The following is a 71,275-nucleotide window of genomic DNA, read 5'->3' as shown; positions in this document are numbered from 1 at the left end:
TGAGTTTAGGTGAGGTGAGCTATTTCTATTTGCTCAATATTCTCCTGCCCATTAACCACCCCCTGTCCCCAGTGCAGCCTGCCCGGGAAAAGCCCCTTCACACAGACTGCCTCCATCACCACACAGACAGAGACAGACAGGGAGGGGGAGCCTCATAACTGGGAGGTATGAAGCACAAACACTGACTAAGCACGAGGTGCTGGGCCCCCGCAGTACATGCAGACAGGGGGAGTACAGAGAGGCTGGCTGTTCCACAGTACCTGAGTGAGTCACAGGGTCTGCATGCAGCAAACAGGGAGAGACAGGCATGCAGTTACACTTAATGTGTTACATTCAGGGAGTTACACCCAGGGTGTTACACTATCACTCTCTCACACACACGCACGCACACACATTTACACACACACACACACACTCTCTCCTCTCCTCTCTCCACACACACACCACACACACACACACACACACACATTCTCTCTCTCTCCTCTCTCTCTCTCACAACACACACACACTCCTCTCTCCACACACCACACACACCACTCTCTCGCTCTCTCTCTCTCACACACACACACACACACCACACTCTCTCTCTCTCACACACACACGCACACACATTTACACACACACTCACACATTCTCTCTCTCTCTCTCACACACACACTCAGACTCTCTCTCTCTCTCTCTCTCACACGCACACACACACACACACACACACTCACACATTCTCTCTCTCTCTCTCTCTCTCTCACGCACACACACACACACACACACTCACCACGCGGCGTCAACTGCAGCAGTGCCAGAAGACCTGGTGGCTGGCTTCAGCACTCAAGCGTTGAAGTGACTGCATGGTCTCCCATCTGGAGAGAACACACAGAGAGAGAAATCGACCTCATCAGTCACACATGAATGACCTCATCATTAACAAGCCAATCCACCTCATCATCAAAGAAATCACTCATATTACACAGCAAATCAGACCTCATCAATCAACACAGAATAATTCATTATAACACCAATCAGACTCAATCAACACAGAGAAATCAGACCTCATCAATCAACACAGAAATCAGACTTCATAATAACACAGCAAATCAGACCTCAATCAACGAGATCAGACTCAATCACCAGAGAAATCAGACCTCATCAATCAACACAGAGAAATCAGACCTCATCAATCAACACAGAGAAATCAGACCTCATCAATCAACACAGAGAAATCAGACCTCATCAATCAACACAGAAATCAGACCTCATCAATCAACATAGCCAAATCAGACCTCATCAATCAACACAGAAATCAGACCTCATTCATTAACACAGCCAAATCAGACCTCATCAATCAACACAGAAATCAGACTTCATTAATTAACACAGCCAAATCAGACCTCATCAATCAACACAGAAATCAGACTTCATTAATTAACACAGCCAAATCAGACCTCAATCAACACAGAGAAATCAGACCTCATCAATCAACACAGAGAAATCAGACCTCATCAATCAACACAGCCAAGTCAGACCTCATCAATCAACACAGAGAAATCAGACCTCATCAATCAACACAGCCAAGTCAGACCTCATCAATCAACACAGAGAAATCAGACCTCATCAATCAACACAGCCAAGTAGCCTCATCACCAGAAATAGCCTCATCATCACACGCAGTCACACAATCAACACAGAGAAATCAAACCTCATCAATCAACACAGCCAAGTCAGACCTCATCAATCAACACAGAGAAATCAGACCTCAATCAACTCAGAGAAATCAGACCTCATCAATCAACACAGAGAAATCAGACCTCATCAATCAACACAGAGAAATCAAACCTCATCAATTACCACAGCCAAATCAGACATCAACAATTAACATCTAAAACACACACAGCCCCTGAGACTGACAATCACCTAAAGTTTTGTGGAAAAAGTAGGCAGTAGCCTTTAAAACCATTAAACTAATTTGGATGCAATAACCACATAAAATCACAACAAGGGACCATAAGGCTGACTAATAAACGCTTTGCACTTCCAAACAAACTTTCCCCGAGATTCTGTTTTCTAGAACTCAACTCCCACTCCACTCCAGACAGAGAAACTACCACATCTAACACACACACAGCGATGTGTAAACGAGAGTGAGCAACGAACATGAGCACAGACAGAAGGACGCATTTGAGCTGCGGAGTGGACGGACGGACGGTCGGTCACTCACGGGGTTCAGCTCATTCTCGAACTCCTCGTCCTCCGCGCCGATGATGCTCATCGCTGGGTTTGAGCGCTGAGCCGCGTTCGGTGGCTGCTGGGGGGAGAGACGGGGACACACACACACACAGGCCGGTCAGAGGAGAGGCAGCAGGGTGGAGGGAAAGGGTTAACGCTATGAGACAGAGTGAGGGTGACGGGCGGCGGGCAGGGGGCAGGGGGGTGGGGGCTGTGCCGTTAGCCTGCGCGCGGTCGGGGCCACGGCGGAACAGCGGGAGGCCGGGGGGGGGGACTCTACGGGAGTCGCTGCGGGGCTCCGCCAAACGGGGGGTAGGGGAAAGAGCAGGAGGGAGGCGGCAGGAAACAGTCCGCGCCTTCGCCCGATCGCACCCCGCGGGGTATTCCCTCCCCGAGGGCCCGCGCCCTCTGCAGGGTCCCCGCCCGAAACGGCTCATAGTGGCTCAGACCACACCTACCGCACCGCACCGCATCCCACCCCACCCCGCACCACACTGAAGCCCGTCTGTCTGCGAGAGTTTCAGGGCCTGTGCGTGCCTCCGCCACGGAAACATGGCAACGACAGCCAGAGTCTGGCTGCATTCACAGGCCAACCCTGCAGCGAGAGAACAGCGCCCCCACAGGCAGAGGGGGGTTATGACAACCATCAGATTCTACCAGTCCCCCACTTAGGCCCTGCTATCTGGACACTTCAACAAGGCCAAAAATAAAACCCCGGGGCCCCTCACCCGCGACTATCAACAGCCCTGCTGGAAATATCAAACGGTCTGACGCCGAGCCTCTCTCTCCGCAATTACGCTCGCCTTGGAAAGCAGCCCGGGCCAAGGACGTGCGCCAGACGCATTAACCGAGCGCGTTCCAAAAGGTTAGCGATGGCCGGTAAGTACGCAAATGAAACGATGAAACGCACGTCACAGTTCTGCGCGGTACAAACGCTGAAAGCGCAGCGCCCCGACTCGGCTGCCCCGCCACGTTATCGGTCCCGCTGTCCGGCTCCGTGGCGCAGCGTTGCTGCGAAAGAGACCGGCCTGGTCTCCGTGGCACAGGGTCCGCACGGACATCGCACCGCGTCACCTCCCGGGGCCTCGTCTCGAACAACACTCCGCTGCTGTTGGTTTTCCACGAACTTCCTGGATACGGCAAGGTCGAGAACATGAAGAACAATGCAACAACAATGCAGCTTGACTCCTGCACAGGGTGACTCAGAAGGGAGGGGACCGGGGCCACAGCACGGGGAGCAGCTGTGCTGGTCAGTGCGCATCGACCGCTGCTGCCGCGTCGGGGGGGGGTCACCGTGTTCGCTGAGTGACCGGGCCCCCGTCCCACAGAGGAGCCCGTGGGGAGGAGGCGGCGAGCTCTGGGACCTCCCCCACCCCGCCCCCCCCAGGAGTAGCAGGCTCAGGAGCGCCGGCCCCTCCACCGCATACCGTGGTCACCGTGTCACATTCCGGACTTAATGAAGCGCCAGCGTCGTGCGCGCGCGAGAAGCCGTCGCTAATTCCTCAGCGGCGGCTGCAGTTCGCTAGCAGCTGAAAAAACAATTCGGTTTTGACCGCCTACACCGTTACTAAATCGGCAGTTCAATTTTAAGATTTCAAAATGCCTGCCAAAAAAATGTAGCTTTAATTGAAGTTGAAATGCGCAGAGCTGCGGTCACCCAGCTAGCGATCGCTAAGTTTCTGGCGCTACGTCTTCAGAAACACGTTTGAGATTAGCACGTTAGCCTTGTCTGCTCCGGCTGCTATAACTGTGTTGGAATACCGCTGCGTTTAAACCTTGCTCACTTGGCAGCCCGCGCACGCTGCGCTGTGTGGCGTACTGTGGCGCACTGCGCCGTACAGGAAGAGGAACACTGTTCTTGCTGGGTAATTCGGCCTCAGTAGTTCTGCATCCGTGACCGCATTGAGAAACTGGGTGTGCCCCGCAAACACACGCCGCCCTTAACTCGGCCAGGATCAGGAACTACGCTGCGCGGACTTACCCCGGCCCCTCCTCATAATTACAACTCCAAATCCCAGAGGCCAATTCACCGCAAACACGTTTGATATTTCCACCGGGGCGTTCAAATGAGCCATCAGCGCCCGGCAATGTTACCGATCCCGATAACCGAATCCAAACCGCCCTGTTTGCCAGGAAAGGGTCGAGAGACTGAAAGAACCGAGCGGTCACTGTTGACCTCACCCCATCTTGGGCTCCTTCACTGTCCATGCTGCTGTGGGAGCGGCCAGCGCCTGTCAATCAAGCCCCTGCAATGACATCACAGTGAATGAGGACAGTCCAGTGCAGTCCACATACATCAGCAAATCTCAAGGAGGTTTTAGACCAGAAAAGTCAAGAATCCTGACTAACAGTCCAACTGCAGAATGATGCTGTTCAGCACAGCCGAAAAGAGCCAAGATGCCTAATCTACCTGTCCTGGAAAGGGGGAATTCAGTCAGCTCAGTGAACTATATACTGTGTGCATATACACAGAGCACAGAGAAAACCACATGCAAAACAGGAGCAAAAATAAAACGCAAAGTAAAGCCACCACTACAAGGTGAGTGTGCTTCATGCGAAGTCAAAACATGAACTTTTTTTTTTTTTTTTTTTTTAAAAGAAAAAAAATAGCAGTGTTCTGCAAGCAACAAAGCACTCAACTACACAAAACCCGGAACGCAGTTTCACAACACAGCAGCCTTGTCCTGTTTACTGATGCTCGGTAATTGCACAACCCCAAAATAGATATTAATGGCGCTTTGTTTGCATTACAGATTGTCCTCTTCTTTAATCAGATTTAGGTTGTTACAGCGAAGGAGCCAGGACTCTCTGGGGTCCTGGTTGGCCCTGGAGGGTTGCCCCTAGAGGGGCCTGAGCAGAAAGCAAGGGCGGCAAAGAGATGGGAAGTGGGTGTAATTTCCTCAGGAAATGATCAGCGCCATTTCCTGTGAGAGCAGTCTGCGAGAGGCGAGCGGGGGTGGGGAGGAGTGGCAGGGGTTGAATCAAAGGCGATAGAGAAGAAACACACAGAAGAAAAGCTGCCGTTAAAGACAAGTTAAAGTGCACGTGTCACTACTGAAGGAAGGACATGTCAAAAACATGGAAACAAATTCAGAAACACTGAAGCAAATTCAGAAAAGAAACAGTGAAGCAAATTCAGAAAAGAAACCCTGAAGCAAATTCAGAAACACTGAAGCCCACCAGAGAGAGGAGAGGGGGCCTATGGGTAATGGATGAGGGGGTATGAGGGAATGAGGGACAAAAAACAAATGCAAGAGACGGACATGTAGAACAGAGGAGAGGATGAAGAGACAGACGGAAAGAGAGACAGAGAGAGAGAGATAAAGTGATAGAGAAGGACAATCAAGAAGAATCAAGCTTTGGTTAAAAAAAAAAACACATAATGATGCCATTTATTGGTACATTTATATTTTGACTGTCTCTAAGGTTATAAATATAAATGTGATTATTCATCTAGTTGAAGTGAGCACCAATGTGTGCGAGTAATACCTGCGCGCTGATGTAATACAGGGATGATGTCACTCCTTTGGCAGGACGTCCTGCTCCAGCAGCGCTAACTGAGCGCAGGCTAGCAGCACCCTTAGGCTGGAGAGGGATACCGGTCACATTTTCACTGGCCTTGTCACATTTAAAAACAAACAAACAAAAAAAACAAAAGCCCTTTCTGGCTAACACTATCTCCCAACCCGCCACTGCTGTGGTCACATGACTTTCCCCGTCAGCACACGCGGCCAGCCCGGTCCGATTTGAGCTGGAGCGCAGGACCGCGCTGCCCGGGGCCCATTTTCATTCGCCACCGAGGGACCGGCCCACACAGCCGACTCAAACGCCCTTCAGCCAAACCGCAGTTCGCAAGAGCGTCTGCGAGGCCCTCAGGTTGCTGGCTGTCCCATGACACAGGACACCAGCTGTCTTGCACATATACGCAAACTACCGTGTCCTTCTGAATCTCGTGGAATCCAAACACTTTTCAAAACATTGCATTTAGAGATTCGGGTGTGACCATCTCTTCGTGGACGGTCGTTCCATTTTTAGCCCATAGCACTTCCACCGTGACGGCGGAAACAACTGACCACAGCAATGAGGTCACGCAAAGGCGAGAGATCAGCTCGGCAGGCGAGAAAAAGTGTCAAAGAGCGCAAATAAAAACACGCCGCTGTCTCTTTACACTACCGCACGCTAATTTTACATCTGGAGGGACCGTTTTTGACATTCAAACGGGGTCGGAATCAGGAAATTCTGACACCTTGGGTTCATCAACAGGTTCACCATTTTAAAATGCTAATTCATTTATTGTTTTGTGTTTTTTTTTTTTACAATGATTAGGTTTTATTTTGTTTCAACTGTGTTACAATATCAGTGTTGCCTTTTTCTTTGCACCGATACTGTATTATGCTAAATATAACTTAGGTGTGAACTATGCTGTAAATGACACTAAAAAGTGAATGAATAATGGAACTGAATAAATGAATGCACATAAAAGTAAATGTCCAATGATTGAACTGGCAAAGGGGAGCATTGAAACCGCCTTGTAACCCCTCCCACCCGCCCAAAGGGATCACAGAGCTTCTCCAGCCTAGCTCTCCAGTGGTGGAACGACCTCCCCGTCCCTCTCCGAACCTCCCCCTCACTACCCATCTTCCGCCGTGGCCTGAAGACTCATCTCTTCAGACTATACCTAGACTAACCACCATCACGCTGTATATTTCACTCTAAATCTCCCCCCCCCCCTTTTCATGACACTTGTTACATGTTGCCCCATCCAAGCACTTCTTGGTCATTTGTATTTGTCCTAATACTGTAGCTTATTCTTCTGCCTAGTTGGCTTTGCAGAGGTTAGGTCAGAATAGTGTTCACTGTGTTCTTGGCTAGAAATAGCTGTACAAAATAAGTCTTGTACCTTGCTGAACCTGTGTTTAGCAGTTGTCTATGACCATGAAATGCACTTTTTGTACGTCGCTTGGGATAAAAGCGTCTGCTAAATAAATGTAATGTAATGTAATTGACTCAGGAGCCCTGATAGGTCAAGTTAGGGACTGCGTACAGCAAGTAAATGCGTGGAGGTGCTAACCGCCACAGCAGACACAAACTAAAGGCCTTAATTAAGACTCCCTAGCGGGACGGTGCAGAATTTTGACAGCGCTGCAGGTGACAGCTTCAAAGCCGGGCCTAGGCTATGCCGCGCCCAAACCGCACCTCGCCGCGCGCCGTCGCAGAACACTCAGTGCCGAGCCGCATCCGCGGCGCGCTAACGTAGCAACCGCTCTCTGCCCGAGCCTGAGGGGAGCGCACAGCACAGGAAACACCACTGAGTCACGACAAACAACCGGGTTAGGGTAAGAGAGAGAGAGAGAGAGAGAGAGAGAGAGGGAGAGAGAGAGAGAGAGAGAGAGAGAGAGAGAGAGAGAGAGAGAGAGAGAGAGAGAGAAAGAGAGAGAGGAGAGAGAGAGAGAGAGCAGGGGGAGGGAGAGAGAGAGAGAGAAAGAGAGAGAGAGGGAGAGAGAGCTTGAGAGAGAGAGAGAGAGAGAGAGAGAGGGAGAGGAGAGAGGGCGGAGAGAGAGAGAGATGGAGAGCTTGAGAAAAAGTGCAAGAGAGAGAGTGCTTGCGAGAGAGAAAGAGAGAGAGAGAGAGCAGGGAGTGAGAGAGGGAGGGAGTGACAGAGAGAGAGGTGAGAGCTTGAGAGAGAGAGAGAGAGAGGGGGGGGGGGGCATGCAGTGCTGTGTGTAATACACAGCGTGTGAGGTGATGGTGGTGAAGGTGGCAGAATCGCCCTGGCCTCTCTCCGCTCCCTCTTGTCCTCTCAGTCAGCCTCTCTGATTCAGTGCACCCCCCTCAGCAGTCAGACCAGCCGCAAAACACAAGGCCCAGTTACGCAATTCAAAGGCCGTCCGTCGCATACCTCCCCAAATGAGATTACTATATAAAAATAACGACACTGAGAAGAAACAGACTGAAAACAGGAGCTTTATTCTCTGTGTGCGTTAGGTGACCTTACGCACCCCCTCTGTTTTACAGTAGTCCATGTCTACACCCTTCCTTCCCTCCTCTCCCTCTTTCCCTCCTTTCCACCCTCCCTCCGTCTGTCTCCTCAGTACACAGGTCTACTGTCTGAGGCTTTCCACCCCTCCTCTCTCTTTCTCTGTGTGCGTCTTGTGGCTGCCCTGCCTTGCCCCCATTTCTCTCTCTCTCTCTCTATCCACCTCTTTCCTTCTTTCTCCCTCTCCCTCTCTCTCTCAAAAGTAGTTTCCCACAAGAGAGACTTCATTCCCCCTGTGAGCCCCCCGTCAATAATCACTAGCAGCACAGGAGCATTTCAAAAAGAAGGACATTGATTGGCACGGACCCGGAAGGGTGGGGTCTGGGCTTCAGCACATTTAACTGCTTCCAAATGTGCGTCTGGATCCTGAGGCAATCACGCTCCCAAACCCAGAGGCCTTCCGCCGCCGCCGCCGCCCCCTTCCAAACGGCCCGGCGACGCCTAAGGTCACGGAGCCGGGCTGGCTTCAGAGAGCCCCGCGGGCCTGGAGAGAGGGCTGGCTCCTTCCCCGCGTGCCTCCCGAAAACCAGCCCGTGCCCAGGGAGAGAGAGAGAGCTCGTAAAAAAAAAAAAAAAAACGACTGGACCGCGCCGAGACAGGGGGTGCCAATAATTGCACCCCCTCCCATCCCCCTCTGACTCAGGCAGCAGGCCTCCTGCAGGAAGAGGCCAGGTAAGACACGCCCACCGCCGCTGCCTGCGTGTGGACCGGTGCCAGTCTCTCTAAATCAAACGCCGCCCTCTAACGCATCTGCTCTTCAAGGCTCCAGGAGTCGGCCGCTGCGTTTTTTTTGTTTTTTTGTTTTTTTTTTTTAGCTTTCCCCTCCTGGGCTGAAAAACAAGCGAAGGCGGGCCGCTCCCCACCTCCCCGGCCCGCTTCCTTCCCCCTTACTGGATCTGAACGGTGCGGCCGAGCCGCCAGGCCGGGGCTTCGGCGGGGAGGGCCGGCGGAGCTGCGCTCGCAGCCTCGGTCCCCCGCGCGAACAGCGCCGCCGCCGTCACCGCAGCGTCCGCTCGATGGGCGCGTGTCCGCCGAGCTCTCCTCTCCCTTATGTCACACAGCGTGCGTACTGACCCTTCCCTCTCTTTCTCTCTCTCCGTCTGCCCCCCCCTCGTTCTCTGTTTGTCACCCCCCCCCCCCCCGGTCTCTCTCTCGCCCTTCCCCCTAACCTCTCCCTCGGTATAAAGTCTCGTATTTTCCACACAGAGCTGGAGCTCCAGAATGAAAGGGCTCCTTCTCTCGCTCAGTCTCTCGCTCAGTCTCTCCCTGTCTGACTCACGCCGGCTGCTTTTCCATTTCACACCTGTCTGTGTGCGCGGGGAGGGAACGCCACCCCAGCGCGGGAGGCAGGTTCCCCCCAGACAGGGTCACAGGAGCTGGAGGACTCCGCCGACAGCACTGAGGAGCCAGGAGCAGAGACCAGGGACTGCCAATGCACACACTCACACACAAACACATACATATATACACACACACATGCACGCACACACACACACATACATATATACACACACACATGCACACACTCACACTCACACACACAAACACACACACACACACACACACACGTACATACACACACACACACACATACACACTCACACACACATACACACTCACACACACAAACACATACATATATACACACACACACATACACACACACACATACATATATACACACACACATGCACGCACACACACACACACGTACATACACACACACACACACATACACACTCACACACACATACACACTCACACACACAAACACATACATATATACACACACACACACACACATACACGTACGTACACACATACACACACACATACATACACACTCACGCATGCGCGCGCGCGCACACACACACACAGCTTGACAGTCAGGACATCTCTCCAGGGAATCTACTTCTCCAGCTGTAAACACTGGTCTCAGCTGGATGCCGCCGCATCACGTGAAAGGTAGGCGGGGCCACGCAGACGCCATCAGACTCGCGCGGCAGTAACCGATTGGCACCTTCCGCCTCAACTCAATTGACCCCCCCGTCTGCATCCGCATTACGGGGAGTTAGCGAAGCGCTCGATGCGCCCGAGGAGCACGGAATCCCGCCATTCAGCGGGAGCCAGTCAGCTAGCAGGAGCCCCACGGAAGCCTGCCGCTTCCCCGGCGACGGAACCGCTTCTGTTCCGTTCCCATTGCCACTCGCCCCCCCAGGACACCAGCGTTCTGCCGCACTGCCTTATGGGTATATCTCTGTTCGGACCCTCTTTCGCCTCACACAGCGCTCTCTCTCTCTCTCTCTGTCGGACTTAACCTCCGTACGGGGGGACTATGAGATTCTGAGTGACGGAGAGGGAGACGGAGACAGACCTTCCTCTGAGCGCAGAGAGAGAGAGAGAGAGAGATAGATATAGAGAGATGGAGAGAGAGAGAGAGAGAGAGAGAGAGAGAGAGAGAGAGAGAGAGAGAGAGAGGCGCCAGCTCAGCCCGCGAGGCCGAAACTGCGCTCGGCTCCGAGAGAAGAAGAGGAAGAGCACAGAGACGAGAGATGAGCCGCTGCTCTCAGCGCAGCTGCAGGATGCGTGAAAGCCGCGTTCACACGGATGTGAGCTTCGGTTGGGGTGGGGCGGGGTTAGGTGCGGGCTGAAGGGAACTTAGTTGGCAAGACCTAAGTTGACTAGTTTCAAAATGCCTAAATTTGAGAAGACCAAAGTGGAGTGATTCCTCTCTGTCCAAGCTTCAGCTGAGGTGCTGTGGAGAGGGATGCTGCTAAGCTTCAATGATGGACGGCTATCTGTCTGTAACCTGCTGAAATTTTTTTTGGGGTACGGGGGTGGGCTGGGCAGAGGACGCACAACTTCAAACGAACCCATCTCATTGGCATTAATGCTGTGGGACAATACCTGCCCTGATCCCACCAATGTGGCAGGCTACTTAGTTTCACCGCACGGTTCAGTAAACACAGTAGAGCTGGCAGAAGCAACACAAACCTCAACCGACCTATATCCCAAAGGCTCAAAACGACCGTGTTTGCGCCGGTCAGGCTAAAATAATGTCCAACACTTCCATTCATTACAGACTTCTCTTGGCTAACCTACTGAAAGTATTGGCCTATTTCATTAAACTTTTGTAAACTGTTGGCCTAAGCAAGCCTTAGGCCAACAGTTTACAAAAAACGGACATAACCTCAGACCACATCCCAGGCACGGTTCAAACTGAAATCTAAATGACTGTTTGGGCTCAACTGTTGACAAGAGGAAAATGACCGGACTGGCTGAAACAGGTCACACAGAGGGTCATAAAGAGAAGTGCTAGAGGCAAAATATGGGTCATAAGAAATAGTGCTAAAGACTGAAAAGTGGATGTTAAAAAGAAGGGTTTGCATGTAGTGACACTCCGGCACTCAAGGCAACAAGCACTACTGATTTTCATTCGTGTCCTTAACCAGGGACTGATTTAAACCTGGGAGACTAAAGACAGAGCGGATTTTCAAGAGGAATTTCTAGCCAATCGGTGACATTAATCCGTCAATTAACTATCAGGTAGAAAAGAAAACTCGGCAGCACCACTGGACTCGCGTCTCTGCTGTGGGCTGAAATAGGCTTTTGGAGAAGGCAGCAGTTGATTGAAACGGAGAGTTAGAGCAGAGGGCTCTGTAGACTGAAAAAGAACATTAGAGAGAGTAGGCTGCGCAGACAGGAGGACAGAAGAGCGAAAAACAAAAGCAAGAGACGAGCAGCCAAATGTCTGACAAAGTTTCCTAATAATCAAAGAAAAGGAAAGACAAACAGTCTGAGTTATCGCACGCTCCACACCTTCGTCCCAGTCGTACAGTAAAGCAGGCACGCGCTCACGCGCGGTCTCAGTAACTCAGAGGCTGAAAGCCGATAGTTCAGCGCTAACTTTGTCTCCAAACAAATGATCAGCTTCCCCACCCCGTGACTCAGGCCAGAGGGGGCATGATATAAGCATGTTAACGTGTGCCGCGGTTATCGGGCAGCATAGCACTGCGCAGTCCTATTCAGGCAATTCTCAAAATAGCCCAGTTCAATTAGACTTCAATTAGAATCACTTTGACCAGCTCTATTAGCCGACACAACACGAAAGGCTAACGTTTTGCGACCACCACGAACCCGCTATTTTTTATGGTCTGCAAATAAGTAACAAAACCACATCGGTACAGGAAGCATCTATTCTAAATATGTTGATGAGCGAGCACCTGACCTTTGTCACATCATCATTAGTAATGGCTGGTCCAATTCTTGAGTACACTTGCAATTGTATAACATGCATGATGCTGCCTAAATATATGTTGTAATTATAACCATAGTAATAATGTATCAATAGATACGTGGGCTATTATTACTACTATTAGCATCATTGTTATTTTTAACATTTATAGCACAAGGCAAATCACTCCGATTCACCAAACACACGAACGTTTGCAACAATGTATCAATGCCTAGTGGTACCATTTGCATGCGAAAAATCACACATCTAGCTGGCAATGAAGTTGCCGAATGCTAGCCGGTTAGCTACCATCATTTAATATTTTACATGGACACCTTAATCCATTTGCACCGAATGCCAGCCTCAGCCTCCGACATGTTACAAAATTCATCGAAATTCCGTGCCATGATACGGCGGCCAAACTCTGCATTCCGACACTCTGGGAAATATCTAGAGCTAGCTAGCATAGCCAGCAAGACCCTGCGCTAACGGTATCTGTACCAGCGACCTAAATGCCCTCAAGCGATTGTTTATTGTAACAATGCCAGTTATGCGCTGCTGACTGTATCGTTTTTTCAAAAAAAAAAAGGGGTCAGACGAGCGACTTACCTCAACAAATAGGTGAAATGAAGAGGCAGCCGTCTAATAAGCTTTCCCGTTCGAAAGTTGAGGTTCGTTGGTAGAAAAAACCATTGTACGCGGAAGTACAAATTCAAGTGCAGAAATTCGCTTTGCGCTATTTTCTATCAGCAAAACATTGACACGTTCATGCATTTATTAGACAAATTATGCTACGAGGTAATTTGCTGCAAGTATTGCCAAAATACGTATTGATTATGCGCTTTTCGCGGAGGAAAAAATAAATTATTGCAGTCTTTTCTTTTATTAATATTGAGGTAACTTTTCTTCTTTCTCTGCCGTTTCCTATGCCATCCTGTTTGACTTCCCCCGAAGACGAAAAAAAAAATCTCTGTAAAAGTAGCTAGTTGGCTTCTATGTGGCCGAGTTCCGCACTGTGTTACACACTATTAGTTCCCCGCGCAAAACTAAATCGGTCACTGCATTTTTCTCAGTGCGGGCACACTGCCACCCTCCTCTTTGAATTTAAATATATCAACCACTGTAGTCTTTGCGTCTGTTACATTAAATGAATACATCACGCTTCGGCAACTACCACTGAATCCAATCGGAGGTGCAGCTCACTAACTGCCCTAACGCATTAAATGCAGTGAGTACTTAAAGTATTGAAATGCTTGAATGCTTTTCGATGTTCTTTGTTGCACGTATTGTATATTGCATTGTACATTGTCTACTTAGCACTTTTTGTGATCAAGGCATCAAGTACCAGGTAGTCCCCTGGCCATATAATGAAATCAAATGTAACTATATAGGACTGCCAGAACTTGCATGATTATAGTCCTGATTGTGGGGCAGTGTGCGTTTATGACAGACATGCCAAATGAATGAAATGAAATAAAAACACAAAACAAAATAGCAATAAGAAATAAAACTAATGATTTGTGCAATAACCGTTGCATCCGCTTCTTCATAAATAAAATAACAATAATGATACCAATTAGGACACGCTGGGGCACCAAAGTATTGGTCTGTTAAAATCAAATAATCTAATGCAGTGCAGTTGTGCTGCAAAAGTAGAACAATCGATGGGCAGTCAACATGAGATGACAGCGTGAGTATAGCAAAATATGTTCTCCACACAAAGAGGTTATTCACAGATGTGACCAGTGTGAAAAAATAACACAAACGAACAGATATAACAGTTAGCTACCTCACATGCGAGGCTATAGCAATGCTGCTCTTCCCTCCAGCTGTGACAGGTTTGTTATGCTGCCGGTGAGGTGCAGTTTCTTTCTGCACTCTTTAGCAGTGTTCATGTGTGTGCGTGTGTGTGTGTGTATATGTGTGTGCATGTGTGTGCGTGTGTACGTACATATGTGTGTGCATGTGTGTGCGTGTGTACGTACATATGTGTGTGTGTGTGTGTGTGTGTGTCCATGTGTGTGTACGTGTGTCTGTGTGTGCATGTGTACGTATGTAAGTCGCCCTGGATAAGAGCGTCTGCTAAATGCCTGTAATGTATGTATATATATATATGTGTGTGTGTGTGTGTGTGTGTGTGTGTATATGTGTGTGCGTATGTACGTACATATGTGCGTGTACGTGTGTGACGTGTGTGTGTCCGTGTGTCTGTGTACGTGTGTCTGTGTGTGCATGTGTACGTATGTAAGTCGCCCTGGATAAGAGCGTCTGCTAAATGCCTGTAATGTATGTATATATATATATATGTGTGTGTGTGTGTGTGTGTGTGTATATGTGTGTGCGTATGTACGTACATATGTGCGTGTACGTGTGTGTGACGTGTGTGTGTCCATGTGTGTGTGTGTACGTGTGTCTGTGTGTTTATATGTATATATGTGTGTGTGTACGTGTGTGTGTGTGTGCGTGTTACTGTTATCTGTTAAAAGGTGCCATAATTTATTGACATGCGTACAATGCCTACATGATGCTCTCTTTTTCAGAATAGGTTGTGCGACTGGATCACCCCTATCATGGGTGTTCCCATGAACAAAAAATAAAAAATAAAAAATAAAACTACACTCATATATATGTAAAAATGTATTTTCTGCGACTGGTACATTCTAAAGTATTTTAAAGTAGATTCTCAGCAATGAGAGGCAACTACACTCAACAACTCTCTCTCTCTCTCTCTCTCTCTATCTGTCTATCTCTCTGCACATGTGTTCAGCATGAAGTGAATTGTGAATACCATTATTTCCTGTGTTTCATGTTTGTCATGCACTGCAATGTGTGTGAACAGATGATTAAACTAAATAAACCTTTTTTGGAATTTAAAATAGCTCTGTCCGGCCCACCTTTTACTCTTTATTTTTTTCTTATTATTTTGTCCTTTCCTTCTTTTCCTTATTATTGCCATAATTTAACAGATTTTTGAATCATTTTAGTAAAAAAAATATATGAAAGGGATGTGAGAAATTGTGTGTCTTACTCAGACGCACACACACTCGCGCACAAACACACACACACACACACACACACATTTTCTTTCATGTAATTTGCTTTCTCTTTGTGTGCAGGAAGCCTGTACCTCTATCTTTCTCTTTCATCTTTTCACCGTGCACTCATTTCCCGTCTTCTCTTTCTTCATTCTTTGACAGTTTCTGTGAAAGTTGGGTTCAAAGTTCACTTTCATGTTTTTCAGCGGCGCACAAACGCATCAGGCCGTGGATGTACCGTTGCTCTTTTATAACGTTATTTTTTATACTGCATCCTGAGCCATTTACAAGCTCCGAGTGTTCTATGAGAATCCTTCCCAGACAGACCATTTGTATTGTCCAATTTGTTTATTTTACACCGTGTAACTGAACCTTTTTTTTTTTTTTACAGTGTAATTGCTTACTGCTTCGAGAAAACTTAATCTAAATCAGTAGTGCATGTCAAAGATTCATTACAGACATTGCATCCCCCAAAATTTTTAAGTTACCATGGAAAAACATAACGTTATTCATTCACAAATGCAGTTCTTCCCCGCCCAATTTCTCCTGGTTTTCTATCAGATTGCTTTGGTAGACTTGTGCCGTGTCTTACCCCATCTGAGTGTAAAATAACAAGACCAGGTTAAAACCTAGCATATGGCTGGACCTAACACATGTGATCCGGCCAACCAGTGGTGTAACTTCATCACTCAGTCACTCACTCAGTCACAGACATTCGCGTTTGTAGGGCTGGCCCCGCTGTTGCGGCCCAGCCAAAAATTGAAGCGGACCAGGTCCACATATGTGACTGGTGAATGTTGTAGAATTGAGCATGGCCCCCCCCATGTGGCAGCTATGTGTAACAACTCTGACACGCCACATGGTTGACAATGGGCCCAAAATTGCAAACTCAATAGGGCGAATTAGCCAGTTTCCATGCCAAGAGGAAAAAAAATAAACCTTGTTTTGAAATACTCTTGAAAGCACTAATCGGTTTCCCGATTAAATTTGAAGCAAAATTGAATTTTTAAAATATCCTGTTCATTTCTCAGGGAAGAGAAGAACTATTTTGTGCGCTAAATAGGGATAGATTTCTCTAAACTTAACATCAAATAACAGATGAAAATACAAAAGCACATTATCACTCATTCTGCACGGATGATGATGAGTGAATTCCTTCTGAGCCGGTGATGAATGAGTCATTTCAATCAGGGGTTGAGTGCAGAGAGTGAAACAGGTGACAGACATCATTGACACATTTATGGAAATATATTAACGCTGCCCTAGGGGCCCATCTGTGCCCCTCCACTGTGGAAAGATCACAGTGGCTGTAGGAGAGTACAGCGGAAATAAGCAGAGAGACAACGACAAGGTGACAGGAAGATGTAAATTAACTATAATTATAGTAGAAGTTAGAGGATTGAATATCAGCACTGCCAACAGGTGTGACACTAAGGACCACAGATTTACCAACCAACAGTTCAAGACTGAACTTGAGTGCATGGTAGATTAGGACAAACTGGACACAGACACACACGCGCACACAGGGAAACACACATACGCACACAAACAGGAAAAAAAAAAACACATGCACACACACAGGAAACACACACACACATACACACAGGATAACCTACCCACACACACGCACACACAGACATGAATGCACACACACACACACACACACACAGGAAAACCTACCCACACACACACACACACAGACATGAATGCACACACACACACACACACACACACAGGGCTCTAAATTCAGGAATGGGAAAGTTAGACAAACACAACAGTATCCTAAACTCCAGAATAATGTTTATTGCTTTTGAAGATATGACTATTTTCTTCTTTTGTTTTTTTTTTCTCTTCTCTTTACAATAGAACAAAGAAAATGACTTATAATCTCACTGCATGGCAAAGTTTTGATTTGTACACACAGAAGAGAAGAAAAGTTTATTTACAGCAGTCTTATACAGTGGAGAACAGGGAAAAGACAAGGAGAGGAAGGTACATGTGTATTATTGGCAGGGAGTCTTTTTTCCTCAACTTTCTGTGGAAAGGAATAAATCCCGTCATGTTATCGTTACAGTAACTTGGTGAAATATTACTTGAAGCTCTGTTCAATCTGTATAGTTTTGTTTTTCTGTGCAGTATGCCTCAGTAGTGAACTGAACTGAACTGTGAGCTTGCTCTACTTTGTATGTACACTGTTTGCACACAGTGCAGTGTTTATTGCACTTAAACAATGCTGTTTGCAAAACAGATAATTCAATATATTCTCTGGTATGTTGCCATGGTCAAAAGCAGTGGTTGAAAGAATTGACAGATTTGGGAAAAAAAAGAAAATGTGCTGCAACCAAAATTCACATCATACAAATTACTGTACAGTTACACTGAGAGAACACTATCTATATATATTTTTAAAAAAGACAAACCGCATATTTAAACCCTTTAGGGTTAATTCTATTTGCATTAAAAATAAATACTAATGGGGATATTTAATAAGCGTTAAGAAAAATTTGAACAAGTCCCTGTCCAAACACTGTCGTCTTCAAAAATGTATCTTCTGAGAGCTTTGAATTTGCCATTAATAACTTTTAAACACACTTATAGTTATCTATTTTCAAATATTTGATTTAAAATACTGAATGAAATCACACCAATACAGCTATCTCTCATAATAGTGATAATATTCAAATGTACACAATAATAAAATATATACATTGAAATACAGACAGAAATTCTGTAAGTTGTCAAACACCCTCTCTCTCTCTCGCTCTCTCTCTTCACAAAATCATCAGAAGTGGCTGCAGATAGAATTAAACAAGACTGTATTTTTGTACAACATCGTATACAGACAGATTAACAAAAGGATAAAGGAATGCATGTTAAATAACATATAGTAAACAACCTGAAGATTAACTTCAAATTAACATGTACAGAGCTCTGTGCATCCACAAGCCTTTCATACCCAATTTGTCTGCCTGCCGTCATGTGTAGGAATGCCAATTATCCACTAGATGGCAATGTCTGCCAATAAATTGTAAACTGCAACCCGCACAGAACCTGCTGCACCGACCGCAACCAAAAAACCGACGGCCAAAATCCTGGAACGTATACTGTTGTCTGCAACATCGTAGGAAAATGACATCAGATTTTATTGTTGCCCGTTCAGCATTTTGCCTCGGAGTGCAGGTTGAAATGAAGTGGTTCGGCGCTCCGTTTGGTGTAATGGAGCACGGCATGTCATCTCACCCTGTAATTGGCGCAGTTTAGCTCACTGCAGCAAACCTCAGCCTAGCGCAGGGCAGTTCAGTGCAAACACAGTCAAGCGGAGCACAAGGTAGAACAGCACAGTTATCGTCAGCAACACAACACTAATCGTCAAAAATTATTGCACAGTACAATATTGCACAGTGTAGAGCTTTCCGGCGTAACATACCCTTTTGTTTCACTAAGAAGAACAGTAAGTACCACTGTGTAACCGTGATGTTTTGGCACTTATTCAAAATGCTCCTTTTCTGACTGGAACACCTTTGGGAGCTGCCTGATTGGGGGATGGGGGATGGGGGGGGGGGGTGTAAGGGTCAAACGCAGTCGGGGGCGCGTGGCTCGTTGAGCTGGGGCGCAATTTGAGTGGGCGAACGGAGCCGGAACCTTCCGAGGAAACGATAGCGCCCCCCCCACGACACCCTGGCTGGGCCCGAAGTCGCGAGTCGGCGGGGGCTGCAGATGAATTAACACGAGAGGAGGAGAGGAGCGCGGGCGTGGGAGGGAGGGAGGGAGGGAGGGAGGGAGGGAGAAAGGATGAAGTGAACTGAAAGAGGGCAGGGACACGGCAGAGAGGAAACTAAACGACAGCACAGAGAGGGATGAGTAGGGAGGGGACAGAGGAGAAGAGCCCGAAGGAACAAATAAATAAGCGCTAAAAGAGCACCGTGACAATAAAGATGGCATTAAAGAGAGAGAGAGAGAGGGAGCCACGGAGAAAGAGAGAGAGGGGAGACAGAGGGAAAGGTGTAGTTAACCAGAGAGTGTATTTATTAGCTGTGAGTTGATTTAAGTGCTTCTGTTTCCCTGTGTCGTTCCACGAGAGAGCGGGAGGGAGAGAGGGAAGGCGGGAGGGATGGAGGTGGAGGGAGGGATGGAGGTGGAGGGGTGCCAGGCAGCAGGCTCTTGAGCGGATGGGGAGAAGCGTGGCAGGGGAGGGAGGAGAGGGGCGGAAGGGGCGCCGCCGCTTTGCCCTCCAGGCCCTGCGGCCGGCTGTTCAGCCTGGCCTCCTTGGAGACGGCGAAGTCGGCCTCGTTCTCGTTCTCCGAGCTGCAGTCGCTCAGGTCGGTGATCTCCAGCTCCGAGTCGGACTCGGGGTCCTGCTTCACCCCCCCTCGCCTCTCCGAGGGGCTCTGTCGGCCGCCGGCGCTCCCCAGGCCCACGCCCCCCAGGCCCAGGCCCAGGCCCAGGCCCAGCCCCAGCCCCAAGCCCAGCCCGCTGCCCTGGCTGTTAGCCTCTCCCCGCTCCCGCTCCCCCGCGCACCCGTTCCCCTGTTCAGTCCTGCTGAGCGACAGGGCGCCCGGGTAGGGGGGGATGCACAGTCTGGGCTGCCCCCCCGCCGTGCCGTTGGTCCCCCCCGTTTGGCCCCCGCCCCTCTCCCCCGAGTCGCTCGGCGGCAGCAGGGAAGAGAAGGGGTGGGGCAGCTGGGACAGGCTGCTCTGGAGCGGGTTTGGGTAGAAGTGGGAGGGGTAGAGCGAGCCGGAGGGCAGTTTGGGACAGTTGTTCAGGGAGAATGCCCCTGGGAGGTAGGGGTTGAAGCCCCAGGGGTAGTCGAAGGGTGGGGTACGGGGGTAAGGTCCCAGCAGAGAGGGGGGCTTGGAGTAACAAGGGGCACCTGCAAGAAATGAGGGGGAAAAAGATCAGGATTTTTCTTTAAATTCGTACTAAAGCTACTAATAATATTAACTGACAATATTATAACAAAATTGTACTAATGGTAAGGTAGTGCAATACAAGAAATACTATCATAGTAGAGCAGTAATGGTAAGGAGCTGGAATTTTATTACAAGGTTCTTTTTTTGAAAATCTGAGTTGATCTGTGTAAACTGGTTGATATTCTATCGGCTTAACCTGCCAGTTAGAAAACTGCATGTACTCTCAATTGACCCCCAAACCTATGCAAGACATATTTATTTTATTAATATTGTGATAACACTTAGTGTTTTATAGACATTCCACAAAGGGTTCTGTTTCAGCTTCGGGCTAAGATCTCTAAATAGTACTGAGAACTACATTCAAATTCACCTGTCACTGTAACAGCATCAGTAAAACTAGATTGGGCATTCAATGTCAATCACTCAAACAACAATCACTCAGTTCCTCTTTTGCTCCTTGCTTGTTGTTGCACAAGACATCCAGTTTCTACTTCTCTTTACTTTTTTGCTCGGCAAAGCAAGTCCTGCCCTCACACTCTACCTCTATACCTCTCCCCTCATCCCTCTCTCTCGCTCTCTTGCTCTCTCTCTCTCTCTCTCTCTCTCTGGTATTTGCTATTCAGGGCTAATTTGGCAGTAGCTGAGTCTCTCTGTGTTAGGCCAGGAGTAGCTGGCAGACACATGAATATTGAATCAGTCAGGCAGGCCTCACTTGCTTATGAAAACAGAGTAATGGGTGCCCACAGGCCACAAACTGAAGCCTGCACCCTCAATTAGGGCCTTCCTGCTTGGGTAGGGATTAGGACAGGGGGGACACAGGGGAGGGAAAGGAGGAAAGATACCTCAGGACAAACACGAGGAGGGGGCTGCGGAGGGGAGCAGACGTACAGTACACACACACACACACACACACACACGAGCGCGCGAGCGAGCGCACGCGTACTGACGCATAAATACTGAAACAAACGCGCAGCGCGGATAACAGACACACAAACGCACAAACACGCGGAGAGGCGCTGCGCGCACAGAGAACAGACAGGACACGGACGCGAGGCGCAGACGCGGGCGCGAGCGATGAAGACGGGCGGCCCCAAACGGGCGCGCTGTCAGGTGACCGCACGGTCGATTTAGGGTCCCCCCCGATGACCATCAAACGCTCACGTACCGCCTCTCTCGGTACAAATCTGCCCTTCCCTCCGTTCTTTTTTTCCTCTCCTCCCTCTTTTTTATCTCTCCATCTGAAGAGTTGCACTCAAGGCAGGACAGCGAATGCCCTCAGTCCGTCTCCCCACTCTGACCCTCCGTCTTTTTTTTCGGTCAGTGTCAATACGCGCGTCGTTGCGTGTCACGCAAAAAAAAAAAACCTCACATCTCCAAAAAACTGAATTGTCAGGAACAACAAGGAACTGCACGTTTTTTTTCCTTTCCATTTAAAAAAAAAAAAAAAAGGTTTATGGTCACATTTGGTTTTTTTTTTGTCGAACCAATTTTATTAATGGCCGAGTTATGAAACACTGACAGAAAGAACTGTAGAGCTGGATGTGATATTTCAGTCTGTGGACAGGGAAGGTTTTTTGTTTGTGATACAGTGCTGTCAGGATTTGATTCCAATCCCCAAACCCTCCTGCGCCCCTCCATCCTCACCTGAGCTCAGAAACGGAAAAGCGTCCAGTCTGAGTTTGTCCCCCTCGGGCCCTGGGGGGCCTCCCGCTCTCTCAAACAGGGAACCCGCCCTCACTGACTCCGGCAAGCGAGGGAATAGGGACTGCAGAGCCTGGGACGAAGAGAGAAAGAAAGAGAGAAAGATTAAAAAAAAGAGAAAGAGAAATGAAGACTGTCCACACTTGGATATATCTTGAATTTGTATCTTTTAAACGATCCAATATTTTTATCATTTATGTAAACAGGCACAAGAAAGTCTGTGCTTTATGTTTACAGAAAATGTAGTTATAGCATTTGCATATTTCAAGCACAAAAATTAGCTCCAGTTTCATTCAATGAGCAACACAGAAACTGAAAATAAAATATTCCTTAATATGATGTTCATCAATATTACAAGTAAAAATATCATCATTGTTTTCAGCTGCCAAATAGCTGGTAAGAAAAGATGGTCTGCAGATTAATGTATTTATTGTGCTTTCCAGTGTGACTGCAAGAGAGAACACAGACAGGTGTAGTGAGTGTGACAAATACCACAGTTATCAGCCATCGGCAATCAGTTTGTTGCAAATAATATCATTTTGTTATGGTAGAGGCAATCATATTTTTTACCTTGTAAATGCCAATATGATAAGACAGATATGTTCTCGAGTGCAATTTCATTTTGTGTCCTTTAAAAAAAATGATGGCTGCAATTCTTTTAAAAGAGCCTTTTGGGTGTGGTAGCAGGCATGCACGCACACACACACACACACACACACACACACACACATACACATACACAAACATCTGCACACGCTCACACACTCACACACAAATGTGTGCACAGACACACATCCACACACACAAACACACACACACACACACACACATACACATACGCATACACACACACAAACATCTACACACGCTCACACACTCACACGCACACTCACAAACACGCCAAGGACGGGATGAAGGAGGCAACAGGGGACTTGCTCTTGGAGGATGAGCGGGGTACTGAAGAAAAAGATCTGATGACCATAGAAATAAATGTGCACAGGGCATACAGACAGACAGACAGACGGACAGACAGACAGACATACAGACAGACAGAGACAAACATCGTTGTTCTTTTTGGGGCACAGGTCTGTCCTCAGTTACACGACTGTTGCGCAAGAACACAAATGAAAAGGGAGAATTTTTTTTTTTTTTAGAAGAGTAGACGCTAACTCGACCTCCTCTGAGAGATAGCGCGGGTGCGAGGGAGAGAGGGAGTGAGAGAGAGAGGGAGAGTGAGAGAGAGAGAGAGAGAGAGCAAAGGAGTAGAGAGAGAGAGAGAGAGAGAGAGAGAGCAAAGGAGGAGGGGGGGGGGGTTCTAATTGAGGGGAAACGGTAAAGTCCCCCCGCGCTCTCGGGAGACGGAGCCGGGCGAGGGATTCCGCGCGGGCCCCTGATCGATGCTGTCACCCGGCGGCTCAGCGGCGTGCCGGGGAGAGAGACCGCGCTTCCAAGCCGCCGCGACGCCGCCGCCTAACGAACCCGCATTAATTACCGCAGGACTGATCTGACGCATTCCTTCATTCCTTTCATTTCCGATCGATGGCAGAGATGGATACATGATGTGAGGGATGGCCGGGTGGCGGGGGGGGGGGATAACGTCTTCTTTTGTTTTAAGAACATTTAACACCTCTCCTCTGTCACCTTCGCTCCATCTTTTTCTCTCCCCCCCCCCTCCCCCTTGAATACCATTGTCAATGAACAGGAAACCTTTGAAAACGTGTTTTGACAAAAAAATAATGATAATATGCGCAATTAGTGTCCTTCTGTTTTGTTCAGCCGAAATGCAACCGGATCTATTTGATGTTCGGACGCAGGAAAATCTAGAATCTTCAGATTGAAATATGAAGGATGTGCCTGAGTGCAAACAAAACCAATAGAGCCATCAAAAAGAATCCAATGATGCTCGTGTCCCTATTGAAGCTGCAGTCGGATAATGGCACTGATTTAATGTTTCCATTTACAGTTTCATTGTTTACATCAATTTCTTCTTCAAGAGTGGGGAGTTTAAGAATCACTCAGGGCAAGCAGTGACTGCATTTGTAAAGGACGTATTAACTAACATAAAAATATATTATCAAATACTCTTGCTTTCTGCCGTTAAGCATAGTTCATAAACTATCGATAAAATATTTTTTTATGACAACACAGCCCTTTTTATTGAGAAGTATAAAAAAATGAGCCATCACTGCCCCTAAGGTACAATGACAAGTGATTTGTGTCATAGTGCACAATTATGGAATCAGTTTAAAAGAAAATACTTAAAAGATTCAAACACTACAAATCCCAGAATCCTTCAAGGTTTGGACCCGCGCACTAAAATGAGATGGTCCAAACTGTGGACAGGCCAGACTGTGCAGTAAGGCAACCTTATCCAAAGAAATCTGCTTGATGGATGTGACAACCAAAGCACTATCGCTAACACAGAGTTGGACTCTGACTAAATTTTCAGAGACTGTAATGCTTAATTAAATTACACGAAGGCTACTTATTCAATCTGAATGTCGTTTGTGTCCAGGTTCTGACAACCGCAGTGAATCACACTCCCTTGTTTTCACACAGTGAAGTGGACAGTTTACCACAGACCTGTGCAGAGACCAGGCAGAACACATCTGTGGATAGGGATCGATCAGGCAGGGTTGCCTATTTGGACAGAAATGCCCCCGGTGTCTTTAGCCAGCACCAATTGACTGCAGTTGCACCTGCTGGGCTGAGCCTCTAGACTAGAATAGACACCGGCTGCTTTTCCATCCAAAGCCTATTTTCTCCTCCATCTTTCCCCCTCAACATCTCCCCTCTTTCCCACCAACTTTTCTCCCCAATGTCTCTCTCCATTTGGGACGGTTCCCCTGCTGTTTAGCCAACCCACACATAGTAAAAATATTTCAAGCATCAATTTAACAACAACAGTGTTCATGTGAGCCCAAAAGAGATGAGATGTACTCTGCCGGAGTGAAAACATTCTCTGTCAGTCTATTTCAAACCAAACATTTTTACCGCGTACTCTTGACACACAATGGAGGATTCGCCCTCCATTGTGTGAAGCCCAAATCTTCAACCCAGGCTGTCACTGTAAATAACGTTCCGATCTTCACCGAACAGCCTGGTAAAAATAAAGGTTAAATAAAAAACAAACCCTCCCACCCCCCCTTCGGCCCTCCGCGCCCCAGTACCTCGGGGGTGACCGGGCTGCAGTCCGGCGCCGCCGACCCGCCGTTGAAGTGGTTCTGGGCGAGCAGGAAAGGGGAGCTGGCCATGTCCAGGAGAGGGTAGTTCACCAGAACCACCTTGCTGAAGTTAAACTTGTAGGTGAAGCGCTTGCCTTTGGTTTTGTGCAAAATCCGTTTGTTGTAGTAGTACCTTGTCGGATGAGAGAGAGAGGCCGAGAGAGAGCGAGTGAGAGGGAGAGAGAGGAAGAGAGAGAGAGAAAGAGAGAGAGAGAGAGAGAGAGAGAGAGAGAGAGAGAGAGAGAGAGAGAGAAGGGGGAGAGAGAGAGAGAGAGAAAGAGAGGAAAGGGATGGATAGGGAGAGAAGATTAAGACAGATGTGAAGGTAGCAATGACTGTGGATTTGAATACCAAATCAATCAAAAATGAATTCAGCCAGAGAAACATCATGTTAAAACATCCCAGATGAATTCGGACTTTGAATAGCATTTTCAGCTAGTTTAGCCCAAGAGTGAGCACGTGCTAATCCTTCTCTCGCAGGGTAATGGAAGCGGATTTCGCACGCAGCGAGTGCCACGGTTTTTTTTTTCTTTCGGCCGTCCGATTGGGCAGAGAGGCGGCGTGTTTCCTCACACGTGCTTCCCGTGGTGTTTGGCGGAGTCGTCCGAACACTAAGTGGGGTTGCGCGGGGTACTCGCACGCGCGTGGGCCGCGTGCGGCTGGCATGACCACACACGCAACACGGCCGTGTGCATGTCAGGCCACCGCGATCATTTGCGCGCGTTTGCTTGTGGCGTGGCTGAGCGTGAGCTGCCCGGTAATTGAGCAATTAAGCAGGGCTAATCAACGAGGCTAATTAAGGCCCGGGCCAATTCATAACAATTAAGACACTAGCGACAGCGCCTATTATTGTGAGGCCGGTGTGAGAGGGTGGGGGGGCGGTGGTGGGGGTGCGGAAGGAAAGACGGGGTACAAGCAGAGGTGCAATAAGGGGGATGTACCCTGCGCTTCCCAAACATGGCCTGAGCACAGCCAGAGCAGAGTGACATGTACAAGTCTAACAGCAGAGGTACCGATCAGTCCTGTGCAGGGAAACTACCTGATATGTTCTTGTTATATCCGACGAGTTTTAAATGGGCTTAATTTTATAATCCTTATTGACTTTTCGGAGCCCTTACAGTGAAATTCAGTTTCCATTTAGATCTTCAAAGATAACGTGAATGGAAAGTATTGACATTCTTCAGGGAAAACACCACCTTAATATTTTGATTTGTGAGGGAGAAGCAGGGAGAGCGAGAGAGAGCAAGAGAGAGAGAGAGAGAGTGGCAGGAAGAGGGAGATGTAAAGGAAGGCCCTCAAGACTGGCAAACAGACAAATAAAGTGCAGAGACACAGACATAAACACACAGACAAGCAGACGCACATGCAGAGATGCATACAGAGACTCCAATACACTGCACCGACACGCAATCACCGAAAGAGGAAAGAAAAGAGACGAGAGAGAGGAGTGTGTGTGTGTGTGTGTGTGTGTGTGTGTGTGTGTGTGTGTGTGTGTGTGTGTGTGTGTGCTGTGTGTGTGTGTGTGTGTGTGTGTGTGTGTGTGAGAAAGAGAGCGGGAGATGGGCTAAGAAAGACACACTGAGAGTAACAAGCAGAGCCTCGTAGGTGGGAGACAGAGGGATTGGGCCATAGTGATTTATACCGACAGCTACAAAGACAGGGACAGCGATAAAGAGAGACAGACAGTAAGCGGCAGGAATCAAACACACACACACCTGCGGAAACTTACGAGCAGACAGGTGCAGTCGCACACCCTAGTAATCTGTGCCTACCTTAGTGCCCGGCTCAGCTTGTCGTAGTTCATGTGAGGCTTGCACTTTCTGATACCCCACAGTCTTGCCACCTCGTCGGGGTCTTTGATCACGAATTCTCCGTAATCCCCCTGCCAGGCGATCACCCCCTGGTACTCCTCTTTCTGCAGGAGCTCCAGGATGAAGTGCCACAGCTGGATCTGCCGGGAGCCGGGGCTCGACTCGGGCTTGTAGGCCCAGTCCGGAAAGGCAATGCCTGGGGTGGAGGAGGTGGGAAAGCAGGGGGATGAGACTGAGGCCTGTTTTTAAGGACTCGCTAAAGAGTCTGCGTGACAGACTGACATGTTTATAACGAACTGTCTGACTCACTGCCTCCATTTTTGTCTGGCAGCACTCGGTTGTATGTTGAAATAGAGATTTTTGCACTTCTGAGATGTGCTATATGGCTGCATCTATTTGGGGTGGGTGGGGGGGGGGGTGCAATGACAGTCCTGGAGGGCCGGTTCATATGCAGATTTTTGTCACCAATTACCTCGGCTAAAAGGACTCATTGGCAATCTACACCGACTCTGGTTCGCTCGTAGATTAAATGTTTCATACAGCGTCACAAGAACCAGTCTTTGACTGTCACTCATGCGCTCATCAAGAAATGTAGCAAAAATTTCAGATGGTGCAAATGCTAGGGCCAATTAAATAAATAAGACCAGAAGTTGGAAACCAGAAACAGTGACGGACCTGGTTGCCCACCCCTGCTCTAGTGTCTGCAGATGTACACCCTTATTTTGGCATGCGTTTTTTTTAAGGCGATGCTTGTGTAACGTTGATTTGCAATCCAACTTCCATACCTTTAACAATAGGGCAATGAGAAACAAATGTTAAACCACACTTAAAATAAAGGTGGTATTACAAACTGCATCAGTGGTTCCCAACCCTGTTCCTGGAGATCAACCGCCCAGTAACCCTACAAAAGTGCACCTCATTCAACACCTGCAGATCTCATCCAGCTGCCAATTAGTAGAATCAGGTGTGCAAAATTAGGGTTGAAATGAACCCTGTGGTTGAATGACGGCGGTTCTGGAACCAATGAACTGGGAACCAATGAACTACACTGTCTTATAACTGGATGTGGTACTGCACAGGGTTTGGGTTTTCACTAATCCATAAATGTAGCCACATCTGGGGGAGTCATCATACTTTTAGCACTGCAAAATAAATACCCCCCCCCCCCCCACCCCCACCACCACCGCCCACTCACAGAGCAGCATGTGACTCACCTGGGGTCCAGAGGGCTGGGACAGGGGGGGTGAGCAGCAAGTCACTGACACAGTTACAGTCCATACCTTCACCACACCTGGGAGGGGGGAGAGAGAGGTGGAGTCTTGCATTAATTAATCAAATCTGCAATGGAAAATCAAATACAATGGCAAAACTTAACTCTTCAACTTCTAATATTAAATTGAACCCATTCACACTCAAAGTCCATATGACCTCAAATAAATCTCAGCCTTTTACCTGTAGAGGGAGGTGTGAGACTGAGTACAATGATTGACACAGGTGTTGTAGACAAAAGCTCATTAAATAGACACTCTTTGGCTTAGGCTTTACCTGATCCAGGTAAACATCCCAGAGGAATTCATCCCATCTATAGTGATTCATAATGTTCAATAACATCAGCCATGATTTCATGTACAAACTGCATATTCATGCAAGAAATTGTCCACCTCGTCTGCCTATTAATTCACCAGATCTGCTTCACGTTTGATTATCTCTGAGTAACTCCATAAACTGGACCAAAGTAGAGTATGACACTTAATTTTTAGCTCAGGTCATACACCAAAAGTTTAAATTTGGAAATGTAAAAAATTACATCTTGGTTACAGATTTATAGAAAAGGTGTTGTGAAAAAAATTCTAACACAGGTTAACACATGCTCAATTTTTCATACTCAGTAAATCAATGAAGCAAAATGAAATGGATTAGATTCATTAAAATGTCTGACACAGAAAAGAAAATAGTATAATAATGGTGAGACATCAGAAATGATGTGGATCATTCAAGACATAAGTGTATACATTCCTAAAGGGGAATATAAAGGGTGTCTGGGAACTAGTTACAGTACCACAAAATCATAAAGAGCATCACAAACCTCAAACAGAGGAAAAACCCACCAGTACACTCATTTTCTAATGCTAGTCTCTCCATCTCTCTCTTTCACTCTGTCTGTCTGTCTGTCTGTCTCTCTCTCTCTCTCTCTCTCTCTCTCTTCCTCCTCCCTCCCTCCCTGTATTTAATTATGCTCTGTGAATTTTGGATTTTCCCTCCAGCATTGAAATGGAACGTGAATTATTAAGGTGTGTTTGTATAAATTATTATTGCTAACTCCAGGCATTTCTCTCCTTCTTTTAGTCTTTGGACTGTATCTCTCTCTTTCTCTCCCTCCCTCCTCCCCCCTCTCTCCTCTTTCTCCCTCTTCAATCTCTCCTTCATCTCTCTCTATTTTAATAGAATCTACCTCCAGCCCCGAACCACTCTTCCTCCTGTTTCTCCTTTCATCATTCCTGTCTTTATTTCCCCTCTTCTTGCCTCCCTCGCTCCACGCCCGCCTGTGTCTCTTTCCCGTTCCGTCTCTCTCTCTCCCTCTCTCTCTCTCTTTCTCTCTCTCTCTCTGTCTCTTTAAGTGAGGACATTTGTGTTAACTTTTCTCTCTCGCACCCTGAAAAAAATACCCAGAATAACAATTAACTTCAGGCGCGCGCAAGTGAAACGAATTAATCGTTCCCTTCCTTGTTCTCGTGCGGACGGTACGACAGGGTGATCAATGAACCCGCCCTCAACGAGCCACAAGCGGGGCGGACACGGCCCAGGGTGTCGACAAGACCGTCACCACACACCGTTACCGGGAGGGCACTTCGACACCTTCACCCCCAATTTTTTTTGGGGGACAGTTTTAAGCAGACTTCTCGCAAACCGAACACGCGCGCAACAGCAAGCTTATTTTAGCGGGAATCGAGCGCCCTGGCCTTGCGTGGAAACGAGGGCGCCGTACCCCTGAAACCGTTTCACACGCGAGTGTTGGCGTGGGGATGTTTTATTTACGCGGCATCGCGCGGTACACAGCGCATACATATATCCGGAGCGCGGACGCCGAGCTCTCCGGGATTCATCGCGGTCCGTGAGTGGCTCCCCTAAATAACACCAAAAAAAAAGAAAAAGAGAGCACGAAACAGGAAACCGAGGACGCCGGCGAATTTTCAAACCTAGGTACCCTGTTTTTTTTTTTTTTTTTACCGCTCCGGATGAGTCATAACACTGGGAAGCTGGCCCAAAGTTGTTTCCCCGAGAAACGGAGGAACCCCGGGAACGGAGTTCGGTCGGCGGCGGCGGCGGCGAGCGTTTGAAGCGCGAGTCGGCGGCGCGTAGCCCGTTAGCGTGGCGTGCGCTCCGCGCGTCCGGCTAAACGCTAGGCGCTCCCCCCCGGGGGGGGGTTCCTTCTCAAACGCTTTCCACAATAAAAGTTTCGGTTCTGTTACGTCCTAATGAGATACGCGTAGCAAACGCTAAGCATAAGGCACAGCTCCTGATCGTCATAAAAGGGAGGTTCCCAGAGTGCCCGTTAAGGAGGCCTGAGTGAATGAGTATGCAAGTATGCGTGTGGGCGTTTTAGTCTGTGACCCACTGTGTGCACTTATTCAACATCCAAACTAACTTGCAGCCTCCCACCCTCCTTCCTTCCATCTGGCCTTTTTTTTTTTTGGAACAGTATATCTCGTCACCACACTGGAGCAACACTGAATCGTTACGCAATTTGTATATGTGCATATCATGAGGCAAGCTCTTTCATAAAATCAATTTGGACGTCTCTCTCTCTCTCTCTGTCTCTCTCTTTCTCTGTCTCTCTCTCTGTCTCTCTCTCTCTCTCTCTCTCTCTCCCCACCCGGCTTGCAGACGCTTACGCGCGATCTATACGCACAGCGAGAATCCATCGGCCGCGTTCCTGCATGGACTCATCTGCCCGTCCCTCCTCCGCTCACCTATCCTCCCTTCCACACTCACTCTCTCCCTTTCTGTGTCTTTCGCTCCCACGCAGTAATTTTCTGTTTGATTTCGGAGGTAATGCATTTTTTACAAATCAAAGAGGAAGCTGGGCCGCCCCCCCCTCTCCCCCCTCCCCCCCTCCCCAATCTCCCTCTTTGCCCCCCTCCCTCATCCACCCCCCAGGCCAAAGAGGAGATAGATAAAGGAGGCCCCATCATTTCCTTGTTAGTTTTGATTTGGGCAGCACGGGGCTTTCAAGTTTCCCCCATCACCCCCAGAAACATTATAACTAGCAGCCCAGGGAATACAGCACCTCACACACTCATAGACTGGGAGACACACACGGAATGATACAGCATGCATATACAGGCACATGTACACTCGCTTACTCACACACAGATTCACACACTCCCCAAACTAACTCACACACACACACACACGCACATGCACAAACACGCACACAGATGCGCACACCCAATCACGCACAGGGAAAGGCACACAGACCGATACAGAATTCATATACAGGCATATATATACACACACACAAATGCGCACACATGCACACACACACACCTTCACACACGCACACATACACACGCACGCACACATGCAGAAACACACAAACACACAGTCACACACACACATAAACACACACAATGAGAAAGAAGTTTGATAGCAGATAAACTCAATCTCACACATTTATATCATAATTGTGCCCACAGATCGCTTCACCTTCCCGTGTATACAATCAACATTTGCCCTTACCTTGGAATCACAATTAGCCCTTTAAGGTATGTGATTAAAATATTCGTAACTGAACATTCTAATGCTGATGTAACAATCACTACTGGTAATTTAAAGCAATGGAGTGCTATAGCACTGACTTATAATTTTGAAGAAGAAAAAAACACTCCAAGAAACACGCTCTTCAAAGGATGAAATACAAGCATTTTTTCATTTTGTGGCCACATTTTGGCGAGATTAATGCAAACAATTGAGTTTGTATTGGAAAAAGCTGCAACACTAAAAACACACACCTGTACAAAAATAAATAATATTTTTCCTCCCTTCAAAAGGGAGAGGTTGAAATAGTTGTGTAAATATATGTATGACACAACCATTTCAACCTCTTTTCTCAAAGTGCGGAGAAACTATATTTTTCCTCAATATGAAAGGGAAAGGATAGACACACTCAACATTCTGAGATGTGCGCCAATCCTAATCGCAATCTGAGACATTGTCACTTATGAACAATGAATCTACCGTAAGTGTTACATAATTTTCTGAAGGCTTCGAAGTGCAAAAATGATGTTGATGTGTCCCCGAAATCAAGCATTTGAATATGAGCCACAGATACACATGAAGCTCAGATTTCTGATATCTCTCACACACATGTGCACCTATGAGCGTAGAAGCATGTGTGCATTTACACACACACACACACACATGTGCGCAACACTACAATACATTCCCATCAGCACGCACACGCTCAGACAGACATAAACATCCCATCTCCTCCCGCTTTTCAGTGTTGGGAAAGTTTACAGTGAAGCTCGCTGCGCAGGAACGGAGGAGAGAGAGAGAGAGAAAGAGAGAGAGAGAGAGAGAGAGAGAGAGAAAGAGAGAGAGAGAGAGAGAGAGAGAGAGACGGAGCGGAGGAAACAGGGCTGGAGCTGTGGGGATGTGGGGATGTGGGGATGTGACACGGCACCTCGCGTCCAGAGATGCGGCACGCGGCACGCGGCGGCGCCGAGGAAGAAACACGGGGCGAGAAAGAACAGATGAGAGGAAGGCGGTAACGACACACGGAGGAATACGCGCATGAGCGGAGGAGAAAAGCAGCGCTGTTAGCCCGCACTTATCAAAGGTGTCCGAAGACATGGCGAAAGGGAGTCTCGGTATTTAAAAAAAAAACTTGGGACTGTCGTCTCTCTCTCTCTCTCTCACTCTCTCTCTCTCTCTCTCTCTCTCATAGATGAAACAGACTTGCCCCATCTGTCTTTTCTTTCTTTTTGGTTGGCACTGAAAAAATAACTGACTGAATCTCTCTCAACCCCCCCCCACCCCACCCCCCCCTCTCTCTCTCTCTCTCTTTCTCTCTCACACTCCCTCTCTCTCTCTGTTCTACTCTGGTTTGCACTGACACATCGCACAGCCTGGGGGTCGAAGAACAGAGAACTGTGGTGTGAGTTTGTTAGGAGAGAGGGAGAGGGGGAGTGAGAGGAGGGGTAAAAACGGAGGATGGCACCGAGACATACAGGGAGAAGAAGGCAAAGAAAGGTGTTATGGAGAAAAAAAGAAATGGGAAGAAGGGGAAAAGTGAACGAGAGCAGTATTGGGGGGTTACAAACTGGTACCAAATGGAATAGAAGTTAATAAGAGATATGTCAAAAAGTTATATGGAAGGGGGCATATAAAAAAAATTTAATTGATTTTTAAAATAATTATAATTGGTTATTTAGGAGTCAATTGTTTCAATTATTGGCACGTAAACAGAATTTCACTACCACATGCATTACATTGTACACAACAGCATCATCCAAACTGGCTATTTCACTGAAACCGACACTGAAACATTTACAATTTTCTGCTTTATAACTTTCTCAAAGGCTTATTAATGTCAGGTGTATAAATATACAACTGTCATGTATCACAGAACCAAGATCATCATATTTGTTACTATGCATATTTATAATTATTATAATTGATATATTAATTGATTTATCTAAATATTACCTGTTCACACTACTGCCATTGTAAAATTGGAATCATTATTTAATATTTTATTTTGGAGACTACTCAATCTCCTTTTCCAGAACAACTATCAGGCCATCATGGCAAGACACATCAAATCATTTACTAGAATTAAAACAGACATTGAATTCAACTAATACAATAAATGACTAAAATATTTTCATTAAATTACATGCATGCGTTTAGCAGACTTCTGATACAAAGTGACATATAAAAGTGGATATGTGCCACTTAACTGTCAAAACAGTAATTGATAATGACTAAAATCATTATTTTAAGCAACATAGTTCCACCACACTGACATGCATATACACTATAATGTTCTTATTAGCAATCCTGCATTTGCAGAGCATGGATCATTACTGAGCAAAACGATGGAAAGTTAAATCTGCAGCCTAATAAGGGGAATCATGTGTGCCATAAGTACACGTGAAATTTGCTCTGCAATTAAATATTTACTTCCTCTTAGCTGCATTAAATTGAATTTAAAACTTATTAGGAAAACAGAATTTTCTGTCTGTCAAAACAAATACAACTGTGCATAAGATCTGGAAACTCTCTTCCCATATACTTTAATTGGTGATTAATATGCACAGTATCGTTAACTTAATTTTTAGTAAAAATGCAATTTACTAGAAGGCATATTTCTTTGTGACGTAATGTGTGAGGAATACGGTGAACTTGAACTGTATTTGTACCAGATGTGCCAAACATCAGAGGCTTTACAGCTCCACCAACAGAAATTCAGGTAAATACGTGGAAAAATATTTTGTCTAATGCCCACAAGTAGCCAGGACTATGGGCTGCTTGTGTTTGGTTACTTTTTAAAATCTTTATCTGTATTTTACCTCATAGTTTGTCGTTTCCTTGTATTAAAAAGTTTGAATAAAGTTTGGAAGCAAAACACAGAAAAAATTACAGAAAAGATTGTGCAACAGAAGTTCTGAAATGAAACGAAATTAAAGGGACAACGAAAAGAATGACGAGAACTTAACAGACTAATGCAAAAGTATACTTAATAAAGTGAGAGAGGGATGATGGGAGCAGGCGCGTATGTGATTTGGTATCACTATCGTATAGAAGAGCGGCCTTACGATATAAGGAAAATAAGAAAAAAAGAGGAAGAAAAAGTATCAATCGATAGGGTTAAATTATTCATCGTCATTAATTATCGATCGCTCTCCGCTGCCGGCTCGTCCGCCTCGCGCCAGAGTTGAAAGGAGGGAAAGCGCGCTTTATTAAAACCGGCTCGAGCCTCATTGTTTCATGTCCCGCGGCAAAGAAAAAGCTCGAGCTTGCTTCTCCCCGCGCCAGAGAAAAATATATACACACACATTGCCCCCCCTTTGCGCTCTCTCTCTTTTCACTCGCTCGTTCTCCCGACGCGCGGGGGAGCTTTAGGGAGCCTCGTACGGTGTTCACGGGGCGGCTGTGTCTCGCGTGGATCGATGCGGGATCAATGGCTCGCGCTGACTAATAGCCAGAGAGCGCCTTTGATCTCGCGGCTGAGAGATCAAAACCTGCGCGAAAGGGAAGAGAGAGGAAGAGAAAGAGGAAAAGAAACTGCGCCGGCGAGCGGACCTTCAACTTCACACTCGCTGATACACATATGCATTGACGCACGCGCGCACACGCATACACAACCCGGGACACTGGGCTGGTGATGAGAATTTAGTGCATTTTTAAGGATCCAAGATACACTTCTTAACCTACACATAGATGTTAAATAAAATGAAAATATTGCCATTACAAGGCAAAGTAGCACAGCAATATGTATGTTGTTCATGTACCTGCATTTCTAAAAACAAAGCTAATAGTACCAGTGAAAGTTTTGGTTTGATGACCAACACCTGTCCATTTGTCCTGCATGCATGCCCTGGATCAATCTAACTTCATTCAGCTATCCATTTAATTTGTGTCACAGAAAGAAAACAAGACTTACATGACACTGCATGTTGGACTCATATATGAAATTCACCTTTTAATGTGCAGTATCTTGTTGTGGAGCAAATACATTTGAAAATTGTTCAATTGTGTGTGAGCACAGGCGTATGCTCACGCATAGCATAGGCAACCTTGTCAACATTTGAGGAATGCACAATATGAGGATTTGATTCTGTCCTCTCTTCTGTATCCTTTTACTAAAACATGAGATTACCCACTCCCCTGTTCTAGTGACTGCACGATTGGGGAAGGGAGAACCATCTGTTCCATCTTTGGAACAGCTGAGTGTCCTTTGGGGTCTACTGCATGCTTACCCCACAGCCAAACACACACACACACACAATCTAACATACACACACACACACACACACACAATCTAACATACACACACACACACACACACACAATCTAACATACACACACACACGCAGTCTCACACGTACACTCACACACAGAGTTTCACATGTACACACAAACAAACACACAGCCTCACATGTACACGCACACACAGATGCACACACACGCACACACACACAGAGTTTCACACAAACAAACACACAGCCTCACATGTACACGCACACACAGATGCACACACACGCACACACACACACACACTCACAGTTTCACATGTACACTCACAGACATGAACAAAATGTATGCATGCGTTGCGTTTGCACAAATACATGCACAAACAGAAAAGGTAAGTGAATGGTAGAGATAGAGAAACAGAGGCTGTGAGGAGACGGGCATGGGCACGTGGCTGGCAGAAGTGCAGGGAGGTGGTTAAGTGGAAAAATGGGCAGAGCTGCAGCAATAAAGACTGGGGCTTGGATTCAATCAGCACTTAGTCTTAACTTCGGCTTGCAATTACTTGTAAGTGCTTGATTTTCTTTCCACAAACACAGTTTGGCTAGTTAATTCTGGTGATTGCTGAACTCTCCAAACTTTGCAAATGGTTTTTCTGGTTAAAAAAAACAACAAACAAAAAAAAAAAACTTGCATCTATTTGAAAGTCACGGTTAAGGGTAGAAGCTGACTGAACTGAGGCAGGATGAAGGTAGGAGAAAAAGTTGTGAAAACATGTCCTGTGCAGGAAACAGTTCACTGTGGTGATTTCCCATACTTTCATTTCTCTTCAGGTCTATGTGTCTCCCTGCTCCTCCATGCCCTTCTTATTCACCTTCTCCAACCCTCAAAATGTGCAATAGACCCTTCCATCCACAGCCTTTCCTGCCTTCTGCGACCCCCCCCCCCCCGCCCCCCCGCCCCCCATCCCTTCTGGTCAGTGAGTTACTCTCTCTATCGCTCTCACTTCCCGAATTAACCACTCAAGAAGTCACCACTGACTCAATCAATAGCTCATACATAAACCCTGCTATAATCACTCCCTCTCCTTGTCTGTCTCAGCCCCGTGCCTGTCTTTACCCCATTTGCTTCCCCTTTCTTTATGCATTTCCTCTCTCATCCTCTCATTTACTCTTTCTTTTAGTCTTCCTCATCTCTATCCATCGTCCATTACCTCCCCACCCTATCCACCCTTCCCAACTTTACATGAATGCACATCACACACGATTACGTATCCTTACGCTGCTCACATTCACTCATCAGCTTTCACCATCAGCAGGCAGACCCACATACACACACACACACACACACCAGCAAATACATACATGCACACACACACACACACCAGCAAATATATATATGCACACAGACACACACACACACACCAGCAAATATATATATGCACACACACACACACACACACCAGCAAATACATATATGCACACATACACACACACACACACCAGCAAATATATATATGCACACACACACACACCAGCAAATACATATATGCACACACACACACACACACACACACACACCAGCAAATACACATACGCACACACACACACACAGTTTCACATGCACAGGTACACACAGAAACACACACACACACACACACACACACACACACACACCAGCAAATACACACATGCACACACACTCACACGCATACATGCACACACAAAACAGGACATCTTATGGGTATGCAGAACGAGCAAAGCTTAAAATTTTTTTAAGGGACTTCTTTTTTAAGGGCAGTGCTCATATGTTCACAGAAATAAATAATTAAATCTAGAACTCTGGTAAAAAGTCAGTCACCCCAACCCATTGTCTAAGCCCTCACAACCCAACACTGAAGCGCCTTGTTCAATAATCCATTCAGGGTTCACTATCTAAAGTCTGTAATTCAGTGCTACAGTAGCTTTCTCGTATGTGATATTAATACAGTCACTTATTCAGTAGGTTTGTGTGTCAGTCAATAGGGAGGGCCAGAAGATATTGGTCAGCAAAGAAAACCGACTCATTTGTTTTACATGAAAAGTATGGAACAGAAATTGTTGCTCTTGGACAGTATTTTTGAAATTATAGGCTACCCTTTCCAAAGGAATCCGACACAGACACAAAAAAGCACAGAATTTCAGAATTACACACTCCCTCTCGCTCCCTCTCCCTGCCCCCCCCCCCCCCCCACTTCGCCCTCTCTCTCTCTCTCTCTCTCCCGGACTCTTTGATTCAGTAGTACAGTTTGATCTGTGAGAGAGCGAGTTTTGTAAACACATTTTTCACAATCATATAGCCATCGGCAAGGGGGAGAGAGAGCAGAGCGTATAAATGAGGGAAGGAGGGAGGGAGGGAGAGAGAGAGAGAGGGGGAGAGAGAGAGAGAGAGCAGTACAAAGCAAGGGAGAGGAGTGGGAAGTTTAATGAGAGGCAGGGATGGAGAGACAGACAGTCAATACAGACAGACAGACAGACATGGCAAGACCAACACAAACAAACAGACATACTCCAAAAGATCAACCTCGCCAGACCAAATAAATTATATGCACAACACACCAGCAATTCTACCAAACACATCATAGCAGAGCCATAGTTCCACCAACAGATTTATGCACTATAGGCAAAAATCCGTTCATCTTTTCGGACATATCATTTGACCTTTGCTTACGCCAAGTAGCCTACTGGAATACTAAGACCGAGGGAATTAGTAAAATATTTTTAAGGAATTGACATTTGTGTCAGGAATAAGAAATAGAGGGACAGGACTATCACGGGACAGATTCAACAAAAATACGAACAGACGCAGGGACACGCAGATTACAATTACACAAATAAAGAGAAGAGAAGAAAACAGATAGTACTACTAGCCAAGCTAATAAACATGCACGCTCCTATTCCTTTTTCACTTTCTTTTACCATTTATTTCACACCGGCATCTGGGGCGCCTAATCCGTTTAGCTTCGATTGTTAAACCAGTAATAGCGCTAACCCGTCACCTCCGCCAGCCCTTCTCCACGGGATTAGCCGAGCGGAAGAGACTGCAGATCGGTTCTTGTCGTCAAGAGAATCGAGGTGAAAACCTTGCTAGACAATGTCTGAGACCAGAGCATTTTAAAATTATTATTATTATTATTATTATTATTATTATTATTATACATAAATTAATGAATTACATGTTTAAACTTTTCTTTATCTCCATCTTCCAGTGTTGCTAATATGTCCTAAACATCCGTTTTTAAATATCAGAACGAGACCAAAAACATAAATTTATCGACAATGAGGTTTACTCCATAAATTAAAAATCTTTGCGACCTGCCCTTCTTTCTCTCTTCAAGCCTTTGACTTTCCACCTTGGGTGCATTTTTCTCTCCTTTTCTCACCGTCTACTCAAGGCAGGTATTTCAAAGTGCATAAAAGACACTACACATTTACAGTAGTTACTGTGCGTGGGCTTTGTCAATTGTGCAGTTTGTAGTTGGCTACTGGAGCTATTTTTCCGTCAATTCTCCAAGGAAAAGTAACTTCTCTCTCTCTCTCTCTCTCTCTCTCTCACACACACACACACACACACGACATAATAGTTATACTCATGTATGCTTACTGTAGGCTATATCACTTCTTTCCAATTCGCGGTGCAGCAATCGCCATAAACGAGTAGGCAAATTTTCGTAATTTATTCAACTATTTAACCTTAAACCAGAGCTGTATTCCCCTGTCAATTACTCATACGCATAGCCTAATGCTTGTTTGAGTAGTCTATTTCACATACCCGGATACCCGCACACATAAGGTGCGCGGTTTGTTTACATACATAGATTCCGAACGATAATCCCACTGAGTCCCTAGCGCCCCTCGTTAGGCGGGAAAGAAACGATATTCTTTTCATTTCTCCTTTGGTTTCTTTTCCCTTCCTTTCAAAAAAAGAATTGCTTGAAGCAGTGTATAGTTAGTTGTCGACGGCACGACGGAGGAGGAGGAGGAGGAGGAGGTGTGTGTGTGCGTACACGCGCGTGTATGTGTGTGTGCGCGTTTCTTCTTCTTGCCTTTCTCTTCCTATCGAGGGAATTGTTCTCAACGTCCACAAACACATCGCAAATACCCGCCGGCCTCTCACCATCGATTTCTAATTAGACGGCAGGATAATCATTGGAGAGAAAGATGAGAAAATTGAAGGAGGGAGTGAGGGAGAGAAAAAAGGAAAAAAAACTAAATATATAAATGATGTAGTGATTATTCGGATGAATATGAACGTTAAAATACATAAACTAATACGCAAAAAGCGACCTGAAATAAAGCAAGATGAACGAAATAGCATTAAAAGGAATAGGCTTACGGGAGGGAGAGGAAATGTGGCAAAGGTGGATATCGACGAGAAACTATATAAAAACAAAAAAGCAATGTAATAAATCCTGTGTAAATACAAACTGAAGAGACACAGGGATAGACAGAGAGAGAGAGAGAGAGAGAGAGAGAGAGAGAGAGAGAGCAAAGGTTTGGTATACCAAAAATGCGTATACAGGAGGGCCGAAGAACGCTGGTGGCAGGTGCGCAGAGGCGACGGCGCAAGTTTGACAGGATTGGGGTACAACGCAGTGATAACGCCAGAGTAATTAAACAAAAAATGGTTTAAGTCCGATCCCAACTGTTGCGACTGTCCGAACTAGATGCCGTTCGCCTTGATCGCCGAGGAGCTTTATTTGAATAAAATAAATAATCACATTAAATCAATGATGTCCACGAGTAAAATCATGTATTTCATATTATCATGCTTTCCCTCTGACAACAAATAAATAAGTAAGTAAGTAAGTAAGTAAGTAAACAAATAAGTAAATAAATAAATAAATAAATAAATAAATAAATAAATAAATAAATAAATTCAGCTTCATGGCTAAGCGCTAAGTGGGATTGTCCAGATATTAAAGAACTACAGCGGTATTTCGTCGGCTACATTTATTTGCTTCGTTCTCATCTACAGCGACAGCTAGGTTTGGGGGACCTAAAACTTCTTTGTCCTATTGACTAATAATATGATAACACATTGGGATCTAAAACTGATTTTTTACATTGACTAATAATATGATAATATATTATCAGCCCCCAGAATTCCAGCAATTGTTTTTTAAGAGGTTGGCTGCAGTGACTACTAATTTTACGACCAAATTTTACGCAAAGTAGTCTGCTCCTATACAGCCAGTACAAACAGGAGTTTTCTGCTAGTCCATCCACTCACCCTCGACTCTAAGATACATTGTTACAAAGTATGATAATTACAATGAAATGTACGATAGCACTGTGCTATGAAACAAGCTCATTATGATAGGGCAGGCCAATTATATTAGTAATACATGAATTGTGTTGTAGTGGTGTGACATATACTTTTTTGTTAAAACAATTTTGTCCCAAAGAGTACACTACTACAGAATAGAGATAGTACGGTACATATAAAGGAAACTTTCAAAGTGTTGAGCATCTGGAGCAAATTACCCATAACTTGTCCCTCTCTCCCTACTCTCTCACTCTCTCAGTCTCACCCTCCCCTACTCTCTCTCTCTCTCTCTCCTCCACCCCTCTCTCCCTCTTTCTCTCTCTGACAGTGTGTGACAAGGGTTAGTCAGAGGGTTCAGTTAGCTAATTTAGTTTAATTAAGGTTTCATCATCCTGAAAGCAGGACCGTCTTCCTTGCTCCCTCTTTCATGCCACTCTGTCCCTCATTCTTTTTCCTATTCATCCATCATCCGCCTCCCTCCCCCTTTCCCTCCACACCTCCCATCCCCTACTCCTCCCTGCACGCCCGATCCCCCTCTCCCAGCGTCTACATTAGTGCCTTCTCCGTTCGCCTCGTCTCTCCCCCAGTTGGGCATTCTCAAGCGTTGCGAAGGCATTTTGCTAATAATTTAGGCCTATTTACATACAGCTTTCCCCCCACGCGTGCCGCCACCTCCCCTCCCTTTCTGTCATAATGATGGTGATGAAGTGTGGAATTATACAGAGGGCTAATGCTGTGACTGCCCTGCCCCTGTAACTCAACACACACTATCAATCTCTCCACCTCCCGTCCTCCCTCTACAACTCTGCACACTGTCAGTTTGCTGTTTCACACTGTACTCTCTCTCTCTCCCTCTCCCTCTCTCTCTGTCTGTCTCTCACTCTCTGTCACACACACACACACACACATGCATGCATGCATGAATGCATGCAAGCACACACGCTCTCTCCCTCTCTCTCTCTCTCTCTCTCTCTCTCACACACACACACACACACACACAACATTTTATTTCCTCCGACTTGTTATTTTCAGCATTAATCTCTATGTTAGGCATGTGTTAATATGTAAGGTCCAAAATTGTTCAAAATTCTATGGGCCAAATCTGTGGTTCAGCTTCACAAAGCATTGTAGCTAGCATATACACCCATACACCAATGGAAATCAATTTGAATGTCTAAGGAAATGACGGGAACGTTTCATATGAAATTATGCAATTCACCCAAGTATTTATTCTATGAGAAAACCTATCCAAATTATATTGTGAATAAATAAACAATAGTCTGGCAATTTTCAATTGTTAAATTAAGCTGTAAAATCTTACATTTGTGGAATATATTAAATATGGAAAAGTATAATCTGTATAAAAATGTGTTTTACGTGTATGTACGATGATATTTTAATATCGGACTAATGAACGTGCCATGCGTGACGCGATTGATTGGTAAGCGAAGTCTTCTTTCTTGTTTAACGGTTAACTTCAAATACTTATTTTTCCGTTCATTTGAAATCGGCAGGTGTGTCTCATTAATGAGCAATTTAGAATCTTTCAATAGAGGAAACGACAAGTTTAACTCCTTATAGATCGAGACAGGTTCAGCCTCTTTTCTTTCATCCTAATCGCCTCTCTGAGAACCGAATACATTGCAGTGTCCAAACTGTCTGCATGCATTTCTCATCTTTCTCAAGTTCCCCAATATTTACTTGTGTCTTTTCATTTACTTACTTTTATCAATAGCCTAAATGTCGTATATTGCATTATTTAAAACAGAAGACATTCAACTCTCCACGACAGTATTTTTATTGAAGAATTAAAACTTAATTTTGTTCAAAGCAATGTCTTGAATTATAATCAATCATTAATTATATTTGCTGTTTATTTTGTAAAATTTTGCAATGATAACAACAGCAGCAGCAACAACAAAAACAACAACAACAACAACAATAATAATAATAATAATAATAATAATAATAATAATAATAATCAAACAGCTGTAGATTTCGAAAACCATTACCGGATAAATTGTAGGGGATGCTCAGATGCTCGAATTTAGCCTAATAAAATAGAGATAATTTCAATATAGATTTCTGAACACCGTGCATGAGCAGGCAATTTTTATCAATCGCTCTCTGTTTCTCAAAAATTGCGCTCCTGTTGCAAGTTGTCACCCGGGTGCTGTTCCCCAAAATATAGGGTTCAAGCATTCGTGAGATTTTAAATCCGATTTGGCTGAACAACAGACAGTGGAATACATAAAATGTGAATGCCTATATATTGCAGTTAAAATGTTAATATAAAACATTTCCTGTCATCAACTCTACTTAAATTTTTATTATTATCATTATTATTTGAAGCAGGTGTTATTGGCTAATGTTGCAGCTTCGAAGCCTTTACCAATCCAATTGTTCAGCGAGAACAAATAGGCTATACGAAAGCGGGTAAAAGTAAAAAAAAAAATTAAAAAAAAAAGGTTTCAGAAAATCTTCAGTCTGGCGAAATAATTTTTTATTGAAGACCTGTGTATGCTCCATCTTATTCGCCTCTTATCCTCAAAAGGTGGTGTTAATTCAGAAAAATGAACTTCTAAGCTTTAGCCTCTTGGCCCTATAATTAAGTTTATTAATTATACATTAAGTTTATTTTTTTTCATTAGTATGAATTCGCTTGTTTTCGTCGCACCTTTATTTCGCAATATTTGTTTACTCCTTCGTGGTGCTAGGCCTACTGTTCCAAATTTGGACAAGCCGTTAACAATATAGCCTACTTGTTGCATCTCGCTTGTTCGATTCCGTTGTGATCATAACGTTAGGCTGCATTTAGGCAAATGATAGATGCAGCGTTTCAGTGTGTTGCAATACAGCCTCTAGTAAATATATGTACCAACAATAACACTGCTCAGTGATTTTATGTGAAAAGATAATTTCGCATTATTAAATCGTGATGAAAACGGTAGGCTAAATATCGATTAAGTTTTGCAAAAAGTTTAAACATTCGACATGGGGGGATTTATTTATTTATTCTTTATGATTTTATTTCGTTAAAGTGAATGATGCTATAAAGGCATCAAATACGACAGATACGCTTTTTTATAAACGAAAGAGTGAACGGAATTAAATCATACGGAAATGGTTCTCGGTCACGTGTCGCCGATAATCTGCGGAACAACCAGACTATAGGTTTAGAGATTTTCTTACATATAGGTAGGTCTCTGATAGGTCCACGTTTGAAATCTTTGCGAAAATGGCAACACAAGTAGGCTACAAGTCAAGTGAAGAGATAAATTTAAGCTGCCTCAGTCTCGTTTACCGGCAAAATATGACAGATATTTTACGAAATACTAGGCTACAATTTATCAATAACTCATCTCTTCAACAACATGATAAACAAAAGTTTCATAGGCTACGTTTTCATTTTTGGATAATAACATGTAAACCTAAAGTATAAATAGCTTGAGTTTTGTAGTCTAGGTTTGTGCGCAAACGAACGAAGGCATTGAATGGACGCCCCAAATTTTATTTTTTGTTTGAGTTAGGAAAACTTTTGCGACAGGTTGATTGATTGCGACGTCCTTATGTTTTGGAGTTTTGTTCAATTTCAATCAGTTTGAGGAAAACACACCTTTTCTGTCCAAAATTTGTATCTATAGTTTCTGTGGGGAATTAAAAAATGTCTTCATGCCATTTGCCTGACAAGTGCTCTTCACAACTCCTAACCTCTAATGTTATACGTTTGGAGACTTTACAATAGGGAACAACGCTACTATTGGAACACCAATAAAAAAAACTTAACAAAGTGGTTATAGTAGCAGATATAAGCAGGCTACTGATTACGTGTCGTACACTACGAATATCCATGGTTAACAACGGCTTTGCAGTCCAGTAAAAAAAAGGAAAGTAGAAAAACTATGAGGGGAATACGGAGAGAGGAGAAAGAAAGGATTGATGGGTGGTATGGACATGCCTTTTGAGATACCCGGATTCAAGTCTGATGCGTGTTGTATTTTGATAGTTTAAAGTGATTTAAAATACTTACAGTGGTAACTGGATTTAAAATCTTGTGGGGGTAAAAACGCATAAAATCCATTGATCCCGTGAGGTATTATGGGAGGTGAGAGCTCACATACAAATTGCCATTGATGAAGGGAGGGGAGAAAAGAAATAAGCCGTCACTAACACCACGTCTTCACACACGTATAAAACGAACAGAATATCCATCAAGGGAGCCCATCGCTAAGGGAAACCCAAAGTGACGCCAACTGCTCTGCGTCGTGAGTCTTAATGACTGATTCAGTCTAACTGCAAAGTGGCTAGTGGGTGGCAAGTGGAAGAGGTGCTTCATATTGCGTGTGCAACATCTTGACTTTGCCAGGTTGTCTTTGGTTGCTAAGCAAAAAATTATTGCTTAAGTCCTGCAAAAAAAGTTAAACATTTCTCACATCTATTTAAATTAATTCAGATTAATTGACATGAGGTCGCATTGAAAAAAGAGCATTGTCTTTCGGACAAATTTCCTGAGACACACTGTCTCCATAAAAGCCTACAATACACATTAAAGCGATGCACCATTGGTCTAGTTAATTTAATGTTTCATTAGCAACAAGTATGGAAATTGCCATAGATCCTGCAAAGGGGAGGGGGTTCTGTGGGGAGCATAATATTGTATTGGGTCGTACAGTCAGTGTCCCCTCCAAAAAATCATACAGACGTTTTCCTGTTTGTTGCAGGACACTCCCCCCCCCCCCCCCCTTCCCCCCATTCCCCCCAAAGTTTAATCCAAGAGCAGAACAGCAGAACATCCTTCAGACATATCAAGAAGTTGTCCATTTCACATTACAAATAACAAACAACATAAGACTGAATATGAATAGGAAGTAACAATTTAACAACAACAAAAAAAAGATACACTGAAAAATAAGGGAAGATAGTACCAAGATGAAATAAGTTTAGCTCTGGTTGTCTCAGATACAGCTCTCTCCTTCTCTTTTCTCTATTCCTTTTCTCTTGCTGTCCTCTCCTTCTCTTTCTCTATTCCTTCTCCTCTCTTCTCTCTCTCTCCTCTCTGTCTCCTCTCCCTCCCCCCTCTCTCTCCCTCTCTCTTTCTCCCTCTTCTTTTTGTTTCCCCCTCCCTCTCTTCTCTGTCCTCTGCCTCCTCTCTCCTCCTCTCCTTCTCCTGCTCCCCTCCCTCTCTTCTCTCCCTTTCTCTCTTTCTCAGTCACTCTCTCCTTCTCTTTCTTTCTTCTCTCTCTCTCTCCCTCTCCTCTCTCACTTTCTCTCTGTCCCTTTCCCTCTTTCTCTATCCTTCTCTCTCCCTCTCCTCCCTCCCTCTCTCTGACCCTCTCCCTCTTTCTCCCTCAATTTTTGTCCCTCTCCTCCCTCCCTCTCTCTCTGTCCCTCTCCTCTTCTCTTTTCCTTCCTTTCCACCCTCCCTCCATCTCTTTTTGTCTGCTCTCTCCTCCTCTTTTTCTTTCCTCTCCCTCCCTCGCCTCCCCCTCTCTCTCTCTGTCCCTCTCCCTCCCTCTTCCCCTCTCCCGTGTGCTCCCCTCCCCACTGCATGTCAAATTGAATCCCCTTCCCATTCACCTGCTGTTCCAGTGTATAATACCATGTGTACAGTGTGCGATGACGGATTACTGAATTAGGCGAATAATGACAACTGACACTTCTGTTACCGTTCCCTGTGCTGCTGCTTGGGGGGGGGGGGGGGTAGGTATGGGGTAAAAAGTATTGAGGGGAAGTGCTGGGTGCAGGGAAAGGAGGGAGAGAGGGAATATTCATAGCATATGTATGTATGTATATGTGTGCTATAGATACATAGGCCTATATATTGTGTATATACTATAAAGTATAGTATACTATATACAGTACATGGACAGTGAATAAGAAAACATGGGGCGGGGTTGTTCTATAGCTGCTGTATATCTACGGGCATACTGTATTAATTTAGTCATTATGCACAGGTATCTTTTCTGCTCTCAATTGCAATTGGTGCTATTTGAAGGGGATTGATGTAAAATCACTCCATTTTCCCAGAGAGTTTTTTTGGAGTTACTTCTACTCCAGGCTAACAATGAGGTAATTTGACTGTAGGCGACCTGCTCCGAGTCGAACTTGTGATCAAGTTGGCCAGTGCTCTTTTCAAAAAGTCTGCAGTACAGCCCTGTTGTGTATAAATCATATTAGATGGCGAAGTGTTCAAGTGGAGTCATATCTGTGGCAAAGGCCTCCAATAGAAACGCTAGGGGGGCACAGAAATTCGACTTATTCTCAATTAAACATCAGTGCATTTTATCATGACCTCTGAGAAAGAGTTGGTTTTAATGCTTTACTGGTCTTAAAAGAAACATACATGTTGCAGAAATTGACACACTTCAGTAGATCGCTCAACGTTGAAGGGTAAGATTGCATGCAGTCCTGTGGCAGCCAGGGCCAGTGGGTCAATATAATATCCCTGGCTTAGAACTGGATGTTCAGGCAACTCCTGCATCATGTTGCAATCAGTGAGCAGATATTACCAATGCAAACCGCTGTCTCTCCATCAAAAGCCACACATTGTTACCAAAGGGCATTTTTTTTTTTTTGCTTAGGATCATGTCTCTCCCGATATTATTTTGAAAAGTAATCAATAATCTTTTTACCATAATTTTCAAAAACAAAACAAAAAAAAAACACCTCAGGATCTTGGTAACTCAAGGCTCTCTAACTCTGCGCGTACTGCTGCTTCGTACACAAATACAAACAGAGCTTAAAGGTGGGCGAGAGTCAAATAATTACACAGAGCAGGCCCGGGCGCTGGGAGCTGTGCACACCTCTACCAGGAGAGAGAGAGAGAGAGAAGAGAGAAGAGAGGAAAAAAGAGAGAGGGAGCACGGGAGCTGGAAGACAGAAAGAAATATTGACAGAGCCTAGATATACACATAAGTCATCGGCCGGGCCCTGCCTCAGAGTGCTGCTTTATTGCAGCGGTCTCTACTAGCGGAACAAGATGACAGCCGAGTTCCTTCAGCGGAAAATATGGTCCCGTTCCCCCCCTGCCCATCGCTCCTGCGCGCCCCGTCCCTCCTGTTATCATTCTGTCTCTCCTTTCCCTCCCTATCTTTCTGTCTTTTCCTTTTTATCGATGTCCCCCGTTCCCTCGTCATGTTTCTATGTTTTTCCATTAATCTTTATGTCCCTCTCTCTCTTTCTCTAAATCCTTTCCCCGCGTCTGCCCTCCTCTCTCCTCCTCCTGCTCGTCCTCCTCCTCCTCACTCCTCGCTTCCTCCTCCCGCGCCTCACCATTCTTTTCCCTCCCTCTTTTCCTCTGTCTCATTCTTCCTTCAAACTGCCGCCTTTTATCCCTCTTTCCTAAGCGTTTATTTTAGTCATCCTCCTCTTCCTATTCATCCTTTTTCCTCTGTGCAACTCTCATTCTTCCCTCTCTCCAATCCTCTCCCAGTCCCCCATATTATTTTCAACTTCCTTTTCCCTCCATCGCTCTCTCTTTCTCTCTCTCCCTCTCTGCTCCATCCCACTCCCACTGCTCTCTCACAAATTTTTTGTCGTGCCTGCGCAATTTGAATATCTTTATTTTTCCGCCTTTTAACAGCCTGTCCTCCCCTGCTCTCTCCCTCTATCTCCTTCTTTCTTTTTTCTCTCTTCCCTCTCCAGCCCCCCTCCCCACGCCGCCCTCCCCGCCCCCTGCCCGCGTGCCCCCCCCCCCAGCCCTCATCCGTAGCCCGTACACAGAGCCCCAAGTGTCGGAATCAATTAAGAGTGAGCGCCGCCGCCGCCGCTCTTTCACGGAGGTAAATATTAAACTGCACGGAGCGCCGGGGAGGAAGAGAGAGAGGGAGAGAGAGAGAGAGAGGGAGAGAGAGAGAGAGAGGGAGAGAGAGAGAGGAGGGGAGAGAGAGAGAGAGAGAGGGGAGAGAGAGAGAGGAGGGAGGAGAGAGGAGGGGAGGGAGAGAGAGAGAGAGGAGGGAGAGGGGAGAGGGGAGAGAGGGAAGAGAGAGGGAGGAGAGAGAGAGGAGGAGGAGAGAGAGAGGAGGGGAGAGAGAAGAGAGAGGAGGAGGAGAGAGAGAGAGGGAGAGGGAGAGAGGAGGGAGAGAGAGGAGAGAGGAGGGAGAGGGAGAGAGAGAGAGAGAGAGGGAGAGAGAGAGGAGAGGGAGAGGGAGAGAGAGAGGAGAGAGAGAGAGGAGAGAGAGGAGAGGAGAGAGAGGGAGAGAGAGAGAGAGAGAGAGAGAGAGAGAGAGAGGAGGAGGAGAGAGAGAGAGGAGGGGGGAGAGAGAGAGAGAGGAGGGGAGAGAGAGAGAGGGGGAGAGAGAGAGGAGGGGAGAGAGAGCCCTCCGTCCCTAATCCACCGCATCGATCAGCCGGGGATGAGGGTAATATATTATTTTGACAAGATACGATCCTCCGACGCGCACCGCTATCCCCGGCGATCGATTTCTTTTTTCTTCCCTTTTTTCTTTTTCTTTCCCCCCCTCAGCGAGAGACAGACGGAGAGAGGGAGAGAGTGTGTGTGTTTATGTGTGTGTGTGCCTGCGTGTGTGTGTGTGTGTTATATGTATGTGTGTGTGTGTGTTTTGTTCTCAGAGCCCCTGTGTGAGTTGCCTGTGTGGTGCAGGCAGGTGACTTGGGCTACGGCACCAGGAGAAACGTCCTGTGAAGCACAGAAAGGTGAAAGGTACTCTGAGAAGACGTTTCTGTTCCTCACAACCAAACCCACCAGACCTGTTCCTGACTGAAACAGTCACGCTCGCTTTCAGACTGATCTGTGCTCTCCCCCCCCTGTACCCAGTGTGCACATTTGACAATGAAAGACCCAAGCCTGGGTTTCGGTCAGTGAAGATTTCAGGCGACGCAAACGCAAATGTGCAACTTAGCAAAGTGCCTCCGGGATATTAAAAAAGGGGGTTCACAGGGCCGTCCTTCAGAGAAGGGGTACAGGAAATCGAAGCTCATATGGAGCGGGGTGCAGTTACTCTTTTTTACCACAGTATAACAACCCTCAGTTTTATGCCAAGTAAGATTTTCCACGGTCAACTATAGTCAATTGGGCAGAGCTGACCTATTGTAAAGTTAAGTGCCTAAACCCCTAACCTCCCCACCTCTGTTTTACCCCCCACCCCTTCCCTCCCCTCCCCTCCCCCCCCTGCCATATCACTTTGTAAACTGTGTCTAAATGCTAAATTCCTGGATCAATTTTTTTTCATTCAACCTCCTCCTGTTCCCTCTCTCTTTTCACGGCACCCTGCCTCTGTCTCCTGTCTCAGAAGTGGTTTGAAGTTCAGTGTCTTCTTTTGATTTGGGGCCTCAGTGTCCCTTCTACTGAGAGAGAGCGAGACAGAGAGAGAGAGAGAGAAAAGGAAAGAGAGAGAGAGAGAGAGGAGGGGGTATGTGGAAAGGAGAAAGGACGAGGAAGGAAATAAGAATGTGGGTTTGACCGGAGACAAAGAAGATTTGTTGAAAATGTATGTGTGTGAGAGCCTGTGTGTGCATATGTGCCTGTGTGTGTGGCTTGCTTGTTTGTACATGTATGTGCATGTATATGATGTAATATAATGTACACGGGATCCCAAAATTCCTTAAATCTGCCGTATACTGTAATGTCCCATTTGTCTGCTTTGCATTCATAATCTTAAGAATTTGCGTTTCCTATAAAGACAAATTGAACTACAAAACCCATGGTGAACAAAATCGGTAAAAAAAAAAAGAATAATTAACTAAGTACAGGACCAAACTTTGGGGTTAAAAACAAAAGAGATAACATTTTCGAGACTGGATCGCCGAAAGTACATTTCATGTTTAACTTTTTGAGAGAGCATTTACACGTTTAGCAATATGTGAGAATCTTTTTGAAAAGTTCTGGGTCTTTTTTTCCGCGTTGTTAAAAACAAGCTAAAATGAGCTTTCAGTGCAAAACGAACGCAGTTACTGGTGCAGCACAGATTCAGCAGCACTTATGGAAATGTTTTCATTTAATATAGTGCTTTGTCATTACTGCGATATGCATGTCTGCGTGTTTGCATACTGAACAGTTTGTCCCGTCGTTTTTTTTACACGCGTCCCGATAATATTTAGTTTTATGGTGATGTCTGAGCTCGTGCTTATTGTCTGCCGTATTAATGTTTCCCGGTGAAAGAGCGGGTTGGTGCTCTGCCACATTTTCGCGGTTTCAAGGCCGTTCCCAAGTTTTATTTCACTGCGGAGGGGCCCTGGAGGGGGGTCCAGGCCCGCACTGTCCCACCACTCTCCGGGGTGCGCTTTCTCTGGGTGTGCGTACGGTGGCGTCACGCTGCATTATGGAGGGTGAGCGTCCCTATGCTCGCACTCTCGTTCTCTCGCTCTCTCTCTCTCTTGTTTTTTTCTAATCTTGCCATTTTCTGCCACTTTGGGTCCAGAAAAGGGAGGCCATAATGCAATCTCTCCCCCTCTCCCCCTCTCCCCCTCTCCTGCTGTGTGTGAGAGTGGCTTGGCCTATGTGGCAGGGCAGAGAGAGGGGGAAGAGACAGGGTCAAGGTGAGCTCTAATACACTATTGATCCGGCCCAATTGAAAACCTGATGGAAATTTTACCCCCCCCTCACCCCCGCCACCCCAACACACATGTCCCCCACCCCCCCGTTCCCCCCTTCACTATGTATGTCTCTTTCCTCCCCATGTACCCTTCTTCCTTTCCCCTGTATCTCTCTTTTTCAGTTTCTATCCATCCTTCCATCTGTCTGTCTGTCTGTCCCCCTTATACCATTTCCCAGGTACTCCCTGTCCTCCTTTCCTCTCTCCGTTTCCCTCTCTCTTTTATTCCCTCCCTCGGCACGCTTATCCGGGGGAGGGTTCTGTGAGCGTCCCCTCCTCCTCTTTGTGTTTTTCTCACTCCCTCTCTTTCTAACGTCCGTTTCATTCCTCCTCCGGCCTCCCCTGCCACCCCTCTCTCTCTCCGTCCATCCGCCCTGAATATTCTGTACCGATGAACACATGGATGATGAAATGCTGTGCGTGTGTGTGCGTGCGCGGGTTTGAGGGGGTTCCCTGGGTACCAGCACAGGGTGCTGAATGATGCAACCGGCTTCATGAGAAAAAAAGAAAAAAAAAAGATTATGAAAAAATACAACACTGCAGAAATTTCATTTCAATAGGACCCAGCCAATGCTTTTCCATTCTATCAATCTTCCAATTGGGAATGGTTCCATTTCCATGCCATTCGTTCTATGGTACTGGCACCCACCGTACCCACTACAAAAACATACGCAGCTTCAGGATATTTTGGGCTGAGACAATGGGTATAGCTAAACAATATGTCTTCTCCAGTAACATGTCTTAAAGAGGAATTAAGGACATTAACAAAGACATAATAATGAATGAATAAGCAATAACTGAATAATGAATAAAAATGAATAATTCACCAGATACACTAATAATTCCTCAGTGAACCAAGGTGCTAATGGCTGAGATTCAGTTCATCAAAATGCACTTTATCCTTAACATTTCATTCAAATTTTAAGTGTGCATTTTTTCCTTTTTTAAAAACATATTTAAAGTCTGGCCATCATGGAAAGTAACAAAGAAATGTAAAAAGGAAATGAGAAGCAGATAATACCTTTTTAAATTAATTCCACACTATTCATTGCAGGTGTAAGTAAGGAACGTTGTAAATAAAAATCACTGATAACTTAATTAAATAATAGCATGTTTGAACATGCCCAATTACATGTCAGAATTTGTTTTATTAACAAAGTTTCAATGCGTCAAATAGGGATAAAATGCACTCTGTCAAAATAAAACGGACTGTACCCGAGTTGATTCTACACTAAACATTTATCTCCGGGGCAGTAAATCAGAAAAATCATGCTACGGTTGGGTTTGGAATAAAAAAGAAACATTTAATCAGAAAACCGGTCCAAATGTGGACTTGTGTACCCATTTCCTGTTAGCACAGCCCCGCGGTTGGACCTCTTCCTGCGAGGCAGGTGGTGGAGCCACGGCTCCAGAGGGCTAATTGAATCGTGTCAGTACAACCGGCCGGTTAGTCTAACAGAATGAGCCATGTGACACGGACAAGAGACACCATGCTACGGAGGGCCCTGTTCACCCTGCTGAGCAGTACTTATCCACAGAGGAGAACGAAAGAATTTTAAAATCGGGGTGCTACCGATTTCGCTTTCGTTTCTGAATTAATTCTTTAAGAAGACCCACTGATCCTATGCACACAAAAAAATGTATAAATTAGATAACATTTAAGTGCTACGTTCATTCTGTTGTTGGGTACTTAACTAACATCTTGGCATTAAGATGTAAAACAATTTCGAAAAATTTGCTTATGTTTTATGTATTGTTAAACATGTACATATAATATAATACAGAGGGCCATTATAATACATATACCATAATTAGATCTAAAATTATTTGCTGTATAGTAATAATATCAGATGTCAGGTAAATTGTCAACAACAGACATAAGAGTTGAATGAGTGGTAGATTCAAATACCATCGAATAGCCACAGGTCTGTCCACAGCAATATTTCACGCACTGCAAAGTCAAGTCTTCATAGGAGAATCATGTCTCGAAAAGTAGTGTAACTACGTCACATTATAACTACTCATAACACACAGAAGCCCCAAACTCATATGCACTTTTTAAACTAGGAAAGCCCTTTGTGGCAGGTTGAATGTGCCCTCTATCAAAAGGAAAATATTATGCCTTTAGAACAATAGGCCTCAGTGTTTTAGTATTTAAGCCTACACTATCACTGATTATTCTATTTTGACTCTTCTCTACAGGGAATTAAAAATAATACATAAATACATATGACACTAACTCTTTAGGATGAATAGGAACGAATGAATGAATAATAAGAACGAATAAACTTGGTATCTGCCTCGTAGAAAAAAAATAACACAGTGTTTGCTATTACATATGTGCATTATTGGTTGTGATGGCGAATCAGTCTGCTCTTTCGAATAGCAGCCGCAAGTCATATCCTATTTGGGCTCAAAATAATTAGCAAAACCACTATATCCCAATAAGCACAAAGACTTGACGACAGCAATCAAGTTAGCAGCAATAACGCAGAGACAACATGGGACACAGTGTACGCACGCAAACTCCCAACAATAGCCAAACCACTTTAAAAAAAAAAAAAAAAAAAACCCCAGACAGCAGCCTATCTCTGCGTGGAGGATCTAATTCCTATTTAAACTGCATAGAGAGAGATAAAATAGCCCGTGCGTTTGATTTATGTTCCGTTGTGTGCGTGTCAGGCAGCGGAGCTATCTCAACCACAATCTCCCCACAGACGCACAAACGGTACACAAACGCTGGGCCCCCTTTGTCGACCCTTGCCCTGCGATACACATCTGGAACAACGGCGACGCAAACACAAAACTGTGGGGGAGGGGGGGGTGTATGAGGCAGGGAGGGAAGGGGTGGGGGTAGGGGCTTGGGTGGGGGGGGGTTTTGGCGGTTGTAGTGAACGGCAAGGTTAAACTCAGTCAGGCTGCGCTCGCGTTCCCATACATTAAAGTCTTAACTCTCCTCTGCTGGTACAGAACTTTCTGCCCAACCCCCCACCCCCCATCCATTCCTATTGTTGACAACATGGGTACTGGTCCACCCTAAATATAGAACGTCCACACAGACCATAAAATAAAAAATGTGGCGCAAAATGATTTAGAATATAGCTTGCTAAATAGTGTTTCTCACACAGAGAGACAATTACCAATACAGTTGCTATTTTGTTTAGCTAGCCAATCGACCAGTGGGGGTCGCTATAGAGCCATAAATGATGTACCCTGGGCGACACCATTGCCAGTTACGTGTTGACCTACGGAGCTACTAGCCAGTTGGCACTGAGGGTACACATCCATACACCATATGGCTTGAAGCAGCCCTGTGATAGGGTCCCTTCAAGTCACTGTTCTAGTGCAGGGTAGGGCCCCACGGGTAGGGCCCCACTGACAGAGGCTGGAAGCTCCTGTGTGCAGACACACAGACACACACAAAGACAAACAGGCATGCACAGGCACAGGCAGACACAGACATAACAGGCACAGACACGGACATAAATATACACACACACACACACACACACACACACACACAGAACTGCAGTCTCAGTTTGTCACACTGGTGAAACTGAATTGCTGGTCTGTATACTGCTGTAAACTGTGTTGTGATTGGTTGAGTGATGGTTGAGGGTCTTCACTGTGGATAGGCCAATTTCTGTTGCTTCTTCCACCGACAAACACAGTGCTCTGCCCTCCGATTTTCTGGCAAAATATTTTGTTGAGTTTTGTATCACTTACTTTGTACTGTAATTGTTTTTTCATAAAAAGCAGATGAAATCCATGACTGATACTTTTTTCTCACAGCCAATCACCACTCACTCTGTCTTCCACTGTTTCTCTCTCTCTCTCTCTCTCTTCCCTTCTGTCTCCATAGGAAAGATCTGGTCTTAACTTAATTGCACTTAAATCAGATTAATGACTGACCGGGGATATGTTCACTTAATCTCTCCCTTTGTAAATTTCATTTTCTCAGTCTTTCACTCTTCCCCTGTACACCACTTTTCTCCCACCTGCTCACAAATCGTCTTTGGTCTCTTCTCACTTCATCCTCTCTCTCTCTATCTCTCTCCCTCTCTCTCTTTCTCTCTCTCCCTCTCTCTCTCTCTCTCTTCTCTCTCTTTCTCTCTCGCCCTTTAGACCTGCCCTCCGCGCTCTCATCCCTTCTTTCGCTCTTCCCGCTCTTTCCTCCCTTTATCTCACACAATTACTCTTTTGTCTATCTCTCCGTCCATCCCTCACCCCCGGCCCCCTCACACCCCCCCCCCCCCCCCCGCCCCCCCACACCCGCTCCCCCCTCCACCCTTCCTCTCAAATCCTCACTCGCTGATTTTGACTGCGGTCTCCGGCGCAGGCCCGGAGCGTCTCAGCCCAGCAGCTCTGGCAGCGCGACGGCTAGCGCCGCGTTAGCGCACGTCAGTGTGGGCCCGTCATTGCCTCCTAACCGCTTCGGCGATACTGGGGATCTCCCGTCACGCCAATACCGCTGATCTCAATCGAATTACATTGAGCTGGTGTAGCGGCGCGCTAGAGAGCGGGAGCGTCCGACCGCACACGAGCCGGCGGCGCGCGTGTTCTGAGTCACTCTCCGGCCGTCCGCCCGCAGGTTAGCAGCACCCGCTGCCAGCCAACTGCCCGCTGGACTACCCACCACAACTACCCACCACAACTACTCACCCCAACTACCCACCACAACTACCCACCCCAACTACCCACCACAACTACCCACCACAACTAGCCACCCAACTACCCACCACAACTACCCACCCCAACTACCCGCCACAACTACCCACTGGACTACCCACCTCAGCTACCCACCCCAACTACCCACCCCAACTACCCACCACAACTACTCACCACAACTACCCGCCCAACTACCCACCACAACTACCCACTGGACTACCCGCCCAACTACACACCACAACTACCCACTGGACTACCCGCCCAACTACCCACCACAACTACCCACCCAACTACCCACCACAACTACCCGCCCAACTACCCGCTCAACTACCCACTGGACTACCCGCCCAACTACCCACCACAACTACCCACTGGACTACCCACCCCAGCTACCCACCCCAACTACCCACCACAACTACCCCGCCCAACTACCCGCTCAACTACCCACCAAACTACCCACCCAACTACCCACCCCAACTGCCCGCTCGAATACCCCGCCCAACTACCCACCACACAACTGCCCGCTCAACTACCCGCCCAACTACCCGCACAACTACCCCCCCAACTACCCCCACCAAACTACCACACCAACTACCCCACTAACTACCCCCAACTACCCACCCAACTACCCGCTCAACTACCCGCCCAACTACCCGCCACAACTACCCACCAAACTACCCACCCAACTACCCGCTCAACTACCCACCAAACTACCCACCAACTACCCGCTCAACTACCCACCAAACTACCCACCCAACTACCCGCTCAACTACCGCTCATAAAATTCCAGGCGCATTATTGGCATAAGCCCTTTGAATATTGCCGAAGCAATTGTTACAATCACAAAACAATTAGAGTGAATTTCAATAGGGCTTAAACATTCCTTTGGCTGGTGATTTCGCACCAAACCAATAGAAGTTATTAAGGAGCGATTCTTGCTTCATGCATGTAGTTGGTACACACTGCTTTGCAGATGCACTTCCTTTAATCTGAATTGTTAATGGTGACACTTTCCAGCCAACTGACAGGGAATTTTGTTTTGAAACTCTTGCCAAAAAAGTCACAGAGGGACACAATGTTCCATTTCCTTGACTTTCTTTTCATATTGCCAGAACACTCTGTATAAATACCAATTTTTACAACAATATAGATGCATTTAGCTGGTATACTACAAGTGTGAGCACAACAATGACCAAAATCATCACCTTCCGTTTCTGTGTATCATGCAGATGGGTATTTTGCTCTGCTTTGACCTTTGACCCTTTGCATATTACTCTCCTCTTTACCTTTCTCTCTTAATTAGCCTCCCAGAATGCATCGGTTTGGAAGACTCACTCTGTCACCCTGTTCATTCATCGCATCCATCTTGAGTCTTTATGTCTCGCCTGCCTTCTCAGAGTCTCTGTCCCCCTGCTTCTGTCCACCAGTCTCACTAGACACACAGAAAGAGGCCTGTGCTTGTCTCTGTTCCTGCTCTGTCCATCTGTCCCATTCTGCCAAAGTCTGTATGAGTTCTTCTGTCCATCTCTCCATTTTAAGTGCCCGTGTGTCTCCCTCCTTCCCAGCACCTGCTCCCTCTACTCTTTCTCTCCATCCACACTCCTCTCTCTTTCTCACTTTCTCTACCTCTCCCTGTCTGTTTCTTTTCTCATTGGTCTCTCCCTGTGTGTCCGTTTCACTCCATTCCCCCCCGTATCTGTATCTATGAGTCTCTCTCCCTCTCGCTCACTCTCTGTCTGTCCCTCTCAGTGTGTGTCTGTGTGTCTCTTTCCTCCCCCCCGCCCCCCCCCCCCCCCCCCCCAACTCCTCAGTCTCTCCCTTGCGGTGCACTTGGGATTAAACATTAATCTCCCGCTCCTCTCTGTCCCTCTAAACGCTGCGCGGATGATAAGAATCGGCGGGATTTGTCAAATTGTGTGCCATCGATTAACTGACCTTTCACGGCTCCCAGTCTCTCAGCCACTCTACTGACTGCGGACAAGCGAGATAGAGAGATAGATGGATACATATGAGTCTTATTATTGTGTACAAGTTTGTAGTTACCAGGTGCAGCTGGGGGAAAAGTAGGAGTGCGGAGGAGTTTGAGAAGAGAGGATGAAGAGAGCGAGGGAGAGAGATGCCACACAGGAAGCGGGGAGACTAAGGAGGGAATGAGAACTATTGGACCTCGTACGTGAAAGATTCCTCCTCTGCATATTCGCCAGATCTTAAAGGGGAAAGCCTAAAATAATTCACCGTTTAGGGTTAGTGCTGTCCAGCACATGGTCGTACCAGGATTTCCTAAATGAATATGGGACCAGGTTGGCAGGGAGGGCAACTGCCGCACACAGGGTTCTCTGCCACTGGCTTCCAAAGGCAGGTCAAACTACACACAGCGTGCTGCCGCACCTCTGCAGGAATGTTCACAAATTACAACCGTCATTTATGATGATCAGTATGTTACCCGTCGTCACTGGACTTTAACTGCTAAATAATCCCGCGCTGAATATCTCATTAACGCCGTTTCTATCGCTGCAGTGTATTTCATGTAACTTACCCCGTCTTTTAATTTAAGTTAGTGTTGTTGTTTTCTCAATGAAAGGTTATCACTGTAAATGAGAATTTTCTCTCCGCCGACCGTCCTGGTTAAATAAAGGTCTAATAATAACAAACGTGGGTGCTCTGAAAAATACAAATCAATAGAACACCCTGCCACTGGCGAATGATCACAGCAAACTCATATACCGAAGGTAGAGGATTTCTCAATTTACCTGCATAACTAACAGGGACTAACACCGGCCCCAGTGACTTAAGTGCTCTGGTGTACACCTTTTTAATGAACAGTCTACCTGTTCATTTTAATAGTGTTAAGTAGCAATCTTGCATAAGATGCCAGTGCTTTTGCCTTGTCCTGGCTGTTTGCACCAAATCCGTAGTACGTAATCTTTTAATTTGTTGTTGCCTAAAAGTAAGTATAGCAGACACATTTAGTTTGCACAAAATTTGGTTGCCACATTCTCTTGAAGCACTGGCCCTCAAATATATATTTGAGGGTCTGTAGATTCTTTACATGTAAAATAGCCTACTGTGCATTCTTTCTCTAAGTTTTACGTTCAATCATTTTGGAAGTGGAGAAAACAGTAGAGCTCCTATGCAGTGCAGTAACAGTTGTGCGGAAGCACGGTTGAATCCACTCACCTGGACTCCGGAGTCGCCTCGCCTCAGTGTGGAACCTGAGGCCGAAGCCGTGCTCAGGTCGATTGGAATGGACCGCTGAGTTAGCCTCACTGGATCCGGTCGGGAAGGCAAGCAGCACCGCCTCGTGCTACAGAAGGTGTGCACTGGAATAGAAACGAGCAAAGTCAACAACATTGGCACAAAATCAATTAAATTATTTGTTAAACGCACCCCGCTCTGTTCTACACTCAGACGCAACTGCATTGATTTGAGACCCCAGACTTGTGAGTTGTTTCATCGTCCTTCGTCTCCTTTGTTATCTCGTCGTCCGTTTCCGGCTTGCAGCCACCTTTTCAGTGACGCATGGCAGAGAAGCCTTTCTAAAATCAAAATAGTCCAAAGAAATATAGCTACTCTCTCATATTCTTGATTTTTCACAAGTACACTTTTATATTGGTTGTATAAAATGACTTCACTTTCGGTTTGTAATTTCCCGTTAGAATGCACGTGCGCGCGCCGCTGTGGAGAGGGCGCATTTAACTTCGGCTGAGGACATTGCACACAAAAAAACATCTCTGGAGAAGGACCGGTGACATCCAGAATCGTGTTTTCTTCCAGTTGAACAAAATCGTCCCAGTAGGCTCAAGCCTCCCTATAGGCAACCGTCGGCTCTACATCAAACAAAAAGAGAATGACAGGTGGAACCACTCCAGTTCATAACATCAATCACGTTATTTACTTACTGGGCAGTCGACGCCTGCAGTGACCGGGGAATCGTTATCATTCGGAGAGATGTGGTGTAGCCAATAAGTCCACCAGTGGTTCCGGAAAGTAGACTACACCTAACTCTCCCAGAATTAACCCTAAAAACCCACATCAACCATAGCTTTATAGTAATAAAATAGTCTGTACACGAAATAAAAAATAAAATAAATAAAACAACTTGTTTCCTATATAGAACCTCGAATTACGCTGACTATAGGCTACTTAGTCGTATTCAAAAGTCTCCCAGGACACACACACACGCGCGCGAAAATAATAACCAATCACCAAACGTTTGCAGACATTCTAATACCATAAAATCAATGGACATGATATATGCAATCCTTCAAGAAATTACCTAGGACGGTTCAGTTACACAGATTTTTAGCTGTTGTTAAATTGTCTTTATTTTATATAATTTTCGAAACTCTTTGTAGGCTATTTAACAAGGATAATGTCCTATGTTCAGATATAAGTAAACGGATAGGCAAATCGTGTTCAGTTCTCTTCATGAGAAGTGAAGAGACAGTGACCAGTCGCTTCACTGCGGGGAACTCAAATTTTTGGTACTGCTTTTCATATGTTAACTGCATTGGCAGTACCAAACGGAACACATGACTAGGAATCGTTGCAACAGCATATCTGTACTATAAAATCAAGATGTGAGATTTTTTTGAAAAGTGGTAGACCTATAGGCTATGCTGTTTAATTCGTTTTAATGTTTAAAAGTATGTGATTCATTACAGGACTGTGTGCAGTTTTGTCTTAAATAGCCCATGCAACTTCTTGTCTCTGTATTTATGTTATGTTGCAAAACAAAGCGTTTTTGCCTCTTAAGTGGGTGACATTATATCGAGGTAGGTTATCCAAATAGGCTATACATGTTGTAAAGTGCATTTTATTTTACAAATATTAAATAGATTGGACACACAATGTTAGAGAGGAACCCGCTTTCGTTCAGACAAATTAGCGTACTTCAAGATGATGCACATTCATCTGCAATCATTTATGCTTTAAAAAATTTTATTTTTATTTTTTACTTTTCATAATTTGTAAGATTTTAAGATCAACGCGACTACCTAAGTATAGTTTTGGAGTAGGTCTATTTAAAATAAAATTTTAAAAAAATGTGCAACCTATTAAATTACATATATACACTGTGTCTCTGGCTATATACTTTGAGCCAACTTAAGTTATTTACGTGTATTTGTACCCTTTTCGGTACGGACTTCGCAATCTTCCCGTTGCAGTCCACAGAATTAATATCATTTACATGCAGATTAAGTTGCAATTGTGGATGTCAGCGTTTAATAATAATTATCGTTACTACTTGTGGTGGTCCATTCCTGTGCCAGAAATACACGCCGCAGAGGTATTTAGAGACGCGGAGAAAACTGCAGCTTAGATCATATGAACAAATATGGATTAATTTCCGTTGAACTCTATGCACGCGCGTCCCATTAAGCAACATTCCAACACAGTTACACATCAAGAAAGGTGATGAGGAGACATTAGAATCTGGAAACGAAATTATTTTAAGCGACGGACAGCAAAGATATAGGGTTGTGGGATAAGACATGAAGAAGCAATAAGAATAAATAAAGTTACACTTCAGCAAAGGAATCATTTAGAATGACTCATTAATGTAACTGAATTATAGCGAAAAAAATTAAGAAAAGTTTTTTTTCCCACAAGTATAGCTCCTGAATTTATATAACTAACACTGGATAGTGCTGTTATTATTTCAGTTTGGAGGGTAAAAGTAGGCTACGTTATTGATGTGAAGTTAACAGCAGAAAATTCTCATAGCAGTTTGGTAGCACTCTTTGTATCATCGCCTCACACTAGTCTGTTGCCCCATGTCGCTACTCACGCGTTTCATTTGTGCAAAAGCTACATTTCTGCGGAGATGTTAATAATTTTACGACACGATATTTATTTATATATTGTCAAAAATACCCCTAATGATAATCACAAACGACAACGAGAAAAGTTCATCGGCGTTCATCAATTTTGCCTGAAGAAAACCTGAAGAGAAGACAATGATACACGGCCTGAAATAATTTTACCGATGGAGTTGTGATATGTTGCCTACAGTACGTACCATAGGCTATGTGAACAAATACAATAATAATGATACTACTACTATTGCTATTACTACTGCTGCTGCTACTACTACTACTACTACTAACAATAATAATAACAATAATAATAATAATAAAATTATTATTATTATTATCATTATTATTATTATTATTATTATTATTAATAATAATAATAATAATAATTATTATTATTATTATAATAAGCAACAACAAAAAAGCAGTACATCAAAAAAACGGTGCTGCCACTACTACTACCAACACAAATAATAATAATAATAATAATAATAATAATAATAATAATAAAATTATGATCATTACAAAAAATCATATTGTTAATGTATGATAATATTGTTATTATTGCTGATAAAATATTATTTTAATTATGTCGATATGTATCGAAAAGTGAATTATTCTTATGATAATTGGAGATTGAAACGTTTTATCTGCGTCGTGAAAAAAAAATGAAATGCACATTCAAAATTGCATTTATTAAATAAAAACAATTGGAAAGGTGAAGGCATGGCAGTCAGCTGGGCGGGGGATTGGGGATTGAGTGAGGTGGAGAGAGAGATTTCCCCAAATGCCATTTAATGTCGGAAATATTTCCACCGAATATTGACGAGGAAGGCGAGAGAGGGGGCGAGGGGGTGGGGTGGGGGCCGAGAGAAACAACACTGAAAGGGAAGTAATGAAATTAATGGATGAATACAGAATTGCCCGAAAGGAATTGACAGATTAAAGGAACCTGTTCTGTCACAGACGCCAGACATATTAAAACCATGATCGTGATAATAAAATAAAGCGATTAAAGTGACCCGTAGCCTAGATGTAGAATTGACTGTACTGGGAGCACAGAGAAAAAGGAACAAAACATCCCTTGTGGTTACAACGCATTGCATAGACAACAGTGCAAAATACGTCAGGACAAACGAGTTTTGTTTTTCCCCCAAATCGCAAACAAATCTGTAGGCCTACTACCTACTAAAACATTGGCTTGCTATTTCCTTTATTTGTGATCTCCCATTAAGTCTCGTGTGTTCTTACCTGGTATTCTTATTATCATCAAATTGAACTTTCGTATTACAATCATTTGCGCATGCGCTTATAAAAAAATGATTGTACTCATTGTATAACATAGACAGCAACAACAACAACAACAACAATAATAATAATATAATAACATTATCATATGAATAATTAACTTTGATACATGATGACATAATTGACAAGTAATAACAACAGCAGTAATAAAAATATCAAATGAACAATATCATTATTGGTAATTGTCATAATATGCATTGAGTTAACTATTATTATTATTAGTAGTAATAGTAGTAGAAGTAGTAGTAGTAGTATTAATGTTATTATACTACTACCACTTCTAATCATAATAATAGTAATTATTATTATTATGGTGTATATACTCTTGAACACAAGTAAAAAAATATTTTTTTGGAAACTCAAAGGAAAACGTTAAAAAGCTGATTTTTGGTGATCATGGAAGTTTTTTCAAATGAGAGATTTATGAATAATTGAACAGAAAAACAACTTTCGGGTGGGCTGCGTGTATCTATTTTGATCGATCTGTCCGACTGAAATAGTTACATGTCTATTTATCGACCTATAAACAGTATTTATCCAGAAACGTAGCAGCAGAAATATTTCATATGGTACACAGAGACGGCATACATGAAGCGGCATTAAAGTTTCATAAAGGATAAATAAACTTTATATATTCGAACTGAATGAACAAAATGAATCATATATGACATAATTCAACAGGTGACCTTCATACACATGTAACGTTGGGATGCATGCATATAAATCATTTTTATACTGAATGTAGTATGTTACGAAGTGTTTTAACGGATTATCTTTATCATCCCATCTGGTGCGTTTATCATCAATATATTATCGCATATTAGGCTAAATATAACATAATGAAAACAAAGTAAACATCTATCTACCCGTCATTTCTTTGCACAGGCTTTAGATTGTAGTTCGGTTACGTGCAAATTCCGATACATTTTAGCCCCATTCACTACACCTGTTCTACCTACACCTACATGTATTTTCTCAGACAAATATTCACCTAACACATGTAACACACATGAAGAAAGATTTTGAGAAATTTTGTATACATCAATTTTGTATAGCCTACATCACACACTTTTTGTGATGTACAAACTTCTAAAGAAGTCAAATTTAAAGGAATCATTATACCAAGAGCACTGCTTACAACACCAGTAAGAACGACTTATGTTTTGTCAATCGACATAAACTGCATGGTTAGTGTATTTTAAGTCCTGATTTATGTCCCCCTGTGTGTGATAATACAAAAAAATAATAATAATTCTTTATGTGGGTGTAAGTAGTTTGCTTCGAAAGAAAGGTGAGATTGCCGAATGAAGGTATTAGAGAATCTCTGCATATTATTCGGATTTATAGTCTTAATCGTTCACCCTGAAAAGACGGATGTACTGAACATTAAACAGACATTTGTAAACATAAATAGTGCACGGTCACTCAGAGAGACAGATCGAAAGACACACAAGCGGCGCTTAGTCGGTATTAGACTCGTTTCATTGCCGTGTGAGTGCCTGTTTAATTGACTGATTGATACGGTGGTGTAGGTGAGGGTTAGACGTATAGCGTTAACAAATAGAGACACTTAACGTCTAATCCAGGGTGGCACGGACAGTTCAGAGCAGCATGACTTCCCGTTGAGCGATCAGCCAAAGAACAGAAGTTCAAACGCGGGCATTTCGCGAGGAAGAAGCTGTATCGCGAACTAGATCAATCATATTTATATAAAATTTGAAGCGAGAGCGAGAGAGAGAGATACGGTGTGTGTGTGTGCGTGTGAAAGAGAGAGAAATTAATTGATACTCTTTGAAAAAAAAGAAAAGGAATCACGTTGAATGAACTATACAAATGCACGGCATACCATGTGTCAACATTGTACTTTCACCATTAATTTTCATTAAGCCGGAAACAACTTTTTATGTCTATCAAGATAATTTCCCGAAAGCATAATAATAATAATAATAATAATAATAATAATAAGAATAATAATAATAATAATAATAATAATAATAAATGAAAAACCCCCGCTGTAGCCGATCGCAAGCTATTTACACTTTCCATATTGGATGTTCCCACATACTAACAGTCTAAGAGTTTGGTAACCGTACAGAGGAGCGGCACTGACATACCTCTAGTCTCTCCCAGCTGTTCGATATCCTGACACCAACGAGCGATCTAACCATGTATGCGATCACTTTCCGGGCGTGTGTTCCAGCATCTCACCGCGCTAGGGACCGAAAAAGCACCACTGTACTAATAACCTCGACTTGACGGAACTGAGAGAAAGGAGGGAGGGAGGGAGGGGGAGGGAGAGGGAGGTGTGCGTCTCTGTGTGTGTAAGTAGTTAATTAGTAAATCCCCATTCGCTGTGCCTCGGGTCGGTTTGTTTTCCCCGGTCGACAAGCCGAGAGGAAAGAGAATTTGAAGTAGGATTCGACCCGTTTCCGCTCCTGTGTCTCGTATATGAGGTTTTGTGTGTGTGTGTGTGTGTGTGTGTGTGTGTGTGTGTGCTTGTGTGTGCGCGAGCGCGCGCTCGCGTGTGTTGGTCCTCTGTCTCTCTCTTTCTCTCTCTCTCGTCGCCGACTTTCCGCAACCTCGTTCTTTCTATTCACGCAGACAAGATATTCGCATAAGTCCTTCTCACGTTTTCCCTCGCTTTTATTTTTATATATTGTTTTCTTCGACTCTCATAACGTTTCTGTCTCCGGTTTCTCGCCGTTTTATAAATGTTCCCCTCCCACCTTGATTTTTTTAAATAGAAGCTGTCCGATTGGCGCTCATAAAATGTGACAGAATAATTTATCGGAACATTTATCACGTTTGTTAGGATACACGTCGTCAGTGGTTATTTCTTTATCATGTGCCTGCATTTCACTCCTACAGTAGCAAGCAATTCATTTTCTACCTTGATCCCTTCTTAACGGCACAATACGTGTAAGCTAAATAAACACAACCGTCGCGCAAGGATTTCATCCGGAAAATGAAGTCATACGAAGTTAATTCTCTAAACTCACGAGTAAACTTTAAAAAGAAAGAAAAACAAACGCTGCTAAAACGAAAGAATAGGCTTCGCACATTTTATGTCACAGTGGTGAAACCAGTGGTCCACTAGAATAATCACGTTGCAACATGTCAAAACACAGTTGAAGCCAAATTAATCAGGCTAGCATTTTCCACAATGTTGTCGGTACACGGAAGAAAGTATAGTCCAGGTTTGAGTTCATTTCATGTGAGCTGTAAACCATCAAAATGGTTGCATTCACTTTTACTTCAGTTATCGACCTTACTGGAATTGGCCTAACAAACTTTAATTACTTAATTGATCCCTAATCAGCTACTTAATAATCAATTAGGCAAACCCATAGAACTCACTCATGAGAGGGGTGTTATAGCAGAGGAAGAGAGAGACAGAGAGAAAGAGAGGGAGAGGGAGAGACAGAGAGAGAGGAGAGAATAGGATGGAAAGACAATGGGAGACATCCCAAGAGTAGAGAGAGTAGAGAGAGAGAGAGAGACAGAGGAAGAGAGTGTGTGACCAAATGAATGAATAACTGTCCACCTGAACATGAAAGAAAGGGCCTGACCAGCACGCAGTATGACGGACATAAAGACTGACTTGATTCTTGTCTTGAGAATATGCGGACCTATACTGAGAACGAGGGGGAGCCAAGCAAGCACACACACAGACACAGACACACGCACACGCACACATACACACAGGCACATGTGCGCACACCCAGACACACACACACACACACACACACACACACACCTCTATAGTGCCCTCTAGTGTGTACTGTGGCTGTCCTTAGCAAGTTGTTTCTATTCCCTTATAAACTAAATTTTCCCCATTCCCCACATTCTCTTCAGTTTGTTTTCAAAGGTTTGTAATCTTTTCTGAACTTAAACGGATTTCTGTTCTAGGCTCTCCTGGTGTTCCCTTTCAGTTCATAGCTTGATTGTATTCATTAATGTCAAATTATTAACTAATCAACGCTCATTGCATTATGTTACATTATGTTCATTTAGGAGGATGGGGTGCCACTAGGGATTTTGGGCCCCATGAAAAGATCTCACATTGGGCCCCAACAAATGCTATGTTTAAAATTTTTTTGAGGGCCCCTGTCAGCCAGGGCCCTTTGAATCATCTTAAGCCCCCCCTCACCTGACCGCCCCCACCCCCCTAACAGCAGCTCAGACTCTTGCCCAGGGTAACTTAAAATTTAATGGACACAAGTGCAGCCAGCTGAGTTATACAGGACACACCTTTTAATGGCATGTTACAGAGAAGGCCACTTTTTCATTTTTTGGGGCGCACAGAGAGGACCCCACTTCCTTGCACTGCTCTCATTGGGGAGATCTTGGTTCTGACTGGAATGAGCTTCCCACCGCAGTTAGGACTGCAGAAACCCTGCCCATCTTCTGAGGCAAACTAAAGGCTCACCTCTTGGGACAGCACCATAGCTCCCTTGACTCTCTTCAGCTATCCTATTTTATTTTATTTTTATTTTTATTTTTTTTAAAATTTTCTTTTGCGATTGCCATGTTACAGGCATATCTGTGTAAAGATGGGTTAGCTGCATAGCGCCATTTACTTCTGTTACAATACTAATTATCGGTTTTTTTTTTCAGCTAAGTTTACACTTCCTGATTATTAACTTGATTTCTGTTCATTCTTAGTGATATCGTTTTTTTTTTTTGTGCCCTCGAAACTAACACTGAGTTCCTCCACAAGTGGCTTTGGATAAGAGGCTCTGCTGAGTGACTTTCAGTGTAACAGACTGAGTTTAATAACTATCTTCCCTTTATATTCATGGGATTCTTATACACTGGCACAATATAGCAGGACTGGGTCGGGAGATTTTGGAGAGGGACAGATTTGCGCTTCAACCACTGAAAGAAGAGGAGAGGTACAGTAGGGTGATGCCCATTGGTGTGAGGACAGGGAGACGTGGGAAACCACAATGATAGTGTGACTGCAGTCACAGCAACATGCATAACTGGGTGTGCGACATAAGCTGTCAATCTGTGATAAAACGTGGCATTAAAAGCCATATTAACACACATAGCCATATTTTCAAAGGGTCGCAGTGTCTGAAAATATATGCTAGGATACATACGAAATCACCAAAGGACAATCGTCGTATATTTAGTTTGTAGCGGTCCAAATGCCAGTCTGTACAGTGGCCCCACTGTCACAACAAGTGAACCACGGATGCCAAGTATCCTCACGTCTGACCTATATTATTTCATTTTGAAATTAATCAATACAAGTATTAAAAGTATACTGGCTGCCGCACATACTCACACATATAAAATGTAATTCTGTGTCAGATTGTAGAACAGTATGCGGAGTGCTGTTGCCGGTCACGGACAGACAGACAGACAGACAGACAGACTGCTCGTTGGGACTCTAGGTTGCATTTGCCTGGTCAAAATGGTTTGAGATGGGATGAGCCTTTCACTGCCTGATCCTGCTCCAGCACTTGGAACAGCAGCCATTTTCTGTTTCAGGTACAGCTCGGGTTTCATTGTGTGGATTTACAGTGCCCTCGTGTCATGCATTATGGCCATGCCCTTCCTGTCCTTTTATTAGAAAAAAAAAAAAAGATTACCATACCAGGTCCACACACAACACAGCAGTAATTACAACAATGCGGTTGCAGTGACAATGGAATATTTCCAAGGTCTTCTCCTCATTAAGAAAAGCATGAAGCGATAACTACAAACAAACTACAACATCACAACAGTCTTAGCACCTGTGTTATTGTTGTGGAGACTTTATGTCCTCCGTTTTTTCTTCTTCTCATGTTTTATGGGTTTCCCTCCTCAATGAGGGGCTTAATTGCCAATACTTGTTCGCACGAACACATGTGGAACATATGAACCTGAACTTCAATGACCCATTGAAGACCCATTGAAGGCCCATTAATGGCAGCAAAAAAAAAAACAGAGAACAGAGCAAGAAGACACCAGCTAAGCCATACAGATACATACTCACGGGCTCAGGAAAGAGCCCAAGGGTGAAAGAGAAACAGATAGAGAGAGAAGGAAGGGAGAAAGAGAGAGAGAAGAGAGAGAGAGAGAGAGAGAGAGAGAGAGAGAGAGAGAAGGAGGGAGAGAGAGAGGGCAGAATCGGAAATGGAAAGAAAGAGGGAGCGAGAAGGAGAAAGAGCTCCACTCTCCGGTCTTAATCTGAGCAGTTCTGATCAATAGCCCATTTCCCATTGTTGCCAGAGCTCTTCGATCGCTACACCGCCGAATTAACACACCCACTTTAATCTGAGAGGGAGACAGAGAAGGGGGAGAGGGGTGGGGGCTGTGGAGGCATTCAAATCTAATTGTTATTATTGTGGGGTGTGGTGGGGGGGGGGGACACTGTTATCATTAATACCCTTACAATTATTCTTACCTTTACTGCATTTATTTTGGTCTTACTGTACTCTGATCCGGATTGACTGGAGGTAAATTATCCTTGCTATTTGTGGCGCTGCATCTGGCAAGTGAGGTTCTCGACAGACGAGGTTCCTGGATAGCTGCTGTGAGATACACAGATGCACTAGATTTATTTTGGTTCCCCTACTCCTCTGAGTGAGGCTGTGTCTCGTTGCTGTGCAGCGACCAACTGCGTCCCTTCCCATGCTGTGCTTTTGATTGTGCCGTTCCCCTTCTTCTGGTTCGTTACCGATCCGTGATCGCAGCGTAATCGGGCTCAACGTGACTGCGCCGTGCCACACCGTCACCAAAGTCTCACCGTGCAAACCCTGACCGAGGGTACACCAAACGAAACCAAACGAAACTGCGCCCTGACAGTCGCCACGTCCCACCCTGTTGCCACCGCAGAACACCCCGCCAGCACCTGTGCTCCACTCCGAGCCCCCAGTACCTGCTCCATCCACCGCCTTCAACTTCGCTCGAATCCATATCACCGGCCTCTTTTTTTCTTCCCCTCTCTCTCCCCGGGCTTTATTTCATAATAGAGCGATTTTCTCGTTAGCGCCTGGCTTTAATTGCGGGTAATTAAGCGTGGTCCTCCCGTTGGAAAGAGCGCTGCTCAACAGCCTGGGGATGAATTAGCTGCAGTTCAGCTGTGAAATATGGGGTTAAGTGGGGGAAAAAAGGAGAGAGGGGAAAGTGGAGGGGGGGGGTCAGTGCCTCCGAAATATGGAGGGGGGGGGGGGAAGGAGAGAGTTGAAGAAGTAAGGTAAAGACGTGAGGGAGAGAGTTGTACAAGAGAGGTAAAGAAGAGAAAGAGACAGCTGTACAAGAGAGGAAAAGAAGAGGGAGAGAGAGCTGTAGAAGAGAGGTGAGGAAGAGAGATGTGTGGGAGAGAGGGACCGAATGGAGAGATGGAAGAGTGTGAGACAGGTAAAGACGAAAGAGAGAGGCGTGCGAGGTAATGGATGCATGGCAGAAGAAGAGATGAAAGTATGAGAGGAAGAAGGAATAATTACTACGCGGAAACAAACGCTACAAGAGGACGACAC

General features: G+C 45.0%; 2 protein-coding genes across 4 annotated transcripts in view; both read right to left on the bottom strand.

Moving 5' to 3' along the window:
• The window catches only part of arhgef1b (Rho guanine nucleotide exchange factor (GEF) 1b), a 31,124-nt gene extending 30,141 nt beyond the window's left edge, over positions 1-983 (bottom strand). Inside the window, exons 1-2 of the mRNA XM_064318226.1 lie at positions 979-983; positions 1-25 (exon numbers count right to left, since the gene is read on the bottom strand). The exon at positions 1-25 is cut by the window's left edge and continues 156 nt beyond it. Coding sequence (XP_064174296.1) covers positions 1-25; positions 979-983 — 30 coding nt within the window. The remainder of the gene's footprint in view (positions 26-978) is intronic.
• A 17,342-nt stretch (positions 984-18,325) lies between these two features.
• On the bottom strand, positions 18,326-66,079 carry erfl1 (Ets2 repressor factor like 1). Of its 3 annotated transcripts, none has more exons than XM_064299060.1 (7): positions 65,918-66,079; positions 59,857-59,999; positions 28,387-28,463; positions 27,134-27,368; positions 25,308-25,494; positions 22,081-22,210; positions 18,326-20,396 (listed from the first exon to the last, which is right to left on the bottom strand). In XM_064299060.1, the coding sequence occupies exons 3-7, from the start codon at positions 28,448-28,450 to the stop codon at positions 19,555-19,557; spliced, it is 1,458 nt and encodes a 485-aa protein (XP_064155130.1). In that variant the 5' UTR covers positions 28,451-28,463; positions 59,857-59,999; positions 65,918-66,079; the 3' UTR covers positions 18,326-19,554. The 3 variants fall into 3 exon arrangements, with proteins under 3 accessions (XP_064155130.1, XP_064155111.1, XP_064155120.1); XM_064299041.1 differs by lacking the exon at positions 65,918-66,079 and adding an exon at positions 60,095-60,455; XM_064299050.1 differs by lacking the exon at positions 65,918-66,079 and having other exon boundaries at positions 59,857-60,088.
• Between the last annotated feature and the right edge of the window lie 5,196 nt (positions 66,080-71,275).

Source organism: Anguilla rostrata, chromosome 1 (assembly GCF_018555375.3).
Source record: "Anguilla rostrata isolate EN2019 chromosome 1, ASM1855537v3, whole genome shotgun sequence".
Lineage (NCBI taxonomy): Eukaryota > Metazoa > Chordata > Actinopteri > Anguilliformes > Anguillidae > Anguilla > Anguilla rostrata.
Note: the sequence above shows the minus strand (reverse complement) of the source record. Positions and strands in the feature narration are given on the sequence as shown.

Excerpts from the sequence above, each read along its gene's own strand:
- erfl1 (XM_064299060.1), bottom strand. The coding sequence starts at position 28,450 with ATGGACTGTAACTGTGTCAGTGACTTGCTGCTCACCCCCCCTGTCCCA. Across the intron at positions 25,495-27,133 it reads AAGCTGAGCCGGGCACTAAG|GTACTACTACAACAAACGGA; the intron begins GTAGGCACAGAT and ends TCATCCGACAAG. Across the intron at positions 22,211-25,307 it reads GCAGCCCGGTCACCCCCGAG|GCTCTGCAGTCCCTATTCCC; the intron begins GTACTGGGGCGC and ends TCTTCGTCCCAG.